Genomic DNA, 72,089 nt, shown 5'->3' on the forward strand with positions numbered 1-72,089 from the left:
ATAGCCGTGTTGCTGATTTTGAATAAGTGCTCAGGGCACGAGGGGTCAGCTGCAATTTCAGCCGTAGCTAAACTGGTCTATTCTAATGTGAGATCTGAGGTGACTTTGACTTTTGATTAATGACAGTTCTCCAAAGGACATATCACCAGGAAAACTTTCCACAGCATAAAAATCACTTCCAGTAAAAGCAAAACAACATCTATATCTTTATGCATACAGAATTCAGCACCGGCTGACGGCATTCAATGTGAAATAATACCCAGGTGCCGGTACAGGAGGCAAACACTGAAAGTGTTTGTTATTAAAATATTTGTACTTCTTGGGCCCCAAAGGCCCACTATGCCTTTTTTCACTTATGCATATTTCCATTATAGTGACATCAAGCAAACAGAGAAATGCTGCTGCCGCCTTTCTGCTGTTCTCTCTCCTTCTCTCTCGAGCTTCTCTCTCAGGCTGTGAAAACAGAAACCCCAGGGAGTACTCGTATCCCATGAGCCCTTGGGGCAGAAGGCCCGAGGACATGCTATGGGGATGTATTGAGGGGTGTTGTGGGGGAGAGAAGTGTTGCACATCTCAATATGAATACTATAGATAAATGTAAAGCAGATAGCAGTTGAATGGAATCGCCCCAATTGGGATTTTAGCAAAGAGATTTAGAGATGAGTAAAGGCATCCAGTATAAATACACAAACAGATGAGCTGCTGTAAGACTTTCACTAATGCAGACACAAAATTATGTTTTTCCACACTGAATAGCATTTCAAGACAACATAGTTTTGTCCTTTCAATACATTTTTTTGGATGGCATATAATTGAAAGCTTGAACATAAAGCTTTACACATTTCATTTTTGCTATGTGTCATATTCACCACCATGTGGTAAAAACATGTACATTTCAAAACCTCATATAAATGAAGTTGTATTAGTCATTACATTTTGTTCTGCACTAACATTGTACACTATACCAGGGAGGACACTCACATAGATCAATGGCTTTTAGTTCAGTTGCTGCTTTTTTCTGTGTGTGTGTGTGTGTGTGTGTGTGTGGGTGCAAGTGGTGGAGACTCTTCATCGTTGTTCACTGTAGTTGAAGCAAAAGACAACTCAACAAACCAGTCTTGATTGGTCTGATTTATATAATTTGTCTGAAATAAACCCTTTATTCTCCTAGATCCCTCCCTAAATGATGTGTTTCTCTCTCTCTATGTATCTGCTCTCAAAGCAGCATGGAAAGGGGAGGTGTATTTCAGAGAATGATACAAAAGTTCCTAGTGATTATCAGATAGTGTTTTTGCCTGAAAAGCCTATTCCTAAGTAAATAGATATCTGATAGGAAACATGGACGATAATTAATATAACAATTGATTATTTTTGAAATAAATTGTAATTGTGTGGTTATTTATTTTTAGCTGAGGGAGTTATTTTGTACTTATTTTCTATTGTTGAGCGCAGGGAAGTTTCCATTCAAATATGTTGCAGCTTTACCAGAAGTAAGACTGTTGGATTGTGGGACAAAGGTCTCTGTGTCTGTACTCTCCTGTATGATCTTATTATCTGTCAGCCAATTTAACAGAGAGGCCTTTGGGGAGTGACAATGAGGATGTAGGGGGAGGAGGAGGGGACGCCCTCACACACACACACACACACACACACACACACACACACACACACACACACACAAACATACACACACCTGCTCTAATTCACACTGACCTCTGCGGCCTCTCCACAATGCCTGTTTTCGTATTTGATAGAAAAATCGATAGCCTTGCTGGCAGAGAACAACCTCCATGAAGAATTAAAACAGGAAAGTGTTGGTAGCGGTCAATCATTTTTCTGTCCACCAACACTACACTTACCGATGATGCCATGAATAAATGCTGTTCACCTCTCAGACACTCGCTGTCATCGTGAAGCATAACGAGAGATGAAACATAATGTTCAGATGATGCTGGTCAATCTCAGAAACTCTCTGCAAAATATGAGGGTTTCAAATCTTTACAGAAGACCTTTGGTGGCAGGTTTTGGTATTTGTTGTATTTGTATCCCTTTTGTAATTTTGGCATAAACTAAATACTTAATCTTTTTATTATAGCCTTTTAATAATTTCCTTTCTCAAGCTGTGAATTATCATTATCAAACCTTGACAAATGTTCTAAGATTATAAAAACAAACACTTGGTTTCCCTGATTTCAGTTGTGTGGTTTATATGTTCTCACTTTACAGTTACAATAATATTTCTTGTTTTGCTAATGATACTGACCTGCACTCTGACATTAACTCTGGATGTTACAGATCTTTTCATTTGTACTACTTTCTGAGTCTTCTCCTCAGAGAGTACTCTTTCTTCCTTAATGGGAAACCACACCCTTCCGATTTTGAAATATTTTTATTTAGGCTTTAGTGCACGACACAATTGTTGATTTTGTTCCACATCTGGAAAATGATATCTATGCTTTTATTCATGAATGTATTGATCTATCAGTTGCACATTTAGCGTATTTTGCCTTGCCCAGTTTAATTTAACTGGCATTTTTACCACTTTGCTCTTTAAATGATCGCCCATATGCTACTGTATTCGAGGCTTATACTGATATTGTTATTGAATTTCTTTTAATTCAGAAATATCTCATTTCATTATGTAGGAAGTGCTTTTTGGTGGACAAAATAAGTATGGCAGTCCTTTTTCAAAATCACCTCAAACCTTTTTGTCCATATCTGAAGTTGTTACTTATCAGCCAGTAAACAGTAAACACTGATACAGACAGTCCATGTATCAGCCGGTCAGATTTATCAAAAAGGAAGAAGGCTTTTTTGCCATGTATGAACGTAGGCAGCAGTCAATGCTGTAACGTTTATTTTTCCAAATGTGTCTGTTGATCCAAGGTCAAGCAGCGTCGGCCGGCCTCTCTCATGCCAGTCTTGAGGCCATTCTGAACAGATGTTGGCACAGCCAGCTGGACATGGCGACCTTGAGTAAATCTCAGAGGGGTCTTCTTTGGCAGCATGGGCACCCAACTCTCCCCCCTGGCAATGGAGACCCAGTGCAGTAGCGTATAAGCAAGCGATAGGTGTGGTGTGTGTGTGTGTGTGTGTGTGTGTGGTGTGTGTGTGTGGTGTGTGTGTGTGGTGTGTGTGTGTGTGTGTGTGTGTGTGTGTGTGTGTGTGTGTGTGTGTGTGTGTGTGTGTGTGTGTTGTGTGTGTGTGTGTGTGTGTGTGGTGTGGTGTGTGTGTTGTGTGGTGTGTGTGTGTGTGTGTGTGTGTGTGTGTGTGTGTGTGTGTGTGTGTGTGTGTGTGTGTGGTGTGTGTGGTGTGTGTGTGTGTGTGTGTGTGTGTGTGTGTGTGTGTGTGTGTGTGTGTGTGTGTGTGTGTGTGTGTGTGTGTGTGTGTGTGTGTGTGTGTGTGTGTGTGTGTGTGTGTGTGTGTGTGTGTGTGTGTGTGTGTGTGTGTGTGTGTGTGTGTTTGAGAGCGTCTACTACAAACCAGCATTGTGTGTCATTCAAGCTTCAGTGAAAAGGTACCAGTGAATCAATCACATGCCCTGTGTAACACCGCACTAAATGAAATTCAATGGACTGATTGAGTGAGTGATGGATGATTCACATACATACAGCCAGAATTAAGTGATGGAGAAACACTCAGAAGGCGGGTGGAGGAGGTGAGGGTTGGTTAGACCTCTGAGAACTGCGTGTGCTGTTGTGTGTGTGCACGTGTTGCGCTGTGAGTGTGTGGGTGGAAAAAAGATGTAGAGTGTATAGGCTCTGAAGGCTGGGCGCCCTGAGGAGTGGCTGTGTTCGTACCCCACATCTGCCATCCCAGGATGCAGCAGCATGTGTGTATGTATTTACTTGTGTGTGTTCAAGAGTGTGTGTGGTTACCATCTGGGCAGAACATCAGGGGCACGCCTGGACTGCACGGTGAGCCAGTCCACTTTTAATCTGCCCAGCGCCCTCTCCCCACCGAGGAAGGTCACCGCCTCGGCAAGGACAGCACTGTCACCCCGGTAACACCAACAGTGGGGGTCGGCACCGGCTATCCATAATAGATGGCAGCTGGCTTTAGTGTACGTCTTCACTTTGCCTGGGGCAGCGGTGTTAGCCCATCTTTCATTCCCACTACTCCGCAGAGCTAATGTGCTGTGTTAATGCTTCTGTGAGTCAGGAGGAGTGCTCAGTCGTGTGTCTCCCCTGTAGCTACCGAGCGCTCGTGTCATTGCCAAAATAGGACAGAAGGTGCTTCAACAAAGGAAACATTCATCTGGAGGTATCACAGCGCGACAACAAAATCAACCTTCATACATTAAGAGTTCACAGCACAAGTTAGTAAGAGAAATGGGATGGGATGAACTTTTTGGAGACAACATGCATATTGGTAAACACATTCATGCAGGTTGTGTTAACAGAACTTCATATTAGTCTTTGTGTTGTTTTGATGCTGAAAATCAGCCAGACGGTTTTGGCTTTTTTATGTCAAAACCTCAAGTTTGTGGCTCAGGGAAGTGGGGATTGTGCTTCATATGAAGATACTTTGCTGGAAGTTTCCTAACAGAGATTAGAGTGGCAGTTAATGCACTTCAAAGTATAATATACATTATTTTATGATTTAATCCAATGGATATTGCTATTGAATACTGCTTATTGTTTTGTCAAATGAATGGAAGGAAGAACTGTATGTTTTACATTTTACATTTAAATAAGATATATATAAGAGAGAAATTTAATTAAATCATATATACGTAGAACATTGTTCAGAAAGTACAGTTTCGGACTACGACATCTCACACAGATTTCATCAACCCCAATTTCACAGGCTCTCATGTTAAGTGGCTGTTCAGTCCGGCTCGCAAATCAAGCATGATTTCCAAGAGCCTTTTTCTTTTTTTTTATACAACTTGCCAGAGAGACCAAAACCATTTTAAATGCAAATGACCTAAATAAGATTAGCGAGGTAGGCAGTCCGCTCCCTGTTAATTATCACACGCAGTAGTCAATTAACAACGCTAACGATGGGACACTTAGTGAGCGTTAACCCAATTTGCCACAGCTAAGAGCTGGGTGGACACAGTTGCAAGGGGTAACTTAAGGGGGATATGGAGGAGGGGGGGGTCACGTCTTTATTGATCTCCAACACCGTTACAGAAGTATAGAGTTTAGAGACGTTGACTATAGCTCAAGAGGAGAGTTAAACATCGTAATTTTGAATTGATAAGAATTCAAATCTGTTCAGTGATAGTGTGGGGTCCTGTCTTATTCTCCCCACGTTTTCCTGGAGTTGGGCACCATGTGGGCAGAAGGAGGAGCGAGACTCATTCGGGGTAATTAGAGGAACCCAGGATGTGTTAGCCGAGATGCTACTCTACGGTTAACAGCATTAGCTATGGCAGGGATGAAGGCATGCACTGATTTAACACTTGTCACTAAACCTTGGCTTTGAGAGGCATGGGTGACTGACAGGTCGAAACGAGGTGTGTGTGTGTGTGTGTGTGTGTGTGTGTGTGTGTGTGTGTGTGTGTGTGTGTGTGTGTGTGTGTGTGTGTGTGTGTGTGTGTGTGTGTGTGTGTGTGTGTGTGTGTGTGTGTGTGTGTGTGTGTGTGTGTGTGTGCGTGTGTGCGTGTGTGCGTGCGTGTGTGTGTGTGTGTGTGTGTGTGTGCGTGCGTGCGTGCGTGCGTGCGTGCGTGCGTGCGTGCGTGCGTGCGTGCGTGCGTGCGTGCGTGCGCACCCATGTTATACATTTTCACCTTTTATGTGTTGGTTACGCCTGATACAAAAGAAGTGTTGTTGGGAAATGTTGTCCCTCTTGCTTCTTCCTTTCTGCTTCCTAAAGCTAGTAAACCAGGAAACAAAGTGTTTTATTGGGAAGTTAAATAACCATTTGGTTTGAAAGGATATGTTCGTTGATTGCTCATTATGACAACAATTGTTTAAATTTAAGGCCACCTTATCTGACTGTACTTCTTTCTGTCAACATTTAATTTGTAAAGATAATTTGATATGGGGGTTCTGACTGAGGTTAGAATGGGCCCTTTGTTATAGTTTGACATGTGTAAAATGACTTCATAAGGTAAGATCCATCTTAAATCTTGTCCAGCCACATGTTCACTTCTTCCAAGACAAAAGCCTCTTCAGTGTGGAAATTCGATAACAAACTGTGCAGACAGTATTTTTGTAATCTATAATGATAAAATATCATCCATGTTACTTCAGGGAATATTTTTTTGTTGCTTTTTCTTGGTTGCCCAGCCAGTTCGATATTGATTTTTATATTTTTGCCATTTCCCCATTTCAGTTACTGCGTACTGGTTTCCTTTAGAGGAGACATTTTACCCTGCAAATAGCTTAAATATGAAAAATGATGTGCCATTACGTTAGATATACCAAACTAAGCCTTTAAATATTTCTTCTTCTTCCTTTTGTCAGACTTTCAACCTCTCTATTGCCGACTTCCACACTTAGGGTAAGTGATGAATTGTTGGACTCCGGATGGCAAGTTTCCTATATTTCATTTCGGCATCGAGTTTAAAGTAAACAATACTTATGCAGCTGCACTGAAGTCTCTCGTGTTTTTTTTCCTCTTGTCCCTAGTTGTTCACTATTTTAAAAGAGTTTGATTCATTTCCTGGAAGTCAGGATTTTTACAAGTGGGTTTCATCATCTTCTGCCGACCAGCACCAGTCCATTGGTATAAACATTAAAATACTCACTCACTGTCCAGGCGGTGACATTCAGGCATCTCTATCAGACAGTCTCTCTCCAAAATGAAACATCTGCCCCGCTCACATAAATCATCATCACACTCTGGCCCTGCCCACCCATTTTCATCTGTGTAACCAGAGCTGAGCGTCAGCAGGAAGTGTATTGGTGAGAGCGGCCTATTGATCATTGATCTAGCGCCATCGATCCAAACCTTCCCTCTTTCCCTCCCACACTAACTCCCTCCCTCACTCCTGGTCATCTTTTCACTTGTATCTCCCTATGGAATATACGCATAACCATAGATAATGAGAATAAATTGTAGTTCTGAGTGGTATTTCTCCATTTTGTGTTTGATTTATCACCTTTTTAATCAATATTTTGGGTATTAGGAGCATATTTCACCTTGTGATGCTGGAACGAAATCCCTTTTTTGAGTACGGTTTCAAATTGGTCATATTTAGAGAAAACCAATTATCAAACATTGGTACGAAAAGGCTTAAATTCACATTATCACAAGAAACAATCTTGAGCTTTTAAATGTTTTTCTTGTAAATAATAGTTTTCTGCAATCTGTTAGCCCCAGTTAGGCTTCTCACAAAAACAATCTAAGGTGCTGTTAGAAATATTCAACGCAATACACTCCAATATAACTTTATATACAGTGTGTACATCTCTTATTCAACCTGATATTACCTGATATTGGTAGAAAATGGCTCAAGATTTATATTACAGAGTTCAATCCTGATCTCTTTATCAGTGGCACAAATGGCCGACAGTAAAAGCCACAACTGTATGATGAGCGGATCCATATACACGTAATTTACAAACTACAGGGCAGGTAATCAATGAGCATAAAAGTGTATGAAATATACATTACAGGAATCCCTGCTATAGCGCTGACCACAGACTTTGATAAATAGTCAAGCCATTTATTTTTGTCAGTATTGATTATTCAATCGGGAGAGTTCACCGGAATCGTCCGTCTTCTCTTCTCCTTTTCACTCGATCTTCTCCTGAAAGCTGATTTATGACCCATCGGGTCAGATGAGCAGCTGTTGGTTAAAACACCTCAGAGATGAATAAAAGGTGATTTGAAGTAGAGAGCCTTTAATGTGATTTTAAAAAGGGACTAGCATTGATTGAAATGTGGCTCTATCTAGATTATATTTTAAATTTCAGCACTCAAAGAGATTGTGTATTATTTGTGTAGATTAGTGTAGAATTGTTTTCCAGCACGGTACATGGGCTCTTATTTGTCATCCTTTCCATTTTTAGTTCACTTTGGTAATACTTTTAAGTAAAGAAAACTCCTATACTAAACAACATTCAGTATAGGCTAAAATATTAAATATCAGTCTCCCAAGTAATATATAATAAATATACTTGCTGCTAATGTTAATTTGTATTTGTATTACATTTGTATCTTTTAAATATTTTAAACTTGTGTAATGCTTGACAACACATTAAGTATCTATCAATCAATCTATCTATCCATCTGATTCCTCCTAAAGACCTGTCCTTGTTATTACTTTTATTTTCTATTTTATTTGAGCTCTCTCACAGTTAAGAATTTCCCGATCCCACACAGTCCGAACGTGAATATTGCTTGTCATTAGAATAACAAATGCATTGGAGCTCCTGATTTAGTGTGGCGCTCTGGCCCATGATGTATATTAATACCACAACACTGCACCTCTTACCCAGGGTTCATCATTCATCCGGGTAAAAGAGGTGGAATTGAAAAGCAGTCCTTGTTTTTGCTGGAACCCGGATCACAGTCATTTATTGTGTCATGAGACAGGGCGGCCCCTCTGCACGTCCTTCACCTCCACGTACACTGCCAGCTCCTATTAGAACTAAAGTGTGTTGTGTGTTATTTTGAGAAACAACCGGGTGTGACTGCGGGATGAAAAACGTCGAAAATACAGCTATGTGTGGAAAAAGGTAGAGTAAGAGTCATGTGTAGTTTAACCTCTTGAATATTCCTTGTTCTAATTTTGCTCTCCAGGGATTCCTTTTTGGTCAAATTGTTTCCCACATTCATATTTTTGAGTTCAATACTAAAGTAAAAAAGGTGAAGGATTTGCATTTCATTTCATTTTCATGCATATTTTTAATCATGTCTCTTTTCTGGCTCTGCCCAGCGCTCCCATTTAAGTCTGGTGAGGTTCTCATTGAGTGAGTGGTGCAGCTCTGGGCGCAGTTAAGTGATGACTGCTGGTGACAGATTGTCCTCCACCACACTGCTAGCACTTCTCCCAGACAGACCGTCCGTCCCTCTTTCATCTCTTCCTGAGTGGACGTGAGGGCTCGCCCAGCAATACAAGACAAATAACACTTCTGCCAGGCCATCAGTCTTTCCAGCAACGAGGCGGCAGCTTACCTTTCAGTTGACTGTGGTCCGTGTAGAACCAGACTCAGCATCGCCTCCCCCTTCACTCCCTGACCATCCCCACCGGACTGCCACGAGGCTGGATATCTGATGTGTAACAAACATATTTTAGAAAGTGATGCAAAGCTTAACATTCTGCCTGTTTTCCGGTCATTTCTACCTGCTATATTTACAAAGGCACTCATATCGAAAATGTGTCATATTCACCATTTACAATAATGCAATGCAGTGTTCATTTAATCCACAGAAACTACTATTAAAATATTATCTTTTTTTGAATGACAAAAAGGAGATTAAAACGATATAAAGTAACCTGGAAAAACTAACTAAATGTAATATATTTTTGGCAAGGAATAAGAATGAATCAATAATGTTCATTAATGTTTTTCTCCAACGTCTGCGGATTCACACTGCGGTTTCCTCCCTGGTCCAAAATGTCTCTTGTTCAGAAGTCGATTTAGCTGCTTGACCTGTTGCACTTCCGTTAATAAGAAACGTCTTGTATTCTCTGAGGATTAAGAGAAAACTGGTTAACAGAGTTTTGATGGATTAAATTGATTTCTTGGCTTGGCTTTGATGAAAAAGGGAAGAACATTGCTTACATTGTCGCTGTTTCTGGAATAATTACTAATGAAGTACAACAAAAAACATATGAGTCTGTATCTGGGGCTGTTAGATGGAAAATTCAGAATTCATACAAACTTGTCATCATTATTGGGCCAAAGCCTTCCTTAAAACATTCTTCTTTTTTTTCTAATTGTGATGACGGATGGACTTCAAGATCTGATCATTGACCAACTGCATGTAACCGTGTGCTTCAGTGTATGTCAACGCCTCAACCTAATGTATTAGCTTTTTGTTATAGTGTTGGTCAGCTTTAAAGTAAAGACCCTAATGCCTGAGCATTATTAAACAATTTAAAACTATCCTTGAACAAGCTAAACCTAAACTGAAGGAGTAAACGGGTTGTATGTGTGACGGTGTGTGACTACTCTACCTGCCTATTACTCAGGAGGATGTTGGTGTGAATATGCTCGTATGAAAGAGGAGCTGCGGTTGAGTCTAGACTCGTGATTCGTTAACTTCACAGGCGCTCCTGGGGAATCCTGGGGCCACACTCCCCCTGCCACCGCCCTGGGCAATTATGCTCTTTTGAAATGCAAATAGATGGCATGTACATGTGTCAGAGAGTGTGTGTGTGTGTGTGTGTGTGTGTGTGTGTGTGTGTGTGTGTGTGTGTGTGGTGTGTGTGTGTGTGTGTGTGTGTGTGTGTGTGTGTGTGTGTGTGTGTGTGTGTGTGTGTGTGTGTGTGTGTGTGTGTGTGTGTGTGTGTGTGTGTGTGTGTGTGTGTGTGTGTGTGTGTGTGTGTGTGTGTGTGTGTGTGTGTGTGTGTGTGTGTGTGTGTGTGTGTGTGTGTGTGTGTGTGTGTGTGTGTGTGTGTGTGTGTGTGTGTGTGTGTGTGTGTGTGTGTGTGTGTGTTGCCGTGCGGGTGGGTGGGTGTGTATACATGCAGGTTTGAGTGTGTTTCTACGCACGTCTGTGGGTGTGTGTGCATGTCCCCATAACTTATCTTAAAAGCCCCTAAATCCACTGGCACCCCGGTGCAGCAGCAGTCAAATACAATAACATCTGAGCGCTCTGCTACCTTAGGTCCATAGAAGAGACCCTCCAAAACGCAGAGCCGACAAAGAACATACCTTCAATTAGCCAAACGATTAACATTTTAGAGGAAGTCTGTGTTTGGGTCCCTTGGGCTCCCAGCACTCCCCACCAGCCTCCTTTTCATATTCAAATCCACAACATAAAAGTGAGCTATATCTAATCCCAAAAATGGGTCTTTTACTATTTTTTAAGGAGAGAATGCCTGAAGTTTTTGCAAGCGGTATAATTGCCAGGTTATGGAAGAAGGTGTACTATTATGTTTAACAATCATCATGGGCAATAGGTGCTCCCGTGAGTCAGAGTAGACAGAGCTGTTAGAAGAAGCACAAAGCCGTATGATATTGTCTTTTCTAATTTAGTAAGCGATTAGTCAATCACACTAACCTACATTGGTTTAAAGAAGCGCCTCTCTGGGGGTAGCCTCAACGCTTCAGTGGACTTGTGGTCATTATCATGTTGTGCTGTGGTTTAGTCTTCTCCATAAGAGACGCTGCTATTGATTTGTTTCATTTTTTGTGTCTGGCTGCTGTCACTTACCCATGGCATCGTGGTGTGGGGTACACAGGGGTTGCCCATCTGCCCGCCTCCATGATTGGGAGGTACTGTGTGGAAGCCTTAAACTTTGTGTGAACTTACACCACACTCCTGTGCCATTCGGACGAGAGGAAATTCCCCCCAGACACTTAACCCCGGGGTTAATGGCACTCACAGGATGCACAGAGGTGTCTGCATAACCTTTTTCTGTGAATTTAGAATCAGCTTTTTCAGCCTCAGAATTCATGGCAGTATGCTGTCAATTCTTATTAATGCTACGCCTCACATTCAGTGCATTTGCATTCATCCACTCCTAAATAACCCAGTATAGGTAAGGATAAGTAAAGTATTATCTATTAACATTTTGGCACAATATGAAATATAAAAAGGAGATTAACTCAAAAGGCAACTCACACCACAGTAAATTGAGACATTGACTCAGTTGAAGGAAACACCGTCTGAAAAGCTGAAATTATGTATTGATTTTCCTCCTGTCTTTCGCCCCGATGCCTCTGGGTAATTGCCTCTCTGCTGCTGCTGAACTGAACCATCGGGGTGTCTCTGTCCGGTTATTTAGACTCTTACATCAGGAAGACAACACTGACTTCTGTTGAGTCACGTGTCTCCACCATGAGCTGGGACTCTGCAGGGCAACACTGTACGCTAACTTCTTTAGGATCCAGCAATGGACACTGTAAAGGCTCTTTTCTGTGTCACTGGAATAAAAAAGGATAATTAATAAACATATGAATTCCCTTTACTTTATATTCTCATTTATATTCATTCAACCAGTGATACAGATAGGTTGAGCTAAAGCGGCAAACATAATCACAAATCAGGGTCCACTCTCAAAGCTGCCTCATTCAGTATGTTTTTTGTTTTTTTTCTGGTTCTGTTTTAAAGTGCAAAAATGTAAGCCAACCAATAGAAAAAACAACTTGCTGACAGGTGTGAATACAAAGGACTAGCGCTAAACATGTACTGGCATTTGCTCTGTTATTGGTTAGAGATTGTGCGGTGTAAAATGGAAACCCTGAAATCATAAAGCAATAGAAAACACTTTGTGAGCAAAATTTGCAGCAGATACCGAATGTCCTGTGTTTCAAATACATTATACTGCATATTAAACATTTGACATTTTACTGATAAGTTTAGTGTCAACATACAATATCCTGCCTGTTACGTTTACTAACAAAAGTCCTTAAAGGTGGGGTAGGTAATTTTGGAGAAACCAGCTCGAGTGTGCTAGAATTTGAAAATAAACAGCCGGAGAAAATCTGCCACTTCCTTACAGAGCCCCTCCTCCAACACACACGAACGCGCACATGACCAATGAGGGCACGAGATAAGTTTGTGCACAGATAGAAGGCTGACAGGCAGGTAGGCCATCCAGTTTGGTTTGATTGGTCGTACTTTTTACAGTACTACGGCTTCCACAGATGACATTTTTTTTAGGGATCTTAAGATATTCATTGCTATCGGGATGTTAAGAGCATTCCATGGAATATAACAAAAAGTGTATCTCGAGCCGGTTTCTCAAACTTACCTACCCCACCTTTAATATGTGTACAGAAATGTTTCCTGCAAAACTTATTTCATTTGGCAAACTTGTGATTAATGGATGAAGTGTTAAGAATCTGAATCAAAATCAGAAACATTAATAAAGCGACAGGCATCTCCTCGAGCCACGACTAAAGAAAACAAGTGTTACTTATACAGGGTTTACAATCTCAACCAAAAGTCTTGTAATTGTTTACCGAATCTTATTCAAACTGCCCCCCTGCTCCTTTTTGAGAGGTGTCATCTTAGGTGCCACAGAGGGCTTTAATAGGCAGGACCTTTGGCTGGGAGTTGATGGGATATCTCTACCTTTTGTGTGACAGATTCTGATGAGAGCTTCTGACAGCTAGAACATCAGTTTTAAACTTGGCAGAATAAATGATGATGTCCATACTGGAGGTCTCCCTGCCCTTTAATTCAGTCAGGATGCTTCACTGCCTTCTGAAAATGGAGGACAACGAACACTGCATGGAATGTCTTTTTTAGGACAATGAGCCTTGTGGGCTTAAGAGAGAGTCATGAAGACAAACTGTTGATGACAGTCCCCAATTCCCAAGATCAAGAATAAATGTTTTCCTCTTACAGCACTTGGTCCAAAATAACTCGATCCATCACGTTTTAGGAGCACTCTTGGCATCCAGGTGTAGATGAAAGGCACCTAGATTAGTTGTTTTAAGGTTAAACTGTATTTAATGTCACAGCAGCATCCTTAAGGTTCATAACGGTTTTCTAAAGTGACTGAATCAGTGAGCGAAGCAAACTTCAGACACGAAAAAGGGGTAAAAATTGATTGAAATTCTTTTGATGTGGCATTGTCTCACTCACTTGAAAAATGCGATGCAGAAAGAGCTGTGGTAAATTGCTCTGTGAATGCAGCTGCTGAAACCAATACTGTTTTCTTTGCTTTGCTAATTATTAATTACCCATCTCCATGCATATGTGTTTATTCCTAATTGTATTTGATGGATGAGTGGCAGCTTTGACACCTCATTAGACCAGATTAATTGAACGACACAATATTTATGTCTCGGCAATGACCAGTTATCCTACCATCTATCATCGAGATCATCTCACTGATTGAAAACCACTGGTCCGTGTAATCCTAATTATTTGGAATTAGAAAAGAATTTATAGCTTCTTGTGGCGTTTTTCTGTGATGACGGCAAATTGGAAACATTAAATGCATAACGAGGGAGAAAATGAGAGGAAGACACAATCATGGAATTAATGGGGGTGAATGTCGGAGAAGGGGGGAAGGGCGCATAAAACAAGCGAGGTGCATGCCTTATAGACTCACAGTTTTTCCCTGCACAGCACAGTCGTAGACACACAGTCATGTTTGCTCTGGATTCTACCATAACATTAGTCTCTTTCTGGTAATCCTGAAAGGGAATGCCCACAGGATGCCTATTTAGAAGACTGGTTACTTTTTTCCCATTTAACTAAACCTGTATATTCTCCAACTCCCCATCCACTCACTTCCAAACATGCTTCTGCAGAACATCCCGATCCATATTCTTGTCTTTTATTAAAAAGTTGGCTGAGTACTGTAAAAAAACATTTCCACTGAACTTCATATAACCCTCCTCCAACTTCTGCAAAAGCTTTTTTCCCCTCATGGGAGGAGCACAAACTAAAATCCAGCATTTGAGCTCACAGAGAAGCAACAAGGCCCAGAAGAGTGGAGCTTTTACTATCATACAGTATAGGAAAGCCTCAAGGAACAGACTTCTTTCCCAGGTAGTGAGAACTTCCTCAAGCTTATTTTTTTCCCTACTTTTCAAGTTTCTAACACCATTAGCTGGCTCCCTTGTGGTCTTGAAAGCAGCAGCGCTGATTGAATTAAGCTGTTTCCTTCTTTGAGACATTTTGACAAGCTTTTTTTTATACACAAGTCAGTCACTGCTATAACTACGCACAGCCACACCAATACAGCGTTAACACACACACACACACACACACACACACACACACACACACACACACACACACACAATTCTTGTATATATGCACACATACAGTACATATCAAGGCTTGCAAACGCAAACTGCATCTGACAAACTATCTATAGAAATCTGCTGACCATAATCGCTCAATGGGATATAGACCAAAGACATTCTTAGAAGCTGCCCTATAATGCCATTTACGCCATACTGTAGTATTTTAATCAATTTAACTGGCCTTTCTAGATTTACTTGGCTCATAACACTCTTCCTAGTTTTAAAAATAGGACAAATGGTCTTTTGGAATCAACTAGGGAGGAGTTTAATCTCATTGAATGGAGCCAAAGCCAGACGTTTAGCTCCACACAGTATAGAATACAAGATTATACCGGCCTGATATAGCCCTTCCACCACCCGTTTATTTTTATCCTCTATTAAGGCAGCGATATCCTTAAAGGCTGCCAAAATTATCCTGTAAAAATGCTGACTGGGAAATATGAAAGGTTCCAGGCGGTTCTAGTAAGCAATCTGCGCGCATGGTGGAGCAATGTGACTGCTGTGCTTGCTATACCAACAGGGGTGACCCCGGGTGGATGGAGAGGTGAGACTAAATGAAAGTCATCCCTGGATCTTAGGGGAGCCAAGTCTGAAATACCAAGCCTCTCTTCAAAATGAGATTTAATGCCAACCGAGGCTGCTTTACATAAATGATTGTTTTTTGTATTATATTCATCAGCACTGTGTAAACAGGCTGCAACTCCAGCAGTTTAAAATCCACTGGACGTTTTTTCGCTTTCCGTATACCACTATGCATGATGCTTTCAAGTGTTTGCGTGTCGAAATAATTAGATTTCTCAGCAGCTGAAATCATGCTCAGATGATTATTGTTTCACAGGAAACTCTTAAGTATTTTGACAATCCTCCCGATGGTGGTAATTTATACAGAAAACAGCCTCTTTTGTCGTGGGATTGGGACAAGCAAAGAGGATAATTTCCTTATCAAACACACTATAAGTCATTTGAAACAGAAAGTTTTGTACTTAAGTTAACCGTTCCTCAGAGTAAAGCGGGGAATTGAAGAGTTACTAGTGCCCTGTGGGTGTTCGTTGAAGTCGGTAGGAGCCCAACCGGCAGCTCCGTGACACGAATTCAATCAACACACCATTTTTTTCCCTTCTTTCAGACAATTTTGGTTAGACTGCTCACAACTGTTATTCTACAGAACAGTGTACGTACACATACATCTACGACAATCTAAACGTTTACTTTACAGGCATTTTCAAACACAAGCTAACTGTCAAATATATGCTCCTTTTAATATAAGCTGTTTTATATGTATTCGTCAGTTAAAAAAGTCTTATTATATGTAGTTTAATCTGTATTTTTATCAAACAGAGGCTTAAATCAAGAAGTTCCCCACTTCTAGCTGCTTTATCTGCATGGTCTAAACACAGCAAGCTTGCTTCGTACGCACAAGCGTCATAAAGCTGTAAAAAGCTGACGCCACGAGGGCCGTTTTTTGCCAGCTGCCTTATTGAAATGAACTTGAGAGGAAAGTATTGATCCCGTTTCTGCATGGCAATGACACAACCGGGCTTCTTTAGAGGTGACTCGATCCAGACCCTCTTGTGTTATGCAGGTGACGTAGACAAGTCGCAGAGGATTCGACTGGTGTCAAGGAGCTATTTAAAATTAGAGCATGGCGGCGCAATTGATTTTGTTTATATTTAATGTGATTAAACACAGTGGAGAACATTTGCTGTTGCTGGAATCCCAATCACGGCTTTCACTGACGCACAGATGCACCGCAGGTTAGAGAAATGTCCTCAAGATAATATATGCCATTTGGCGATTGCATTTAACCAAAGTGTCTCACCAAGATTGAAGACATTTTAATAATGGGTTTTGCCGTGAGACCAACTGGGATAGTGTTAGTGCCATGAGACAAAACAGCTTCAACGCAAGTAAACAACTTTAAAGTTATAAAAACTGATTTTTCTTAAAAATCATAGTATTGTCAAATATTTCAGGCACCCTTAAGTAATGTAAGGACTCCTCATATTTAATATAACTATAGTACATGAACCCACAATCCAAACGGCTGCAATGCGAGGGCAAACAAGTGTTCAGGAGGAATGGACATTTACATATTGTCACAAAAATAAGCAAACAAGCATAATTTTACTCAACACCTTTGGACAAACTCTTCCTGCTGCTTACTCTGTATTATCAGATTATAACATGCCTGTAATTAATGATGAAGTTTGAATTGCCTGCATGGATATTTAATGAAGCATTGTCACAGAAAAAACAATACCAGAGATCCCACAATTATTTCCTCCTCGTGTGAGTCCAGCTCTCTGAATCAAGATATCTGAGTCCTGCTACGAGTCCCTGATTAACACCACTGCTCGTGTAGTTTTGTTTTAACTGTCCCCAGTTAAATGAGAAATTAAGAGGCAAGAGATAGAGGCTAATAGCATTTATTAACCCAGCGTGAAGCGGGCAGCTGCTCCTCCCCAGCTCTGTGTAGTCCTGGTGGCTCGGGGAGCGTTGCCCAGATAGGGGAGTGGAACATAATAAAAAGCAACCATTGCACCCAGCTGATTAATGCAGCCCTGTGGCTATAGTAATTATCCCTCTCCACACTCCTCCAGCACACGAGCCAAACAAGTGTGTGGCAGCGACAGGGAAATGTGCAAATGATGGATCTGTGGGATTCAGATTCTGTGTTCGTTTGGTTAGTCAGTAAAGACACATATGTGTTTGTTTCGGTCGAATCTGAAGGTGGAGTTTAAGCTTTTACACCTATTTTAGAAGTTTAATCTCCACAGTATTTTGGCCTGGATTTCAATATCTGTGTAGAGCATGTTTGCTTTTTTAGTGCTCAAACATGTATTAGTAAATGAAAATATCATTTGTTTCTGTTTAAGTTAGAACATTTGTTCCCAATACGTTCATAAACAAACATAAAACATGAACAGCATATTAAAAACCGTATGAGTGTACAGTGAACCAAAGAAAATAAGGTACATAAATATAGCAAAACAGATTCATAGGTACAATTTCCTAAATAATGTCACCCCTGATAATACCTCTTGTTTTTGGTCAGATTTATATGTGATATTGCTCTATAAGTACAATTCTTCCAAAAAAGATGCATCACAGAAACATTAACAGACTCTTAATACATATTAATATATATATTTTACCATGTTTCTACAATATATATTATTTCCAATGAAGCTGTGCACCTCATTTACTCAAATAGTGAATACAGAAATAAATATAACTGTCCAGAGCTAGTTTCTGGGCTTTCAGATTTAGACATAATTAATATACATTTCGAAACATATCTGTTAATCTTTTTATTTCTCTCATTCTTTTGAGCGGAGCAGAAAACGTATAGTTTAAAACCAACAACTAATTATATTAAAATTATTCTAAATAAAACAACACTGACGAAGTACAGTTTAAAGAATAGGACATCTGGGGTAGATATTTCCCATTTCATTGATTTGTTTATTAGAATTTATTTATTTTTTGACTATCAGTAATTTTATTAAAGCATTGCGAGGTCATGTGATCACTTACTTAAAACGACTTGTCTTTATTTGTTCTGTTGTAGTGTAGATGACACACACCATTTTGTCATGAGTTTGTCCACAGTTAGGACGGAGTACACGGCGCTGCCTGCTGAGCGCTCGGCCGCACATACAGTGTCTGTTCGGAGAGGTCAGGAGGTCAAACATAAAAGACTAGTTTGCTCATGAATCAGGAATTGAATTACATGCTGCCAGTGTGACAGAGATATTGTCCCTCAACTCACCACAATATGTGATTACTATTTATTGACAGGTAATGATTGGTTCTTCTTCACTTTTTAAAAACAAGCTGCAGATTGCACCCAGACGGTTACATCTCAGCGTCTCTGATCTGCTTCTAGGATTGTTTTGTTGAGATTTAATGTGTTTTGTTCATAAGTGCACACATTTTTAATTGTTCTAGCCCAATTTAAACTTCATAATTTAGCCATATTTCAGCATTAAGAGGCACTGGAGGTGAGGTATAAATCACTGTTAATGAAAAACGGCAAGTAAGCTGTAAACTTATTTAAAATAGATAAACCGCTTCCTCAAAATGCACATTATTTAAATCCCAGACTGGCTGGGATCTGCTTAAAGAGACACACTCTTGGTCTCTGGAAGAAGCTGGAAATCTGTTTTGCTTAAATACAGACCTAATGATTGGATTACTGTTTCTTCGTTTGGCGATGGCGTGATAGTGGGATTACAGACTGAGCGCTCAATAGATTTCCTGTCAGATGCCATGAAGCCCGGTGTCCCCTCGCTGTGTAAGCTGGCGGAGAGGGAGGGAGGCAGATGAGCCTTGGACTGACAATATGGCCCACCTCAGAGAACTGGCAACACAAGAGCTGCAAAAATACATGCAGAGAATGTTTTAATTAATAGATTAAAAAAGCGCAATATTCCTTCGATAGAATGTGCATGAATAACCAAATACGCAGTTTAGCGTTATATAAAAACATTATTTCCATATGCACTCTTATTTAAATCTGTATATCGACATTTCCTCATTTATTGTTTTTATTAAATCAACTTCCCCAGTATTCAAACCTTAATGTGAAATCATACATGTCAACTAAACATTAGTGTCTTTCCTTTTCCATCCTCCCTCTCGGCCTCATTAAAAACATAAACATATCTCCTCTATTGATTATGTCTGGATGTCTTAATCAGATCAGTGGGAAATCCAGGTTTTCCTCCGTAGGAAAGTACATTAAATGCCAAAATATTGATCAAAAATGTAATTGAGAATGCACAACTCCTTTTATCAAAGCAATCAGCCTTTGCTCCTGTGACTTTGATATGGACTGACATGAAAAGAAAAGCGTTCAAAATTATAATTCCTTTTTATTTAAAAGACTGTTGGGAAACAGAGTCTGTCCCGGGGCTCCTGGCGACACAGCAACGCTGTGATCAATAAGAGCGTGCGATGGGTTTTGTATCGATCAGGAAAATGTGGGTTGATGAAGTGGGTTGGAGGGGAAGAAGGGGGGGGGGGCTTTGGGTTTCCTCTGATGGTTGCCACATTACACAGACGTGGTAAAGATCCACTCAAAGTTGTCTGTCGTCGTCATCGTTATTATCATTCCTGCCGAGGTCATTATCACTCTCGGTTTCTTACATCCTGCCTCTTTCAGGAGTGGCAGACCCCCTCTCACCACAGTGTGTGATTGGTGAAATGCTGTGGGAAGCAGCTGCCATTACTTCAAAGGGGGGGCCAGGCTGTGGAGAGCCAGATCCACGGTGGAGAGGATAAAAGGGTAAAGGGAACAGTTTAGCTCCGTAAGCTGGCACTGAGCCTTTCTGAAGCACAGTAAACAGACCTGTTTAAACCTTCTTCAGTGAACATGCTGCTACTTCTGCTGCCTGTCAATTACTGCTGTCCACTTCACTTTACTTCAGAAGCACCAACATCAAAGAACAGCGCATACAAACCTCTCTGTATCTATATATATTCACATCCACTGTTTATCTATATCTATCAGGGGGGGCTCTGCCTGTGTTTTGCAGCGCTCCCTTGTGAATGACTGGACACCTACTGGCCGCTCTTTAGCCCCTCCCGTCTCAGTAATCTCTCCTCCTCATTGGATGCTCTCAGGACAGCCCTCCCAAAACAGACCAATGGCAGCTGCTCCATATGCTGTGACCACTCCCCCCTGCTCTTAAAGAGCCCCCATGACTTCAATGGAGACTCAATCCCCTCACTGACTTCCTCAGCCTGAGTCGCTCTCTCCACTGCTGCTCTCCATCCATCTGTGTCTGCCTTTTATTCTCTCTTTCTCTCTCCATCACTCCCCTGACCTTCCTTCTTTCTTCTCTTCTCTACACTTATTTCCTCTCTTCATCTCTTCCTCAGTGTTTTCCTGCTCTCTATAACCTCACTACTCTTCCTCTCTACTCACGTACTCCTGAGTGCAGCACCTGTGCAGACTGGAGTTTGTCGGGCCGAAGCAGAAGGCTTTTTTTTTTATTTGTGTGAGTCGAAGAGGGGAGGGAGGGGAGACAACACCCAGGAACACCTGACCAACATTTCATCAAGATATGTGGAGACTTAGGAACTGATCTCCTCCTCCAGCTTTTCTGTAGGTGTGTGTTTATCTGTTTTTTAATTGCAACACCTGGAATGCTTAACCTGGACTGATGGATGTTTCCGAACTGTGCATCCCTGACGCTCTCTGCTACCACAACCAGTAGGTGCCTCTTTTTATCCCACTTCCTATCCCCTGTTTCATCTTTATTGTTGTTTCCATTTCACAGGACAGAATTTAATTCACTTCTTTCTCTCTATTTGTATCAAAAAGGAGAGAATAAATATCAGGATAACATGGGTTTAAATCATTAGTGAAACTGATAAAGTAAACTATTTAAAAACCAGAGTTCTGTATTATCTCAGCGCCTCATGTACGGGACAGCAGAGCTCAGAGTCAGTGAGGCTGCGGTAGTGAAGCCCGCGGGGAGTCCGGCTCGGACCCCTGCCCTACAGCTGTCCAGCTCTGCATCAGGATCCAGGGTTTAACCTCAGCTGCAGGGGAGAGCCAGAGGCAGATTAATGCGGGCGATATCCAGGCGATATCCTCTGGAAGCAGCCGGTGTACCAGGGAAAGAAAACTGTGACTGTACTGTCGCCCAGTCTGAGAGAGAGTGTGTCTTCCTGAGAGACGGATAAGAGTGTATCTATTGAGGCAAAAAGACAGCGTGGATCACTTTTCTGTTTGTGATTTATAACTTAACTTAATTTGACCATTTATGATAAGAGGAATTTCCTTTTATGTAAATACAATGTTTGTAACTATATCTAAATATCAGTTCTCAGCTTAACTCAAAGCTCAAATGGCCCCAGCTCTCTGTCGTTGCTGAACTCTTCATGCCTGGAAAGACGCTCTTCTTTCGAGCAAATCTGACCTGATGGTGAGACCCACTCGGATCCTCTTAATGTTAAGCTGTAGATGGGATTGGAGAGGTTTAACTTGCTTAGCACTTTGTACAGGACTGTGATTAGGATTATTTCAAACTCCTCACAAGACTTTCTACGAATTAAAAAATAGAAGAGAATTCTGTAGTGTTAAACAAACACCTTTGAAAGTGAAATAACATCAGCCTGTAATTGTTGAACAGTATCCATTATTTTTAAAAGTTTTGCATTCAAATGTAAGTCATGTTGCACACGAAATGGAAAGTAATAAAGTGTAGGATTGACAATTCAAACTCTTCAACAGTGAAGATGGTTTGCACTATACAGTACAAAATGTAAAGTGCATTATAGGAAGACCATAAGTTTAATTTATTAATACAATCAAATTCATTTCACTAATTTCTCTGTGGACATACCGAGTGTAATGTTTAACCCCAAATGAGTTTGTCAGGTGTTTTGTTATATCAACTAGAAGTAACAGATGTAGGTTTCATTTATTTTAATGTGTTTAAATATATATATTAGTTTTGTTTTTAAAGCCTTTGACATTCACTATTGTAATTCCTTTGCATATTGCAGTAGCGCTGGCAAAAGAAACACTACCCCTGAGCTTTTCTTTTTTGCTAAATCATCAGTTTTCAGAATCTGTACAATTGCATTTAGTTCACAGCCATTCAAATAAACAAGAACTTATGTTTTTGATTACACATAAAAACATTTTAGACTGAAATTTGAATTATAAAAAAGACAATGAAATATAACGCTTAAAGTGACCCTGGGCCAGGTGTGTGTGTGTGTATGTGTGTGAATGTGTGTGAATGTGAGTGCTGCTGTGTTTGTAGGAATGTATGTCTCTGTGCATCTACACGTATGCATTTTGTCTGAATATGTGAATATTTTAAAGCTTTCAGATTTCCTCCTCTGAAAACGGCAGGATCGTTTGTTCACAATTTATTAATCAGTCACGAATACTGACATTCTACAAACTCTGCTCTCTATGAAAACTGAATTTCTCCTGCAACTAATGCATTTTCTAGATATTCTAAAAGTTACTTCTATGTTGCCATGTTGGTTAGATTATTTTGAAGAGTGAAACATATTAAAGCATTTAAATAAAAGAGCATTTCTATAAACTGAAGGAATCATCCCTATTCAAGTAGCAGAGACTCAATAAAGTTCAATATGTGATACAGATTCTAAACATGTCTCTACCTAAGTATTGATAACCTTACTGTCCAACTTTCAGACTAATTGTCGCTTAATTATTTGCAGACAGTAAATCTGCGTTTGGTATGACATAAAGCTGTGCTTAGTAAGGTCTGTCTTCGGGCAATGCTATTAATAATTTGGCCTGACGACCGAGCTCCTGGCCAGAGGTGAGAGGTCCAACGTCTGTTGAGTCTAACTCTCACGACATGTCTCTGCAAACAGGCTCTAACTAACCAACTAATGTTAACTTATCAGGCATCTCACATTAGAGAAATATTTAATAAGCATAAATATAAGCGGCCATATATTTGTATTAATAGTTTTCACCGTTTTCAAGGATTACATTATAATAAAAAATGCAAACAAATATTTCACAAACTAAATATATTGTTAAGAAGACCATATTGTTGTTTCTTGAAAAATAATTGCAAATTTGTATGTAACTAAAATGTAAATAACATTTAGCTTCACAGTCAATTACTAAAGTCCACAAAACTGAGTAAAATACTCCCACTCATTATTCCCATCTACACTCTTTCAGGCAGATGACATGATTTGGGGATTTGGTGAGAGAAAACATTATTAGTTTGATATAATAAATAGCTGTTTTAATGGCACATATGCCTATTCATAAACACATGATATAATATTTAATATGAAACGCATTATTTTACTATTATTTAACACATTTCTGATTGTAAAAGGTAAACCTCTGTGATTAGCTGTGGTTTGAGTAGGATTAGCCGTGGCATTGTTCACACTTAAAGTGTTTCTGTTCAGTTTGCTCTAATAAATCAAATCCATTTCTCCCTCTCGTTCCACCTGCTGTCCCCATAGTTGCCCTTCAGAAGCAAACCAACAGGAATGCATAAGCACAAGCGGTCATATGTATGCACGCGCACGCGCACACACACACACACACACACACACACACACACACACACAGCAGGATACAATCATAGCGACACATACACATACGGATGAGACCAAAGAATCACACACTGACCTGGGATCTAATTTTAGCGGTGCCATATTGAAAACACCTGACTGTGTCTGTTAAGAGGAACACATCTTATCCTGCGTTGCATCTGGATTTATTACACTAGTTATGCACATGGTCATGTTGCGTTTATAATTTAACGGTTGCATCAATCAGTGTCATTAATATCAACAGAAAAAAAGATTAAAAGTGACCAATGATTTGTCTTTTCAAAACATGACAACACAATTTCTTCTTCATAAAGAAGAGATAACATGTTAAATATTATGATATGTAATATTTAACAGACTTCTTTATGTATCTATGCGTCATATTAAACATTAAAAAAAGAACATAAATAAAAGAGAAATGTTTGTCCTTATTAAATAGATCCTTAGCAGTTTAAGTACATTTTCTGAATATGATTTCGGACATGTAGTGTACTATTTCTTATTGTGTTGCGCCAAGGTTGAGAGTTTTAACTGGGAAATTGTATTAAAAGCATTTAAGTATACATCAGAAATAGTCAACAAAAAAAATATTAATTGATACTTTGCAACTTGTGAGGGCCAGTGTATTACTCTATAGCTTTATCACTCTAGTGAGTGGACTCTTTTGGCTGTTCCCTGCACTTTTTCTGCAACACATGGAAACAGCCGTCACTGGACTTTGAGTAAGACGTCCAAGGTTGTTTTTCAGTACCAAAATTAAAACCTCTCTTTGACTTTTACTGGTGAATGGAGGGAGCAGGTGGGGCTGTGTTGTGTGTGAGGAAAAATGCTTTGCCCCTCCAAATATTCTTTACCACGATCTTTGAGTTTCCATGAAGAAGTCCAGGAGAAATGACCAGAGATAAAAACAATACAAAAGTGTTTTAGCCGGGCGTGTGTATTAATGGCTGCTGCATACGAGCCCAGCTCTGTGTGACTGCATGACAGGAGAAATAACTTCATTACATGTCATGACCCCCCTCTTGATATAGATATATCCTTTAGGCAGCCTGTCAAGGACTCTGAATACATCAGGATGTAGATGGCCCTTTTTTTTTGCAGCCGCTATTCAATCAAAACATGAAAGTGGCTCTCGTGTCCTCAGGCTAAAGGCAAGCAGCAGCAGAGAGGACTTCTTAGAGTGAGTTTGTTTTATTGATGAAATGAAATTAACACACACACACACACACACCCAGAAGAAGAAGCAGTGCGTCTAATCATGGAGTGTGGGTCAGCCAGCATGTTTAATTTAATGGGCCTCATTGTAGCTTCACGAGGTCTCACATTGTGAACTTAATTCCTCTTCACCACGTTAATTTGCATTGTGTCAATTGACCGGAGCGCTTACTGTATCAGCTTGAGTCTCACTTGAAATTCAGCCCGTGCTCTAATACCATTAGGCAAATGCAAAGTTGTGTCATTTACACATTTGGAAAAAAAAAGAGAGGGGGAGAGAGAGAGAGAGAGAGAGAGAGAGAAAAGCCAATTTGCGCCGGACAAGACTCGCTTGTGATTATCAGTGGATGTTATTACTGTGGAGAAGCAGACGTTTGAAGGTTATGTTTCTGGGCAGTAATTGAAATGCAAAATAACATTAGGATCGATGGCCATCTCTGTTTATTTATGAAATCAATATCGTAACTGTCCCTCATGAGTCCCCCTCTGATTCTCAATGACGGCTTAAGTCTCTGCTCGTTTATTCTTTCTCCCCCACAACCTCCTTCTTCTGTCTCTTTTTAAAAGGCAGTTAGGGGTGTGTTTGACTTTGCAGGGAGAGCAATTTCCTGGAGGTGGTGGACGTGTATGTAGATGGGGGTTGATACTCCAGGTAAGGAGACATCATCCATGTGGGAAATCTATGCAATCTCTCTTCGTGGCAGTGACATTGAAGAGGCCATATGCTGAAAGTTCTGTGTACGAGTGAGAGTGAGTGTGTGTCTGAGTGTGTATGTGAGTGTGTGTGTGTGTGTGTGTCACAGAGAGAGAGAAACAAAGCATATCTGCCATGCAGTACAAACATCGTAACTAAAGATTGTTTAGATAGAAGTAAAAATGGTCTAATACAATTTTCAAACATTTTATTAAGAGCGATGAGATTTTGTTTCCAAACTCGCAACACACATCTGTTGTAAATAAATCCACTTTCTTTTTCTCTTTCTGCCAGTGGTCTTTGTCAGCCATGGTGCTTGATCAGATAGCTAAGTAAGTGCGTAAAAAACAATTGTTACCACAAAAGAATTCGCAACAAACTCATTTTAGCATTAAATTAGAGCTGACGCTATTAGAATGTTCGTCAATAATATATTTAAAGCAATGATGTCTGGCATTCACTGGTTCTGGCATCTCTTTGTGTTATATCTTCTTAATTTTCTATAATAATAAATGTGTTATATTTGAGTTTCAGACAAAACAAGCCTTATTAAAACAAACCCATTGTCTCTGAGAACTTGTGACATTTGATTATTTCTGTCAAAATAATTGTACTTATTATTCAGTGATGAGTGGTATTTGATTTACCCGCCTTGAACGCATATTAAAAAATAATATACATTCAGCCTTACAAAACAATTAAGCATAAATAAACTACAATATATGCTAAAGACACAACCGTTCACAAAGGGGCGAGATATTAAGACAAATAAAAAAAGGAGAACTTGATATGTATGGACGCAACAAATCAAACATGCACAGCTTGCAGATTTTAATAAACATGGCTGTTGGGGGTGTAACAACTAACCCTAAATGAATGCTTTAAAAATATATCTTGACAAATGTCTTTGCTCTATAAACTGACATTATTTGCAGCGGCGCATAAATGCATTTACATTTTAGAGCGCACACGTTTTTTGATGACCTTCATTTGTGCCAGCGCTATCACGCACATGTTGTTGTTACTACTTAACACTTGGGCGACACGCTACCCCATTTTCCCGCTCCCATGACCATTCATTTCCCAGACACCCCGGCTGCGGACTAACAGTGTAATCTATGTGTCAGGCAGGAAGGGGCACTCAGTTTAAAGCTGATAGAGTTTGCCCCAAACAAGGACAGCCTATCATAGAAAGATTAATGAACTAATTTCATGCATGGCTCCTTGCCTCTGTCCTTCTGCGCTTCCATGTTCGACTGTGTGTTCAGCACCGTGATTTACGCTGTGTTCGCTGCTACAAGCTTAACCCCAAGCTTAACAATAATATTTCCCCTCTGTGGGAAAATACATAGTAAAATATGGAGAGTCACAGTTTTAACCCTTCACTAGTCCAGCCAAGGATAGCATGAGGTCATTGTGGAGAATTGCTCTGAATATCATTTTTCTTTGACTGCCTGTAAAATTTAATAGCGCAGAAATTCAGTAGGCTGGAAAAAATATTTCATGGTTTAAAGAAGAGGTGGATGGATTTATGTAGGGAAGAAGGGGATCTGTAACACTGCCAGCACAAAGAGGCATGCCAAAATACACACACACATTCTGATAACATTGAGATTTTAAACAGCTCTGATGGGACATTTTCACACCCACACTTTGAGTCTTAAGTCAAATTAATAAAAACAACTGGGCACTGATTTGTGCGTGTTCAGACAGAGTCTCAGTCATATTAAACACTATGGACAGCTTTCTAGTTTTTACAGTCGTGTCCAGACGTTTTGACTTTCAGTGTGGTGGACAGACAGAACCTGTGTCTGGCGGCCATTGTGGGTCCGTCTGGGCCTCTAACAGCAGAGCAGAGGAGGCAGGTGACCTTCACGTCTGTCTGATGAGTCCTGCTTGTCTGCTCAGTTTGTACAATTTTTCTGCGCGGCGGAGCAAACACTACCCCATCAGATATTAGGTGCAATGCGTGTTTGGGTGAGAGTGTGTGTGTGAGTTGCCAAGAGAGCGGGGCGGGTTGAGGAGAGCCAGGCTGCGCTTAGGAAACTCTGTCTCGCTTTATAATAAGAGGAAAAAAAACAAATTATGAAACTATGAAGCTATTTCTGTCTGCACGGATTGGTGGTTTGTGCCATTATTTCATTTCGACAGATTTGAAAGGACCCATTAGAAATTTCCATTAAACCTAACAAAAAAACATCTCCCCAGCGTTACTGTGTGCTAAGTGGGGAATGAACTACTTTTTACATATGCCACAATGTACTATTCCATAGGGAATCCCCCTATCGGGCTGCGATGATGTATTAACTGTTACCATGCCGCGCTCTCCAATTCCCTCAGATGGGAGAACATATACCTTCCAATTGACTATAGGTGCATGCTGATTGCTTACAAGATTTAACGGTAGCCCTGTGAATCTTTTATAAACCGCAATAGCCTCAGAATGAAGACTAACATAATATTGTATCGCTCCATCTCGCACTATGTTAACAGTCCTGACTGATTAAAAATGCATAAGGAATGTCTGGGACCCGTAAGAGGAGGGTTTATTTTTTCATGCCTCATCTGGAACAGGAAGGAAGCAGAGGATCGATAGATCTGATCTGGGCCCAGGGGTGGAGGCTATCTCCTCCTCCTCCCTCCAGCCGCTACCCGCTCGCAGTTAAAAGAGAGGTTTCATGTTGTCAGGGCCTGATGACTTCATGGCTTTTTATAAACACTTGTGCAAAGAGGCAACAATTGGGAAAATGCATTCCATACAAAGACACATTTGCCGCCCTGGCAGCACAAAGGCGACAACTTCAGAGGAATCTGGTGAGCATTAGCTTCCTGTTAGTTTCAGACATTCTTAACATGGCTTTTCAATGTTTTCACCCAATGTTTACAACTCTCAAGCATGTAGGGCTCAAGTTGTGTGAAGTCAGCACCGGCTCTGACGGACAGAGCCAGCAGTTCTTAAACACATCCAGGCCTCATGTCACGCTTTGTTTAAGAGGTCGAGGCTACTGTAGTAGCAATGGTGCTTCAAGTACAAAAACATACAGAGGCTATACCGCCTTGAAGAAAAATCATAGTCTGACAAAAACAACAGTAGCAATTTCTGTTATTCATTGTGTCCTGAGCCCAGTGCCCATGTTTATAAGACAACATTTGTCAGATAGTACCTTACTTCTTACACAAGTTTACATGGAAACTAGGAGCGCAGACCTCTGCCAACACCATGTCCTATCCTTCAATGTTATTCAAAGTAAAGAATAATTTGTGTATCCGACCCGTGATTTTAGATTCTCCTCAAAATCTTTTATTTTAAGGCTCATATTACACAAAAAGCTGGCAAGTAGTTTTTCCGTAATCTTGCTGACAATCAAACCAAACTGAAAACCAAAACCCTTTTTCCGAGGTTACTAAACTATTGTCCTCTTTCAGTTCTACAAATAAAATCGGCAATGAAAAAATACACCTCAAGTTTCAGAGCAATACATGCAGCGTTGCAAAAAGACTGCAGGATCCTTTTGTTTTTGATCATATTTGGTAATTATCAGGCAACAGTTGCTCTTTGTCTGTGATTTGTACAGAAGTATATACGTAAAATGTTCTATTAACTGCCTTTTCCCAAATGTTATAATGAAATGTGGGATCGGGGAACTCAATCCCAGGTCAGAGCCTCTCCAACCTCTCACTTAAGTCCACCGTAACCCGGCACCGTCCTTTGGCAAACTAACCGGGACTATTGATTGGGTCATATATTACCCATGATCCTCCATATGCTGAGTGTAACACCTCTCTCTGTCCATTAACAGCCTTCTGAGGTTTCATTCATTCATTTACTTCTGGCAGCCGACCAATTGTGGGCATTGTTTTCAAGATGTATGGGGCATCTGTTGACATGGTCATTAGTTACCATTTTGCCTGAGAGAAATAAGCTGCTGTAGTATATCACTTGGCATTCCAACACATAAATGGTTGTGTCTGTAACACAATCTATCAAACTCAGACAGACCGGCGTGCTCCATCACAGCTGACGAATCTCTCAGTGAATGATCAGGTGATGATGGACGAAGGCGACTTGTTAGTGGTGATAATGTACATTTACTTTAATATAAGATTCATTGTGGCGCTAGAAAATCTGTGCTTATTCATGTGGAGTAAACAGGCTCCATCTCCATATCGCTGATGTTGGTTAACTTAATTGAAACATAATGGGATCATACAGAATTTGATATTTCAAATAATGTTTGATATCATCCAATAACTGTTTGGCCAATTCCTGAATTTGCATCCCAGTTTTGACAAAATTCTCTGTTTATTTAGTTACCAAAACTGACCACAGCTATCGTCTTGTGTGTTTCATCCAGGTTGTTAAACAGAATGCCCTCTGAGGACAGACACCTATCATCCAGCTGTGGGTCTTACGTCAAAACCGAGCCATCCAGTCCTTCCTCCTCGCTCGTAGACACCGGCAGTCACCACAGTCCCAGCGGAAACTCCGACGCCAGCGGCGGCTACATAAACGGCAGACACACGCACGCCCTCGACTCTCCGCCAATGTTCAACCCAGGCATGCTGGGAGGTGGCGCCGCCTGCCTACGCCGCTACGAGGAGTGCGCCGGCGTGGTGGACGACTCGCCGATCAAGTGCGAGTACATGCTCAATACCATCCCCAAGAGGCTGTGCCTGGTGTGTGGTGACATTGGCTCGGGGTACCACTACGGGGTGGCCTCCTGTGAAGCCTGCAAAGCCTTCTTCAAAAGGACGATACAAGGTATTTCCCACTTCTTCTTCTACTGGCTGACCTGGGCTCTTTAATGTCTGTACGCTCCCAGTTTAACCTTAGAATAAGCAGTTTTCTGTAATTTCCCAGGTGGTTGAATATTCTGCAAGAAAGTGTTTGCGTTTTAACCCAGGTATACTATAACACCTGTGTGCTATTTTTCGCAATAGTTCTTCATATTAGCTTTATCACAACAGTTGGGATTCAGCAGAGAACATATTGACCCGATGAATCTATTGTTATGTGTTCCACATGTTCCTCTCAGTGCTGCTATCCAACCGTCTGCTCTTATGGGACTAATACGAGGTAGTGATTATGAGAGCCTGCAGCAGGCATTAGGCCCAGACTGTAAATCTGCTCGGGGTTGTGATGTTTTGATGCGTTTGCATGTGAAACGTACGTCTGGCATCGACTCTGCCATGTGTGGGAGCTGATCCAGAATAATCACTTGGACAGAGATAATATTCTGCAAACTGAGAGGCAGATTTAGATTTGAGTTGTATCTGCAGGATTTGTTGTCTATTGACATCGAGCTGGACAGGAGGTTAGTGAGGCCACATCAAGAGGTCAAGGTATTCTTTTCAAACCCTTCTAAATTACTTAAGCAAAAGGAAAAAAATGGTTTGCGTCCCTTTTCAATTTTATTTGTGATTTGCAACAATCTTTATAGTGAATTTCTGCCGACCCAAGGAAAGCAATGTAGCATAGCTTGTTACTTTACTCTCTGTGATAACGTTTCGTGTCACACTTGTCCTTCAGATATCTTCCTGTTTCTTCTATTACGCTAAACGACTGACTGTTATATACAAATGTTGGTGATAAGACAAGATGTGTGACCAGTCGAACTGATTAGCAATCACTTAGAAAAGTTGGAGGCGACAAAAACGCTTTTTATTATTTTATTATATGTTTATAAAGGGTTGACAAACAGACTTTTATCAAACATATTGGTAGGACAAACTCATATGAATATTTAAAAAGACAGATAAAACACATATATTGTTCTGACCCTAACTCTGGCAGTTTAGCCTTAACTGGTTGAATGTGTCTGGAGAGCAACACAGTGGAGGACTGTAGATAGTGTGTGTGCGTGCCTTTGTGTCTTCTTGCAACGATCCCCCCCTCTTCTTCTTCTTCTTCTTCCCGCTCTCCTTCGTGGAGGACAGGCCCATAATGAACCTAATCTGTCCGTCCTTCGTCCTGAGCCGCGGGAGTTTCAGTCAATAACAATCAGTGTTGGGTGACTGTAATTAAGAGCCAGGCATTTCATTGGGAGAAAGTCGAGGAAAGTGGGTGGGGGGTGTGGATCTGTTCTTTGCCCCCGGGCCCCTCCAGCCCACACCCAAAGGGGAGGAGATGGGGGGGGGGGGGCAATTAGAAGCGCAGGCACGTGTTATCGGGAGCAATAACAGAGGAAGGGGAGAGGGGAGAGAGGCGCTGCCGAGAAGTCCTCCAAATAAAAGGCAGAGGGACAAGGGACAGGGGACGTGGTCATTCACTGAAAGCAGGAGCCTCTTTAATGGAATGGTAATCAGGACGGGGGGTCCCGGCCCCGGTAAAGGAGGAGGACAAGGAGAGGTCCAGCCTGAGTGGAGATGAGTGCGTGGATAATAGCATGGCATAATAATATATCAAAATTTAGAGGGAAAATAAGAGAGGTTAAGGAAGGATATTAGAGTGGCTGAAATGTCCTTTGAGAAATAAAGGTGGACACAAGACCTGATTAACTAAGAGGGTATGCCGACAGTGAGCTTTTAGAGGTAGGCAATTTGAGACTATTGTGGATCCCTAATGCAAAGCCCCCCCCCCCCCCCCCTCTCATACACACATAATCATGAACACACACAGGTTATTTTTTGATCCATTTAGGTATAAAATGTTTCCTTTAATAATGGACACTACCTTTTTCTGTCCCATTGTGTAAAACTCTATATAGTAGATGCCTGTAACACTCAGTGGACATGAAGTAAACTTCTGTATATATTCAAGAAGGACTGATTTTAAATTGTTAAATCAGCACTATTTAATAGTTCATTAACATTGAGGTTTCAGATATTGATTGATGGACATCACTTAGCACACGAAAGTCACGTTTTTTGTTGCTAAAACCAAAGAAAATACATTAGTTACACCCTAATTCTCTTTAAACTAACCCTATACAGTACTTACTCTACAGGGATTATCATAGTACTGTTTTGCAGTACATGACATTCACTTATTTAGTATACGAGAAATACTATCTTGTCTTTTACTGATATTTTTTAGGCATACTTTTGATTGTAACTCATTTAAATTCTGTCACTCAAACCTGATAAGAATTAGTCGTAGTACAACATTTAAAACATATAATTTAAACCACAACTTTTAGTACTAAATTGTGAAATATTCAAATTGTTGTATTCTCACCACACAAACAGTTTAATACGGCAATAAGCATACATGCTGTGTAAATGTAGTTTATAGTGTATAATTATACACAGCACTGCACTGTACCCTCTCTATATCTATACTGTATTTTCCCTGTGCCTACGCCTCTCAGTCTAAAAGGCTTTACCCTGAACCAGCCTCTGCCAACGGGCTGGCACGCTGCCCCGGGCCCCTCACTGTGCATGTGACCCTGCTGGCACTCTCGATGCCAGGGATCCTGACAAATGTTGGCACCTTCTCCTTGACCAACCGGGGAGTGTGTGTGAGTCAGTGTGTGTGTGTGTGAGGGGCAGCTCTGGCAGACTTGCAGCAGATAACACCTGGTTTGCTGTTTTTAGGTACCATTAATACATCTCTGGGTTTAGGGGACATTGTTTAAACACTCAATCAAGGGATTTGGATACTTGGGAAAGAGGATTTGTCATTGGATTCTTGAGGTCACGTTCACTTTTTAGTTGGGTGCGTAATGATCCCGAAAAAAATTGTTAACCGGAACCTGGTGAGAAAAGCAGGCAGCGGTTACATGGCAGCAGGTTCAATATGTCTGCGTTTCTGCCTTTTTTTTGGGCCTGAGTGATTAAATTGCATGGGAAATATTTCCATAGTGAGACAACAAACGTCGAGACAGACTTGAATAATACATCGAGCTTTGCTACATGATATGGGAGCCTTAGATTGGCGAGTCTAACAGCATCTCTTTGCTGGAGAGCATTATGCAGAAGCTGCGTCCATCTCTTAGCCCTTGTGTTGTGGAGGGAGGGCAGCTTTCCCATCATCCTTTGGGTGAAGAGGGATGGGCTGCAAGGGGTCGTGGTGAGCGTTGCGGAGAGGACGCTCTGCATTAATGAAGCTAATTTATCTGAGAATCAAAATGGGGGTGGGACTCCGGGGCGGGGAGGTGCTTTTTACATGTCCCATCAAAATGCCACTAAACCCTCCTCTCCCTCAGGAGTGTCACATGAGGTCACCTTGGGACAGGTGTGTGTGTGTGTGTGTGTGTGTGTGTGTGTGTGTGTGTGTGTGTGTGTGTGTGTGTGTGTGTGTGTGTGTGTGTGGTGTGTGTGTGTGTGTGTGTGTGGTGTGTGTGTGTGTGTGTGTGTGTGTGTGTGTGTGTGTGTGTGTGTGTGTGTGTGTGTGTGTGTGTGTGTGTGTGTGTGTGTGTGTGTGTGTGTGTGTGTGTGTGTGTGTGTGTGTGTGTGTGTGTGTGTGTGTGTGTGTGTGTGTGTGTGTGTGTGTGTGTGTGTGTGTGTGTGTGTGTGTGTGTGTGTGTGTGTGTGTGTGTGTGTGTGTGTGTGTGTGTGTGTGTGTGTGTGTGTGTGTGTGTGTTGGGTCTTGATTTTCTATGTAATCATTCTAAAAATGTATCCTTACTGCTGATGTGCATGTGTTCTGCTCACATTAAGTAACTAAATGTTTTTTTGTATTTTCTTACAGGGAATATTGAGTACAGCTGTCCGGCCACCAACGAATGTGAGATCACCAAAAGGAGACGCAAGTCGTGCCAGGCCTGCCGCTTCATGAAATGTCTTAAAGTTGGCATGTTGAAAGAGGGTGAGTAAAGATATTATTACCTGGTCATTTTGTTTGTTTCTTTGTTTTCTTCACAAGAGATATGGGGCCAAAATAATTAGTTTAATAATGTGTATACAATAATGCACTCTGCAACCTAAAATGTCAAAACATTGAAAAAATCATCGAGTTCCAGCTTTAAAAAAAAAAAGTGAATTATCTTCGCTTTTCTCTTTGTAATATCATATAATTTAAACAACCAGTTTTAACAATTCACTGTGGGTATTAGGTATTTTCTACCATTTTGCGAATTGTTAAAATTAATGAATGAATAACTCAAATAATTGTAAGCCGCAGCCCTGTTGAGACTTAAGCCTTAAATACTTAAAGGTAGGGTAGGTAAGTTTGAGAAACCGGCTCGAGTGCGCTAGAATTTGAAAATACACAACCGGAAAAAATCTGCCACTTCCTTACAGAGCCCCTCCTCCAACACACACGAACGCGCACATGACCAATGAGGGCACGAGATAAGTTTGTGCACAGATGGAAGGCTGACAGGCAGGTAGGCCATCCAGTTATTTTAGCCGGGCCGGCTAAAATGATTGGTCGTGCTTTTTACAGTACTACGGCTTCCACAGATGAAATTTTTTTATGGATTTTTTGTCAAAGCACTTAAGATATTCATTGCTATCGGGATGTTAAGAGCATTCCATGGAATATAACAAAAAGTGTATCTCGAGCCGGTTTCTCAAACTTACCTACCCTACCTTTAATACAAAATAATAATGACTGAAAGTAGCACCTAAAAGGCAAAGAATATTGTTTTCAAGAAGACATTTTAATAACCAATCTTTAGATTTCTATGTTTTAATAATAATTCACTTCCTTTTATGGAACAAAAAATAACATTTGTGAATTTGGAGAAAAAATACATTTAGATGCTGTGAAGATTTCATGACCAAGCTTTATAGAAGTGTGTTTTGTGGCTTATAAAGAGTTTATAAATAAATATTTGAACCTAAAAGCTAACAATCAAAGGCATATTGGTGGGTTGATTCTGTGGATTGGAATGACAGCTTTAGGACTGAATATCAACATTTTGGTCAGACCGTTGTCCCGTCCCAGTGAATCTGAAACCCCCCACAGTCTCACAGGGGTCTAAAATAAGAGTCAGTGATCAGATAAGAAAGATGGCCGCGGCCTCGGGGAGACACCAGTGACATCACCCACAACTCACCTTTCCTCACACCGCAGAGCCTGGCTGTGTTTAATTCCGACGGGTTGAGAAAGCTGCTGAGTTGGATGTTCTTACCGGGACTGAGAAGTGTAACAGTACTCTTGAAAAGCACAGGCTGTTCCCCAAAGACTTCCCTCTCCCCTGGGCTCTGGGTATCTCTCCGCCTCACCCTCTCTCTCCCTCTCTGTCTGTCTGCCTCCCTTCCCCTCTCTTGCCTGGCGTATTGATCCACTAAATGCTTTCCGAACATCCCAGCTCACTTCCTGCATGTGTTGTTTCTCCTCCAGAGAGAGACCTTTGGGAGTACAGAGGGGAAATCTAGCCGATAGATTTTTCTTTTTTTCTCCAAGAAGAGAGGTTTTTTAGTCTGTTTGTTTTTTGCATATGTGTGTTTAGCTAGAAGGGCTATTCTACACTGATGCATAGAGTCTAGCTGTAGTTTCTTTTGAGAGTATAATACCTGGTGCTGAATTGAGACTTCCCGGTACACCTTTTTAGACAGAGTTTTATGGAGGTAATTCTTAAAAATGCAGATGAAAATGCAACCCCTTTTTATTTAGGATTTGTCTTCCAACAAATATATTAAAAATAAGCTTTCACAGACGGTCAACAATTTTGTACAAATTAATTGTTTTGCTTTGTTAGAAACACCAGAGACAGAATAGTTGGTTGTACCCACAGAATTACAAAACAAAAAAAACATTGTTGATCTTCTGATAGATTATTATTAAATGATCATAATATTGTAATTAGTTAAAATATATATTTCCATTCGCTGTGATGGATTGGTTCTGTGTTACAAGTCAATATAATGTTTTATAACACATTTATTGCAGAAAAAGGTTGTTTGTTTAAATAAAAGATTTTATGCACACTTTCTGATTATGGCAGTTTTACTATAAAGCACTAATGCCGGTGTTTAGTACAAGCAAGGGAGAATTATAATTTATTTGTTCACTTCCCACAGACTCAGACTTTGTAAATCACTGCTGTAGATCCACCTAACCAGCACACAGTTAATAGTGTAATGGACTAATGATGGCGTAGTGTGTGTGTTTTTATTACCTAACAACCATCATGAGACCACTTACTTAAAAGTTGTATCCCAGTTTAAACACAGATTAAAGCAGGTTAAGTTCTGGACTTTAGCCCACTGCCATCTGCAATTTTAGTATAAGATAAATCCTAATATGAAATGGAGTGTTTAAAGAATGTGTTTATAGACTCATCTTAGAGACATAAGTCGTAAACGTCCTAAAATAAACCTGGGTAACACAGTCTTGTTGTGTTCTGCCAGCACCAAACACAGCTCCTGATAGAAGCCAGCAGCAGTTAACATGGTAACACCAGATTGTATGTCAGGCTTTTGGTTCACTTCCACTAATACAGTTCTGATGTAGCTGTGGTTCTTCATCTCACAATGAAGGGTCAGCCATTGTATTGCCATAACAACGCTATTTTTACATGCGCCCACTCTTGATGTCTTCATCCCGGTACAAATATCTCACACCGAGGCTTTGACTCTCAGCCAGAATAAACAGCGTTGCTTCAGAAATAAAGCTGAAGCTATTAGCGCATGCTTAGAGGAAAAACGGTGGGGTATTGTCTGTGGCGATCCGAGCTAAGCCGTTGATGTGGACAGTCAGTCAGTGTGTGTGTGTGTGTGTGTGTGTGTGTGTGTGTGTGTGTGTGTGTGTGTGTGTGTGTGTGTGTGTGTGTGTGTGTGTGTGTGTGTGTGTGTGTGTGTGTGTGTGTGTGTTGTGTGTGTGTGTGTGTGTGTGTGTGTGTGTGTGTGTGTGTGTGTGTGTGTGTGTGTGTGTGTGTGTGTGTGTGTGTGTGTGTGTGTGTGTGTGTGAATCTGTAGCCTGCACCGCCTGCTGGTCCTGAGACGTAGCATCACAGCCCCCACGACATGTGGCACAGTAGGTGATTCTCTGAAAGTGATGGCATTCAATTAAAGGGAAAAAGGAGATTTAATGGTGGCATAGTGCCGTGGCGTGGCCTCTTACAAACGTGGGGGGGCTTTGATCGTGGAATCAGTGGGGGACAGCGGCTTGCCCTACTTCATGTAATGAGATCACCATGTAACAAGTGGCTAAGGGCTGCTCATGGAAAAGGAATAATCACATAGTCTAATATGAATGCAGGTGTCATGTAAGAAGATATGCATTTCATTAGCACCACATGTTGCCTGAACCTGTCGTTCTATTCTAAAATACTTTTACAGCTACAGGCATACAAAAACTGATCAAAATATTTGTATTTTAGTGTAATTCCCTTGTTAATTATTATATATACTGCGCACGTTACCATCGTCCATCGACATTATATAAATGCAATAGTAGTTGCTTGTTACTGTGCGGCGGTTTCATAAGACATGCTTCGTTCTTCAGAAGATGTTGAGAGAACTTATGCGATCAGTCGTTCTAAAAGTGTCTTAATATTTCCACCAGGAGCCTCTAAGCTCCGCTCTAAGCATGCCATCCTGAATTATAAAGTGCCAGCTGCCACAGTTATAGGCCCCCCCATCAGTGGGCAGGGGTAGCCCCTCCTGCTTGCAACACCTGCCGCTCATCAGCTGACTCTCAGAGCTCCGACCAGCCGGGTGGCGTCATGCGTGTTCGAGTAGATCCAAACCACTCCAGTTTTCGGAAGAAGTAACTCAACATATTTTAGCAAGGATTTGGGGGAAGTAAAATTAGTTTATATTTTAGAAAAAGATTCAAAATCCTACTTATGCCAAGTAGGTTTTGAAATACAGGGAATTTTCTTGTATTGGTGCATAATATAAACACAGAGGAAATTAAATACAAAGATAACATAATATAAAATAGAGAAAACCAATAGGAAGAGAAAGCTATAACATATGTACAATACATATACATTAAAATAAATGCTTTATAGAAGAACATTTTAATAAAAAATTGAAGTTTTACTATAGAAATAGTGCATTATATCAGAATATATATATCAGAAGATGGATATTTTTTTAAATATGCAAAATCTTTCAAGTACTAAAGAGATTCTGCAAAAGTGATATATGTGTTTATTAAACTAAAATATACAGATGTGAATGTGTGAATGTGAGGAGGGTCTAACTGTTATATATTAGATCTGTATCCTTTCTCATTACATGAGTTTGGAGTAGCCAGAGATAAAGGCTTTAACTGTATTTGTCCTCTCTGAAAGGGATATCAAAACGATTCTTGGAAAACATATTGTTAGTGACAGGCTTGTTTCCAGAGCGGGCTTTACTGCCGTGCCTCAGCAGGATGATCAGCGGCAGGCGTCTGTTCGAGGGAACCGGCCTCGCTCAGTGACCCCTTAAATGTCCAGCTGAGGCTGATAAAAGGTCACAGGTCCAATGGAAAAATTCTCACGTAATTACAACTCGCGGAAGGTATGGTGTCAGTCACTACTGCCAGGATTCAGTGCCTGCAGCTAATAGCAGCGCTAATAAACACATAGCATTACTGTACGGTGATAAATGATGCAAAACTCTCTGGACTGAATGAGAACTTTTTGACGTTGTGATTTGAGTCTATTTTTGTGCTGAAGATGGAGGGTTTATTTTTAGCTTACTGTAGTTTTAGTGCTGTGACAAATTCTGCATAGTATCAAGTAATCACAGCATCATGTTAGCAAATTGGTATGTCTGAAAAGATGTCTTATTAAAACACAAGTGTACAAACCCTTTAGGACTACTGACTTTGTCATGAATGCACATTTTTAACAATAAAAAGACACTTTAGAAGTCGACACTTGCCAGATTTGGTGTTAGCTCAGTGTTTCTGGTGGCTTCTTTGCTTGCTTTTCTGACACTGCTGTAATGTGGCAGATAAATACAAGCTGCCAGACTATTTTGGCAACCTACACCGCTGTCTCGTCCTCTCCCGACCACAGATAGGGATCAGCAGTCTTTCCTGAGCGAACGTGGCTACCGGGGTAACGTTACAGCCTTATTTTCCTCCGGCCACATACACAAAAGATTAGTAAAGCCATATCCAATATCACTGGACTGTCAGGTCCCTTTACAATCAATAGCCTTAGATCAGAAACCAATCCATACACTAAGATTACATCATCAAAATAAAGATATAGCAAAAGTCCATACTGTACGGATGCCTTTAAAGTCCCATACCTTCGATATGTCTACAAAGCCAGATTCTGTATTGCCCTTTGACCCCTTGTTACTTGATTTTTCTTGTTCCGCAAACTTGTCTATCTAATAGCACATGTACGGAGCAGTGTTTGCTTTTTAGGGTGTCGGGCTTCAGCGGAGCGCCCACCCAGAGGCTTTGCACTGGCCTGTCCTCACTGTCTGGCAGGTGATAGATCAGACACGGAGGCTAACACGTGTTCCCCTGAAGAAGGGGATTTAGCGAAGTGCTGACCTCTTTACAACCCTCCCACACACACACACAGCACACATGTACACACATGCCAAATGTATATCACCCCTGACAAGTGACGTGGGATCAGACCTTGAGGTCCCTGTTTCCCGCTGGCACTCGTCTCTTTCTATGTCTTTTTTTCTCTTTCACCCACCCCGACACGCAACAATTTGTGCAAACACCACAGACCGGGGATCCTGAATCGACCCGGGTCATCTCCAGCCTTGCAGATGTTTTCGATTACAGGCACATTTGTGGTCAGCGCGGCTCTGTAACACACACACAGTAATACCCTTGTGGACACGCCGACTCAGATTTATGAAAAGTGTAAAACATGATAAAGATAGCGATGCCAATGTTCGCAGCTATGGGAGAACAACTCCTGCTTTGTCTGGGGGATAGAGCAGGTGGGACGCCATCCTGATACACACCCCCCCCCCCTCCTCCTCACCCCTCACCCCTTACCCTTTTTCCTCTACCCTCCCTCTTTCTCAACCATCAAACAAAAGCTGTCCGATGTCTTCAGCTCTTCAGAAGCGGCTCTGTAGGGGCAAGGTCCCTGTGCCGTTTAAAGGGTGAGGGACAGTAGGAGGGGGCGCTCGCTGCATCCCTCTGATTTTTCCCAGCTAAAATAGGGAGCTCCTAATCTCCTTTTGGCAGCGTTAGCCAGCCAGCCAATTCTGACACATTCTCTAGAAAGAAGCGCCGCTGACAGGTGAGCGGCTGAAAATAGTTACACGGGATACACACACACATGTTCATATAGTAACAGCTCGATACGCACTGTATGGGCCACGTGCACGCCGGTGGGATGCTCTCTATAAAGCTTCTACTGCATATTATGAATAGATCTTACATAGATATTCTTTTTATACTTTTTATTTTTCATTATTTTAATTCATTTTATTTTGTACTGGACAGCAATTGGTTAGTTTCCAGGCAATTTAGTTTTGTTTTGTATTCTTCTAGTTTAATTTATTTACTGTGCAGGCCCGTAGACATTGTAAAAAGACATATTGTTTGTGTGGGAATTTGACCACAGTGGGGAATAACATGCTGTACTTTAAACAAACCCTTACACAAATCGGATATCATTATTTTATAACTTAGTTTTTAATATTACTTTCAGTTTCAATATACAAACATATACACATTTTAGTCAACTTTTTGTTACTTTCCCATTTACAGTATACAAGGTGGATATGTTATAGGGTTATTCCAGTATGTTTAGACTATAACAACCACAAGATTCATTTTTTTCCAAGTTTTTTCCACAGTTAACATAATAAATAAAACATAACAAGTCCAAGTAGTTACAGCTATTTAGTGACATTTTCCTCCTGACATTATTTTTGGTGTTTGGCTTGGTGGGAATTAATTTAATACCAAAAACCTGGCTGTATGATTTTATAAATATTTCTTTATGTGGACATTAAAGAAAGGACTAGCAACTGCTGTGTTGAAATTAATAGGAATCCAATAAAAACAAACACAATGAAAGAAATAAATTCACCTGACACGTACATACACACAGCGACCGCCACATAAAGGAAAACAGCCGCTTGAATCGGGAATGTGCTTTAAGGTTGGTCAATAAAGATATTGAATGTGAAAGGGAAGCCGGGGTCAGGTGGCCGTAAAGATTGCTGCTATGCAAACATGCCTCATCGTCTTTCCATACACATGTGTACGCACACACACACACACACACACACACACACACACACACACACACACACACACACACACACACACCCACACACACACACACACACACAGAGCGAGGATGGACTGTCAGCCAGTATCTTTGTGTCTCAGGCCGGCTAAGTTATGAGCATACTGCACTGTATGATCTTACCGAGCTCATAACTTTCAGCACACACACTTCTGGCAGCCTCGCCCTTGCTTCCATACTTCAGCAACCGTAAAAAATTGATCTGGATGCTTTTAAGATGATCTGTGGCCCCCATGTCACAGGCTCTCTCAGCGCTGAGACACAAGCTCTGGACCCGATTGTCCTGAAGCGTGAAGGCTGCTGCGGTTTTGGGCCCGAGGTGTTGAATGTGCGGCTGACGATGACACGAACCCTCCCATCCCTCCCCTAGCCCTCGACAAGGGGGCCTCATCCAGCTGTCCTGTTGTGGTCAGATTCTCAGTACTCTTCTGTATCACATGGGGAGGAGATAATCCCGCAATGGTCGGATCAAGCTCTGGCCGGGACAGGCAGGGCTGTCAGGGCCGGAGACGTGAACTCGATGCTGAAAGGGAGAGTGAAAAAAGAGACAGACAGAAGGGAAAGAAAAACAGAGATCTTGCAGAAAACTGATACATTCGGCCAAAAACAGCAGCTTGTTCTGTCTTATTCCTCCCCCCTCCTCCCATTCTTCACATTATCTAACTCTTTTTTTACCCTCTGTGTTATTCTCTCTGCCCTCCTGCCTTGCTTCTCTGCCGTTTGCAGCGCCGCTAAGCTGTAAACTGAAACTGGTTAGCGCTGAGCTCTTAATTCTTGTCAGCGTCTATTAATTATGGGCCAGTTGGATGTTCCAGTTCAAACGGCCCCCGCGGATCTTGGAATTCTAACTCCGGCTGTTTGGTCACTTGTCGCTTGTTGCAGTCACATGACCATGCAGCAGGAAAACTGTGCGTGTGTGTGCTATTGTGTGAGTGTGTGTGTGAGGATGGTGGACAAAGGCAGCAATAATTTTCGTCACTTAGTCTGACAAGTCTACATATATTTAGTGTAGACACCTGCTTATTAAGTTTCTGCATGACACATTCTTATTGTTTTGAAAGCCTTTACTAACTCAATATCTCTCTATTAGGCCTATGTGTGTCATTAAATAGACAGAAGCTTTGGAATTGTAATATCTGGAGTACATGCGTACGGCCTCCCGAAGCACAATTTATCATTTTAAATTCACCTTAACCCAGAGTAATAGCAGAAACTACTACAAAAGCTCCATCTATCTCAAACCCAGTTCCTAGCTGCCTAACTGACTAATTAAAACCGCATCCACATGTGTTCAGAGAACAAGAAGTCTATTTGCAAGCCTTATTGATTACTTTAAGGCGTACAAATGGAAAGCTGTGTTAGGAGAGGGGCTCTCGATTTAGCTTCAATCTGCCAGGCATAAAATGATCTCACTGTGTTTGCTGGGAAGAATGAGCTCCCTCTGGGCACGGTGGGTAATTAGGTTAGTGGATAGTCGGTGTCAGGAAATTGAAAGACCATCCTAATCGGATTCTTTTGTTTCCAAGGGAATCAAAGGAATTTATACGAGTCACTGGGAAATCTCACACGACTCAATTCCACTTGACCATGTAAAATCTGTTTGCTCTCCCTCAATGCTCAAACAACTTGTAATACAAGCGTGTAAATCCAGCACATAGGGTGCATCTGATGTCCTCTGAGATGGCTTTCAAGATAATCCCTGATATGTCAGCTTGTATACTAACTAGATTCTTACAATGCTCCATCTGCAACACGGAGGTATTTAACTCTTTCAGTGAAAGGTCAAAAAGAAAAGAAAGAAACTCAGCATCTATGGGATATGCATAAATAACTACTTATACAGGAATAACTTTCCAAAAAAAAGTCTTAAAGTTATTGTTATTATAGTACTGAATATGTATATGACACTGAAGAAATTCTAAGTCTCTCTCCAATTCTCTACAGCTGTAATGTCAAATAAAGACATGTTATATTATTACATCTCTGGGAGAAAAACAGGTTGTGTGAATTATGAAAATTCATGACATTTTTTGTGTTTCTTTTGAATTTCTGTTCAAAGTCTAGAAAGTTTTTGGTGTACTAACTATGACCAAAAGGATGTATTGTTTAAGTTGACTATATCTGTCTAAATAAATGTGCCCTGTAAGCTTGTTTGTGCTGGGCATATTGTGTATGCATGACATAATAATGATCGATCAATCAATCATGAATGTAAAAATATTAAAAACAAGGGAATCTGAGATTGAGATCTATGACTCTGCAAAGTATTTGCGTATATTCTTTTATCACGCAAAGTAGTTATAGATGTAGCTGTTATTGAATTCACTTAAACTCTTTTTTTTTGGAAGCCATTTCTACATGTGTGATTTTTTTTTTTTTACAGGTGTACGTCTGGACCGGGTGAGAGGGGGGAGACAGAAGTACAAGCGGAGGTTGGACGCAGAGAACAGCGCCTACCTCGGCCTCAGCATGGCCCCTCCTGCCAAAAAGCCACGTGAGTCACACAGTTGTTGATGTTTCTATCTGACTCAGCTCAATTGTTTGGCACCTCAGCGTTACAGAGAGGCTTCATTTTGCTTTTAAATCAAATAAGCAATATCACAACTTGGGGTATTTATAGAATTATTATCAATTTCAATTTCAATTGAGACTGCCACTTCTTTTTAAACTTTATGTATTTGTCATAATTCCTATGCTCCACTATAATCCAACATACATGTATTTTTTCTTTATTTTCTTAATTTTGTTTGACTTTTTTTCTCTCAAACAAATACTGTTTTGTCACCTAAAATTGTCTCACCACGCCTCTCTCTTCTCTCTCTTCATCTCTGCGTCTGTCCTCCTCTCTCTCTCAGTGACGAAGATCGTTTCCCATCTGTTGGTGGTGGAGCCGGAGAAGATCTATGCCATGCCCGACCCCACCATGCCCGACGGAGACATCAAGGCCCTGACCACGCTGTGCGACCTGGCCGACCGCGAACTGGTGGTCATCATCGGCTGGGCCAAACATATCCCAGGTAGAGAGACATGGCTGCTAATGGATGACTGTGTCGTCTGGCATGCTTCTAAAAAATCATATTCATTTCCGTATTTAACAATTTCAAGTTAGATACTTATTTCTTTCTTTGGCAAAAATTCTATGAACAAAACCAAATTTAAGAAGGTCCAATTGGAAGACAAATTACATACATTATACAACTAGGATTATGTCATCAGTTGTTTCAATCAAAAATCAATATCTAATTTGTAGGGTTTGATTACAGGATTCATGACGACACTCGTATGATATACCTTTGGTAAAGCAAGCAAGAAAACCCACATTTGTACTTTTAATTTGTTGGAACGATACAGTATGCGATTACTGAAGTAGTTCACTGACTGTTGCACACACAACCCCCACCCCCCCCCCACACACACACACACACACACACAACACAACACACACTGACAGACACAGGATAATTAACATCTGCTACTCATCTGCACCTAAGGGAGAAGCTAGTCCCATATTCTAAAATCTAATCAATAAAGAGCAGCTGAAACCTTTGATTTGACTGGGTGGAGTGGGAGAGTCTGTGTGGTGGGGGGGGGGGGGGGGAGATACGCCCCTATGTCAATGTATTCCATTTCAATCCCAGACTTAAAGAAAGCAATCCTCTTACTTACTTAAGGAGACTACACAGTAAAATTGATTTATTTAGGGAAATACTGATGGATTTCCCCGGCCCTTGTTGACAAATTCTTAAATAAGACTTGTTATGCAAATAACCTGAGATCCTTTTTATCTCTATCAGTTGAAACAGAGTTTGGAGGGAGCACAGATTGGACTCAAAGTAGATCTTATTGATCCCATCGAGTATGTACAAAATTGCACATGTAGCAAATTGAATATTTTAATGAAGCTCACAAATTTCATTATTAATTAACTGGCTAAAATGTTCTTTATTTATCAATAAAATAACCATCGCAATTTCTCAGAGCAAAAGATATCATCTTTAAAAATATATATATATCCCGCCAGCAATACAACACAGGAAGATATTTAATTTATATAAAACAAAGAAGCTCCTTACATTCGAGAATCTGGATCTAAAGAATGCTCCAAAGAAAGAAAAGAACACATTTAGTTTTAAAATGACATCATGTATATTTATCAGAGAGTAGTCACAAATTCTTAAAAGTATTCATATAGCTACAGGGGTTCAGAAATAATATAATATTTTGGAACGTCAATCCCTGTTACATTTTCTATGTATAACTATTGATCTTGCATGCTATGTAGATCTAAATGCAGACCTGACAGAGTTATTAAAGGGGCACGCGACACTCTGGGGACACTTTACCCGGGGCCAGCGGGTCAGAGTGTCACCAAGTAACGATTAAGACAAAAGGGGTCCCTACAGTTTAACAGTCCACTCCCACCATTACACTCATAGCCCACTGCGCAAATGGCCTTAACGATGAGGTAATAAGAGTCATTACTGCGGATCGCTCCATTAATGCAAAAGTCCTTCAACATCCAGATGTAGAGACCTGGGAGAAAACATGCATGGGAAGGTTTTATGTAACATGTTGACATTTTGTTTAAATATGTCTGGTAAATGGCCGCCAAGCCCACTGCAACTTCCTTTACTTTAGTTTAGTTAATTGTACAAAACCAACTATTCCTAAGCTTCAAAACAAACATATTTTGCCTTCGAGAACAAAACTGTTCGGAGAAATGGTTTTCATAGTGTTTTAAATAAAGTTACTAAACGTGTGTGAAAGGAATGCTATAACTCATCATGAGGCATCCACTGATTGGATGTTACACAAACTGTCATGAAGATGGAAGCAAAATCGCAGCGCGGTAGTCAGGGGGTCAGGGGTGGCCACTAATTTGTGCAGCTGTTAACACACAGACACCATCTCCGACATGTAAGTGTGCACAACATGTGAAGATTTATATTCAGGCAACTGCATCCAGCGCCCTCTGGTATTTCTCTCGGTTCAGCATGGCTTTCTTCTTTCCCCTCTTTCTCTCCTTAACTCTCTCACACACCATAGTATCGTTCACACACTCTCTCTGGCTTCCTTGTTCTCTCGTTCCCATGGCTCTCCCCCTCCTACTCCTGCAGCTCATATAGGGCCCTCTAGTCTCATTATTACCTCTGTCTTTTTATTAGGCCCATTAGGGCTCTTAGGAGGCCTGTAATGATACTAAATGAATAGAGAGTGAACTGCTGTCTGCTTTAGACCTAGCTCTCAATGACAGCTTCAAGCTTCACTGCCAACCACTCACTCTCTTCAGTGTACTGAATAGGGATTCAATTACTTATCTGATTTGTTCCTGTACTGTACTGTTGCATGGCCAGAGCACTCTGCTTTTCAGCAAACAATTATCCTACACAATGCTGTTCAAACCCGATGGTACAGTGGTTCAGTGTGACCTGTAGCACCATTGGGTGTGGAAGATATTCAGTCTACTAAACAGATTTTGAATTGAGATTTGTTCCACCATTATTTATTCCAGTGTTACAAAGACTAAATGGACTTTGAAACCGGCAGAATTAGCATCTTGAATTCCTCAAGTGATCGCGTTTAGGCAACATAAACACTTTGGTTCGGGGGCGATGGTGATTTTGATCAAATGTTGAAGAAGTGTTGCACCTCATGCTTCAATATTAATTTTGACTTTATCAATATTTTAAAAAGACCATGATCTTTCCCTTACCCCCCGGCCCATAGAGCCTAATCATTGTAATAGTTATAAGATATAAGATTATTTGCCATACAAGTTATGACTTATTTTAACACTGGGAGATAATGTACATTAACAACATTTATTCACTAGATTTAATTAATGCTTTTATTCCAAATTGTAATATGTCTCTTGCTTCATAATCTACGGGCGTTCATCTAGACAGCTAAAGCAACATACCGTTAGCCATAGCTAGACTAAATGCTAGTTTGTCACAGAGTTACAGCTAGTATTAATAAAATGTACTTGCCCTGTCTTTTCTTTAACTATAAATAATTGTATTTCAGTTTGTTATCCAAAATAAATAAACAAGGCGGTAGCTACATCTAACCCACGAGCATCATCTTAAAGTAATTGAATTGAATTTAAATCACATATTTAAATATATTATACTGTATATTTAGTTTTAATAGGTTGAAATATCTGAATTTTGGGTACTCTCTATTTAAAGCTGGTTTAATTGGGTATAATAATTAGCTTTAAAAGATATAAAATGAACACATTACAACCCTTTATATGCAGTTTGCCTGCTAGGCTGTAATCCTTTAACACTTCCTTAATTCCTCCCTAACTGCACTCTTCCTTTGTAGTGCAGATTCATATATAATAATAATAGATTTTTCTCTTAAAACTATGGAAACCTGTGGTGTCTCTTGTCTCAGTTCATGCTTTTTGTCATCACAAGAGGATAAAACTGCAGAGAGGGAGGCATTCCCCAGCTGGCTCGATACTGTGTCATGTTTGGTCAAACGGCAGTAAATCCGTAGGGCAAAATATTGATATTTCATGGCGGGGAATCACCCTCCACAGCGACACTTAACTCAGCCACCTCCAGGCGGCACACCTGAAGCTCGAGGGCGACCTCCAGGGAGCCAGGAAGTCACTCCATCGCTTCAGTAAATTGAGTGGAAAGGGAATAAAAACATAGACTATAGGGGAAAAAAGATGGAAACAGCTGAAGATGGTGACTCTACTTTCTAAAGAAAGTTGAAAAAAATGTAGAGACAAAGCTTGAATATAACCAGTTTGGAGGTTTGATGTATTAAACACTCATAATAAGCATTTCAACATCAGTTTGAGTTTTTATGGACTCGCTTTGTACACACGTTAGTCATTGATCCTCCATTATTATTCCAAATACACCTGATGGGATTGAAGCCATTAATTTGCTTGCGTTTTGGGGATGGAAAGTATTGAATTGAATTCCTGATGCAGCCTACAGTATCTCCATTCAGGGATCCCGTAGTCCCTCCTCCCCCCCTAAACGTGTACCGGATGTCCTCCATCAACTGTCTGTTTGTCAGATCTGAGGCTTGGATCGATCCCCCTTTCGCATTTGGTGGACTGATTACAATCTACTAATCAATGACACCCCCAGCACTCTTTTCTCTCTCCCTCATTCTCTCTCCCCCCTCGTCGTTTCTCTATTTGCTTGATAAGAACCATCGGGAGGAATTCCTTTTAAGTCAACCTGCCCCATTCCCATCCATACAACTGCAGATTTAAGTAAGCAGAGTGCTGGGTTCAAGGCCCTGGTCAATACCCCCCCCAATCACCTTCCTATTCACTATAGAGAAGTGAAAGGTATTGTGGCGCTTGAGGTCCTTTCAGATGTCTGTCTGTTTGATGTGGTGTGAATGTCGCAAAGAGAGTTGATGGGTCGACCTCGAGATCTTGGAGGGATTGTTACCTCGAGTGCAGAAGGTTGAACACGAGAGACAAAAGGATCAAGATGGTGTCTATCAGGGAATACGTTTTGGTTTTGTTTCAGCACTTCATTTGAAAACCGTTCCCATCAAAATACCATTATGTCACCAAGTGTTCATAACAATTCAAGTATATGAGAATTTCATTAGGTATGTTTTTGACTGATATGACTATCAGAGCTGACTTGATGCAGATCAGTGTGGACTTAAGACCAAAAACTCTTCTGAAATCATCTTCCGCCATCTTGCCTTCATCAGAGTGGTAACTGAGGTTTATTTGTCTCCCATCAATTGTTGATGTTGTTGTAACTCTCCTTAGCTATTTGATTTTTTAGAACAGATATTATCGACTAAACTCTACAGAAAACAAACGTCCCTTTTGGTTCCTTGTTTAATCCTTTTGGACTTAAGGAGCTTTCGCATTAATCCAAAACTCTTTGAAAATGATATGACTAATTGATTCACATCACATAATTAAACAAATCTGATAAAGGCATAGTAGACACAAAATATCTGAGAAATTAAACCCGCTATATTGGTAAATACTTCTGCAACTTGTTTGATGGATTGAGTTCAGATGGTGACACCAACCAGAAACAATGATCAAGTGAATGAGAACACATTTATATAATTAGACCATTAATTCAGTTGATTTTGAAATAAAATGTTTGGGCTATGAAGAATTCATTTAGTTTTCTCTCTTCTGTACCATGACCAGAGTGAGAGGTGACTAGGTTTAAGGGTGGATTTGTCCTCACTAAGCGGTGTGTCATGTGTGTATGAGGTGGAGAGGGCTGACTGTGGACGGTTGATGGTGGAAGCAGCGCTAGCTCATGTTTCAAAGGCCTCCATACTTGACTGATTTATACTCTTCCTTTAAGCCACCACATACAGCCATCGGCCTCTGTTTCATGTTGGACTTCTCCGGGGATTATACAGGGTTGTATACACAGCCCATAAAACACATTGAGGACTTGAGTCGGCCGTTTACAGTGCAGTGAGGTTAATGGGTTGATCTCACGCTTGGTCATGTGAGTGCAGCAATACATGGAAAGGAAATCTCCCAAAAATAACATTAGTTTATTTTGGTTTCTGCAGGTTTTTCCACTCTCTCGCTGGCAGACCAGATGAGTCTACTGCAGAGCGCCTGGATGGAGATCCTGGTGCTGAGCATCGTGTTTCGCTCACTGCCCTGCGAGGACGAGATAGTGTACGCCGAGGACTACGTGGTGGACGAGGAGCAGGCGAGGGTCTCAGGCCTGCTGGACCTGCACGTCGCCATCCTGCCGCTGGTGCGACGCTACAAGAAGCTGCGCATGGAGAAGGAAGAGTTCGTCACGCTCAAAGCCATCGCACTCGCCAACTCAGGTACAGTTTACCTCCTCAATACCACTGTCTGTGACTGTTACGATTCAAGATTCAAGGCTTTTATTGTCATTCGTACATAGCTACAGTGTAGTTATGTCAGTGGAAATCTTAGGGCACAGGCTCCTCCAACAGTGCAACACAATAAAACAATATTGCAAGTAAATACAAATAAAATAGAATTAACTGATGCAGTGCAGCAAAACCTTTATTCAGACCCACATCATTTTATTTGACATTCTAGTGGAGACACCAATATTCCAAATATACCAATTAATGCTTTTGAGGAGTATTTTTGGAGAATGCGGGAAGACACCAAGAATACCTTGTTGTTGTTTTCTTCAACACGAAACGTTAAAGGGTGGCAACACACAGCAAATATATATTTCAGGGCTTTTACTTTTTTTACTTTTGGTTTAAGCACTTGACTTACCAAATGGTTTTTCTTTGGTAGCATCAAGAACTAGCAAATATAAAGTTATTGTATCCTTATTTCCTTCCTATTTTACTTTACAAACCAGAATACGTCACGAGCTTGACAGGAAGGTACATCTCTATGTGAAATCTTAAATAAATCTAGATAGTCGGCATTCAATTAAAGCAAACAATGAAATAAAACAAAAAAAATGTCAGGTGATTGGTTATATCTGGTGAGCCGATCACTTCCCCGCTGAAGGGTACCTGATAAGAGGGGACAAAAAGGTCAGCAGCGTGCTTGCTTAATGCAACGCTCAATGTGCGTGGATGTGTGTGTGCATCTCCTTTTTAATTTGTGTGCACATATGCGGGTGTGTGTGTGAGAGACTGTCACATTGCGCTCTCATTCTCTCCATCTCCATAACAGTGGCTGCCAGCGCGCCACAGCCCAGGGAGATATATTTAGCATTTCATTAGGAAAACAGGGGCTGTCAATAAAATGTGTTAAGTGGAGTGGAATGAGCGTTGGGGAGCGACGGGCCTCGTTTGTTCCAATGTGAAGATGCTGCGCCCGTATCGACAGTTTGCTTTTCATGAGGCCGGGCCTGTCCCCCACTAATCAATGCCTGTTAGGAGTCTTTTCTCCTGCCTGACTGAAAAATGAAAAATGCTGAGCCCAGAGCTTTAGTCTTCTGATGACAAACTCTCCATGGGAGGGGAGGATACATGGGTGGGGAGGGGGGTTATGGAAAGACAGGGATGTAAAGGTAAGGGAGAAGTGTGAGAGAGGAAGGCAGGGGTTGAGAGGGAGGCTCAGGGAGGGCGAGAGGGCAGCTTCGGCGCGTTTGAACACAGTTCTCGCAGAGCTTCGGCGGCAGGGGTCCTGTGGGTGTGACAGCTGTTGAAATTCATGGCCATTGATTTTGTAATTAGCGGAGTATCGACGGGATTGACGCCAGGCTGCTGACGGATTACATGGAAATTGTTTCTTCAAAGTTAGTTTTGCATTCCGCCCGTAAACTCCTTCAACACATGTGAAACGCTGTGCATTTACACACACACACGCTGACACACATTTGAAAAGCATATTCCCTCTTCCCCTCCTCTCTCTCACTGAGTCACACACACACACACACACACACATATGCTCGCACAGCCAAACGAGGATCAGATCAGTATTAACATGAAGGTTTCAAATGAAGAGAGCTGGAACACATGTGCGGTCCACATAGCCTAGTTAATTTCCCAAGATAGAAACGCAATTTACACAGAAGGCGACTGGTAAAAGAGACTTAATCAGTCAGTTAGGAACATAATTAGCCTTGTACTTTCCTTTTTTATGCCTCATTTACATGTTTATACGCGGTCTTACTTCATTCCACAACTTTCATGACACATAGCTGAGGCGATCTAATTCACTCACACACTTCAATCAGGAGCCACGTTCGCTTTAAATTCAGGGATACAGTGTGTTTAGGAGGAGACGAGACACTCTTATTCTGTTAGATATACCAAGATGAGATGTTTTTCGATTGTTATAATACTGAATTAAATTCCCATTTTGTTGTGCACAATTGTATCAGTTAATAAAATGTGGATATGATACATACACAGATTAGACCCGATATAAGTCTGTGCATTGGAATTGTCTGAAAGCAATCCGCTGCTTGTCCATTAAAACGCTCTCTGTCAGTTTGTCCTTTGGAGGACAAGCCTGTTTTTTTCCTTCCCCTGACTTGTAGACTTATACATGGAGAGCAGTTTTTAATAAGTCTCAACTGGTTTTATTTTAGAGCCTATACATAAGGGGGCCAACTGCTCTTTCTTATGGAAATGAAGGCCATCTGCCGCCATCATTCAGCTGAACGATATCCCAGTAATGCAGCCATCTGAATTCATTAGCAGGGGGGGATGTATGTGGTCCATGATACCAAAAGAAATGAATCTTTTTCCTGTCCCCGCCGTATATTTATACGGACCTACAGTACCTCTCTCCCTAGAGTCCCGGCCACGCGTAGGCATTTATTTAAGGAGCGTCATTAACTACTACCAAGAGAAAACCTCTCTCCAAAATTACATGTTTGCAAAGACAAGCTGCAGAATGTAAAGCTGGGGGATGCTTCTGCAAAAGTTGTTTTCGTCATACTGCAGGTCAATAGAAAATGTTCATTTGTTTGTCATTTAATACAAAGCTTTGGAATAGGTTGATTAAATGTTCTCTCTTGTGTCCTTCTCCAGACTCCATGCACATAGAGAACATCGAGGCCGTCCAGAGGCTCCAGGACTCCCTCCACGAGGCTCTGCAGGACTTTGAGGGCCAGCATCCGGAGGACCCCAGGCGGGCGGGCAAGCTGCTGATGACCCTTCCTCTGCTCCGGCAGACCGCCACCAAGGCCGTGCAGCACTTCTACAGCATCAAAATGCAGGGCAAAGTCCCCATGCACAAACTATTCCTCGAGATGTTGGAGGCCAAGGCTTGACACCCGGGCCAGATGTTTGACAGACAGCTGCATCACCCAACGGGAGGCGAGGGACAGCCCATAAAAAATAATAAGGTGGTGTGCCAATTGACAAAGAGAGGATGAAGCTTGGACTACTGAGTCATTTTAACACTTTTAATGGTAATAAACATAACAGGAAAAGGGACTAGAAATGGTTTAAAAAAGGGTGAATATCAACTTGATTGACATGGGATCATGAGGATGTATATACAGACGTTCTGTACAGAAATCAGGCAACTGAGGTCTTGTTATAACCAGAGGCCCTTTGCTCTATATCACCTGAAGCTTCTGTGATTTTGTTTCTTATCTTATTTTCATCTCAAAACAAAGCGTGTTAATATAAATGTCCTAAAGAACTGTACGGCCACGTAGCCACATTAAGTGTTTTTGTTTCTCTCATATTTTCAAATCTCAGCTGTTAAAGCAATAGTCTCTAACTGGTCTACATATAATATGTGTACTGTATATTGTGTGAAATTGCACTGGGCAGGGGCGAGAATTGTTAGACATATTCTTATATTCGTCAGCAAAGAAAGCGGTACTGTGGGATTCTCGATTTCCTCGTAATATATTTACCTCGTAGTAGCTTCATCGACTCAGTTTTAGTCAACTTGGTGCTTTCAGAGGGACAAAGGTTGGCCGGTGATCACAGTTCACAAAGAGTTTGCACTAAGCATCGGTGAATAAATGGCAATAATGGGTATTGTACTAGCCAGCTCCGAGCCTCAGTCAGTGTTTTTTTCTTATTAACACTAAACCCCCTCCTCAATTCTCTGTGTTCATACATTAATATTGGAAACTAAGCATACTGTGAAAAAAACACAAGATAAGCTATATTTGTGCGGAGAGCTTTTAAACCGTATGGCTTGTTAAAGAAAAGTGTATTTTATTTAAATCAATTACAGAAACATCTATGCAATTTAATGCAATCTAAAAACGCTCTGTAATGAAACCTGATAGCCCTGCAATAAATACTACCTTTGTGAAGTTTATTTAATGTTCACTCTGTGTCACATAGGTGCTGATTCAACTCTAAATTTAGAGGCCGTAGTTTGTGACGGTGCGGTATTAGATTGCATTATGTTGTGTAGGTTTTGCTTAGGTTGTATGCTCAAACAACAAATGTCACTTTGTTGATGGTATTATTTTCACAGTTTATCTTTTGTTCATTTTAAGTCCTGTGTGATACCAAAGTCTACGTGTTAGCTTCATCTAAACTTAGACACATATTTTGATCCTGTATTTTGTTCTCGGTGTGAACTACAGGTGAAATATCGTGGCCCCTGAGGGTGAAAACGTTTAAATATGACTCAAATATTTTTCATTGTCATTTCTAAATAACAAAACCATAACTTCTTCATGAAGGCTGGGTAAATATTTGGCATAATCCTTCTCAAACGCACCCATACATAAGCTTCCATTCGAGATGTTTTGGTTTGCAACTAGTCATAGCTTAAGCTTTACAGATCATTTATATTATCTCATAATTGTGAGCTATCGTGAGCTATCTTTAGGGTGGCAAGATCAAAAGAAATAATGCAATTTTCTTTTTTTCACTTGAGAGTTTTGAGTCTCTTTGTCTCCGTGTTTGTTCAAATGTAATCTGGAAGCCTGTTAAACAATATAATGACACTTTCTGAGAATAACTTGAATCACTGTTACATTTGTATTTTATCAGCTCTCAGATTACAGCTTGCTGTCAGTCTGTATCTTCAAAAACATGATTTTGCTCATCATTCAAAAAGGGCACATTTCTACAAACACCGACACAGGTTAAACTGTATAAATTGTAAACCAGTTGCCAAATTATTTAAATAAATCTATCAGAATTAAGTGATTGCAATAAACGTATTATCATAAGATCAACATATAACAATAATCAGCTGCTGTAGGACTTTAATGAGACAGATATTGTCCCTTACGAACACTTTGAAGTAGCCGTTAATCTAAAGTGTTTTAAAGTGCCATTAGCTTCTGCCCAAACAAGAAGAAAACATAAAGCCAAGTAAATAAGACGTTTGCCACTTTCTACACTTGAAATGATCCCCACAGGAACAGACGCTATTGATTCACTGTAATGTGATGCATAGATAAATATAACCCAATGCAGTAGAGGATACAAATCCCATGATGCACTTCCCTAATGAGTAACCAGCTAATTCATCCCCAAATAAATTGAGGGATGAGTCTCCGCTGTACAGAAGCAAACCAAAGCGTAAATATCTTAAAGTTACAACATTTATAAAACTGCATTTTGAGCCAGCCAGACCATTGTGGTTGTTAACAGTATAATAATGTTTTATACATTAAACCTTTTAAAACCTTTAAACCTTTTATTCTGCTTATCATCCAGCTGTGCGTCAGTTATTTTTTTGTACCATCCTTTAATCCTACGATGGTGGGGATGACCGCTAAACAAGCTGAAGACCTTTTTTCTTTTTTCTTTAGTCTATATATGTTGATTAAACATCTGTCACTTTGTCGATATAAGACACCGTGTGAAGTAAGAGATGAAACTACCGATGTTTTTCATGTTACCATGGTTAAAGGAGACTGTTTCTGGCCAAAAGCTTGACCACAACATGCAAACTGACCTTCTCTCCTCTTCTTCACGTACCTCCTCTGTGCACTTTGAAGAAGGATAATTGTTTCCTAACTTTCCCTTCTTCTCAAATGAACATGAGAAAATAAAAGAAAAATGCCTAATTTATTTTCAGAGTTCTAAAACGGTTCTACTACATCCAATTAATTCTAATTGTCTCCTAAGCTGAAATTCTCAATAGAAATGGAGCAATTAAATGTCTGCTTTGGCTCTACCTTGGGGACGAGAGACATTTTATTTCGGTTGACGGCGGGGAGGGTTTGTCTAAACCTTTACAAAGGCGATTTCATGGGTGTCTGTAATAGTTTCATAACAGAGCGATCACTGGGCTATGCAAGGCAAATATGGCCACCTAAGTTCCCTTGTGTTGTGGAGCATCAGACAGACATTTAGCTGTGCTTTGTTTACAACGTGGGCATACTGTACAGAGCTGTACGCCGCAAATGTATTGTGCATATTTCACCATACTATATTGTAGCTGCTGTGCATTGATATTACGATGATTGTTTGTTTCATTTGCCCGTTAATGAATTTTTCATAATGTATCAGCAACTTCAACACACATTTAGAGCCCACCTGAATAGCTGTGTAATATAAATCACTGTATTGAGTCTGTTATATTTGGTCTAAGGTGGGATGTTTCTTTTCTTTACTGTGTCTTTGTGTCTCTCAAAGCTGAAACAAACACTCTGTGTTGCCGTCCGTTTTGTTTATGAGCACAGCAGGACGTATAGCGAGTGAAGTAGTAGTCTAGACCCTATACCTCAATTCATATTTTGAAAATTACACTGGGCTTGGAAGCGGGCCATGGGTTTCTCCTGGGAATCAGTGGCACAGAAATAAAGTGACATCACTGACTGGGTATTAAAAAAATGTAGATGAACCTGCTGCAATTGGGGAACACATTCCTCGGAGGAGAAAGCTGCTTATTCGCTGTTCCATTTGCGGACTTATCTTATCTCCATGCACTCTGAGATGACGAGATTTACATAAAACATGGGGGAACCTCCCTGGCCGTTCTGCTCCGCGGTGTATAAAAGGACCCTGCTTAGGTGTGTGTACCGTAGACATATGATTACCCAAGAGGTTTACTCCCCTCAAAAGCAATATGTTAGAAATTGTGATATATGAATCAAGTTAAAAGGGAGCTTTGGTTCATTGTAATTATAAACGTATCCTATGTTTGGAAAAAGACAGGGTAACTATGCACACACAGTCCTGGAGAGACAAAAATAATGTGAAAATGTTGGGATGAAGAAGCAAAAAGCCAACCACAGCTGGGTTTCACTGGACAGTATTGTGTGGCATTCTCTTGTGTTTTGTTTGTGTGTTCATGCCTAATGTACCCATGTGTAAATATATGCTTTTTTTGGAGTGAGTCAGATCTAACAATGCACTGAATGTACAGTGACAATAAAATCACATGGTTTATGTAATCACTGCAATTTATTTCTTACTAGGTAATGAACATGGGAAGAAAATAATCTTCTAAAAAACGTCTTTGTAACATATTTAATGACAAGTTTCACTTAAAGAATATATATTTTATGGAACAATAATGCTGGTTTAAGTTTTCAACAAATATATTAAATTGCAAGATACAATATTTTCCTCCTACAATGATGATTTTACCCACATTACACAATGTAACACAAATGTTTGGGGGGGTATTTTACACAAAATATTCAAAATATGCCGAGCTCTAGCAGTAGAAGACAAGACACAACTTTTCATTTGCAGTAATACACACATTTACTGTACACCTCAAGAAAAAATAAAACAGGTTAATTCTAAAATAATAAAATATCTTCATACTGTCAAGGTTTTATAAACATACATGCCTTCAGAAATAAGCAAATTACTTCAAAGCAATACAGGCTGTAATATAAAGTAACTTTTACATGTTTGCTGTAATGTGTTGTTGCTTTTAGCTACTCCGGATCATCCGATTTTCCTGGTAAACATTTTTTATTTAATAGATATCAACAAAATAATAGTGAATACTGATACAATGCTTTTATCAGACATATGTGTATCGAGTGCTAGAGTGCAGCATTGCCCTGATATCGGCGTATGTAATGTACAGTCAAACGGTGCCTAGCCGTACCCATCATGTGCGCATCTGTCTGTGTACTTGTACATTTAGCGAGACGGTGCCTTAGGGTGTAACGGCATCCTCCTGCCCCGACTGTCAGTTGGTTAGCTGTCTACACAATGTCCCGTTTGACCTTGCGTTGGCTACAACACTGGCTGAATGCACATCTGACACACTCCCTTCCTTTGTGGTGCAATCCTGTGGAAGTCATTTCATTTACTGGGCTTTCAACTTCAGCCAATATGGGGGTTGGGGGAGTAAGTCTGTGTTTAATCAGCCTGCCACAAACCATTCCCTTAAACAAAATCAGCTACGATGTCCAGCGAAAAGATCTCTCAACAGAAGATTGAATTAAACAAATAAATGGGCTTGTCACTTTTTCATTTTTTATTTATTCTCTTGGCCCGGCTACGCCCGCCACTCCATGTTATTGCTGAAAATAACAACTGTGTATTAACTTGTGGTTTGTTCTGCAGCAACACCAGTATGCTATTGTAGTGAGGTGTCACCCATTGACAATTAGGGACTACTGAACAATAACTGAAATATAGAAAACACTTCAAGGTCCCATGTCATGGCCATTTCTACTGATCATAATTCCATTGTTGAGGCTAAAATAAATGTATATTGTGTAATTTTCCAAACTCACATTGGTTTCTCATACAGCATCTCTGTATAGTATGTGTATTCACTCTCTGTCCTAAACGGCTTGATGGAGCCCCTGCCCCCCCCTCCCTGTGAGTCCAGTGGCCGTCTGCGAGACAGCGAGACACCGCGGAACTCAGCCTGGGCACACACACACCCGCAGCCTGGCTGGGAGTTTGTGTGTGTGCCCAGGCTGAGTTCTGCGGTGTCTCGCTGTCTCGCCGACCCCACACCAGTGAGCCAGCTCACAGTGTCCCGCTCCTCGCAGCAGCGAGCCTCGCAACGTCCCGCCGAGTGTGTGTGTGTGTGTGTGAGGAAGTCCGCGGATTGGTCCAAACGTAACGGCTCCGCCACGTCACTATACCCGAAATACGTCACTATACCCAAGAAGTAAACAATGGAAAGAGAGAAATCTCCAACGAGGCGTTCTGGGGCAGCATAGACAGGTCTTTTCTGTGTTAGAGTTTTACTCGCTACAGGGTGTACTTTGAGGGTTTGTGACTCTGCAGACCGTTTACATGCATACAAACCTTCATAACACACAAGGGGACGGGTAATAACCAGAAAAGCATGACATGGGACCTTTAAAGAAAACACTGGTCACTGAACTTCTCATATTCTCAGCTCCACCCTCTCTTTTGTGAGTATTTTTTCTGTTTTCAGTCTTGTTGGAAGGAATTAGGGCATGGCCCACTGTCCTCAGAGTGACTTTCCATCTTGCAAACCATGTTTTATTCTCCTTAAATCGTCACCAGTCGTAAGGCCTGCCTGTGCTTAAGAGAGGGCATTGACACCGTCACCCTGCGGTCTGTTAATCAGCCAACCTTGTTGCCTTCCTCTTTCAGAAAATCTATGATCACACTGTTAGTGCAACCTTGTACTGTCCCCGCCACCGTACACTCACACTCCTTCCTTTGCCTCATGTGAGGATTATTCAGCGGCGGAGGTGAGAGTCCACTGAGAATAGGCTGTAAAGTGTCAGTCATGGTTACCCGGAGTGGTGTTGTCTTAGACAATGTAACTAGGTGAAAGTGAGTGAAGGAGATAGGAAACCATCAATATGCTCCCTGTGTAAATTGAAGAAGGTCATGATTTATGGCTGCCGGCTACAGCGTCCATACATGCTGAATCTACTCTTTTTTTTTTCTCTCCCTCTGTCGCCTGGCTCAAGGACAGGTAAGGGTGCCTTTCTCCGCAGCTCATCCCCACCAGCGTGCAGTCTGTGGCACTTTGTGATGGACATCCCTGAGAAAAGGCTGTTGTTTTCAAAATGAGTTGAGCGCCATCTATAGGCAGCCCCAGTGACTGAGTGACAGTACCTCTGCTGTTCAGAGGGTGCAGGAGAGAAATATGCTTTGAAATGGTGCACTTTACTACCTGTGATACTCAAAATCCACCTGCCTCTTTGGGTTTTTCATCACCTCATCAGTCACGTATGTATTTTAGTCTCCTTTCACTTCGGGGACTCAGACAGAGAGGGGACAGCTGTGGGTTTTTCTAAGGCCTCGCAACAGCTGCAAACCCCGCATGGCATTGCATCTGTTCAAGTCTTGCAGCATTATGGCCTGTATCTCAACTAAAGCAAGTTACATTACAGTTCAGAGTGGGGTTCTCTCTGGTCTTACCCTATTAACCAGTGAGCAGATGGAAATTATATGGTAGGGTGTTGGGCCTGAAAATGGACCTGCAAGCATCTTGCTGTCTTGCATGGGGCCTAAAATGGGACAATTTAAATATGGCCACACGAGAAAAATCAGCACTTGGTTGTAAATTAATTCGAGGTGGCACTATGAATACCATGAAGTCTTCTATGAATCTTAAGGTTTATTATTTATTGGGATGATTTATTATGTCTGGGCGCCTCTGACGTTGTTACTTTGCCTTTGCAGGGAGCCAGACGTAACAAATGGAGCGCTCATTAGCATTTGACCTCCACATTATGCTTTGTTTACCTGCCTCTCCTCACCTCTATATCTCCTCAGACAAAATCAGGGCTTTCACAGAACACTGAGAGTGTGACACAGTTTTGTTACTGGGCGGTAAAGGTAAGTACCACATTTGCATTGCAAGATTTCTCAAACAACTTGAGCATGCAGAAACAAGGGAGGGGGGAAAAAAGATGCTCTGCTCCTCGGGGACGTAGCCACTCCCAGACGCTGTCGTCTAGGCTCTGGAGTCCTGACAGCTGCTGAAATCCCCAGAGATGATCGTAAAGAAGTATGAACAAAAGTTACAGTGAACAGTCACCGGCAAATCCTGTTGTGTTTGGATAGGGCATTTTTTTCCATCTAATTGCTTATGGCAAGAAATGTCTTTAAATCACTATACAACATGGATTTTAAGTGTGAGATAGTACAGTACATTGCTTTTCTTTACGTATGGCAGTTATCGCACATTTTGGTTAAAAAAAAACAACACATTCAGCAGTTACAGGTTTAGAAATGTGGTTCAAAAATAAGAGATACAAATTGTGTTCAGGGCATATAATCCATGTAAATGTTTGTCATGTCTTACTCTCCTTCATACATTTGTACAACCATACCAGAAAAAGAGAAAACACTTGATATAAAATACATGCAATATGAAATCAAATCAAGAGAAAAACATCATTACAATTGCAATTATATGCTCTGAGCAATATTAACATTTCAACGTTTCATGGGCACGCAGGTCATGCGTACAGTGTGTGTAAAGAGAATCATATGCAACAAGTAATGGCAAAACATCCTGAAAAATACACAAACACATTATATTAGCAGACCGTGGGGTGTGGCAGATAGCTGTGTGTGTGCTGTAGTTAATTGCGCACCGAGAAACTGTTCTCTAATTTATTTCTTGCCTGTCCATACAAGAGTGATCATGAAAACCCATTCATTTCACAGAACACAATTTTCATATTTAATGAGCATGACTCCAATACAATTACAGTAATTAGTCAAATCTCACTCACGGCCAATGGAGCTCGCCACCATTATTAGTGAATCTTATTAATGATGTTGCACATGTGGTGCTCATAGGGTAATTGGGGGCATGTGTGGGTATGGGAACAGGGGTACTGGGGATTGGAAAGCAGTGCTGGTGTCAGTCTGTTTTCTGTCTATACCCGGCCTTGTGTTGAATGGAGGTCTGCTTGATATTAACTCTGAGATGTTAAAACATGGTGGCAGGCAGTGTAATGTGAACATGGAAGAGAATGTTGCTTTAGTCTTAAGTAGGACAACTTGAATTCTACATAAATTAAATGTATCACTGACACATCACTGTGTTGCTTCATCAGTCGACCTCAAACTTTGTATTTTACATGCTGCTTTAAATAATTGCATATCAGTTCGCAGCTTCCCCGCCGTGCTCCGGACCCAGGAGGATCACGAAGAAAAAGACAAAAGGGAGATGCTGGAAAAAGAAGCCCATTTACTCTGTGAGTGATGATACTGCAGTGTCTGACATTTTGGAGTTTTGTAGAGCTTCTCTTTCCAGACTGACCCTTATTAAACCTATAGAGCTGCGTTGTATCTGCAACCAGAGGATGCAGCAGCAAGTGACACATCTCCCCCTGATTTAGAAGAAGTCCTTGTGTGCACATTTCTTTGTGTTGTTAAGAATATATGTCATTCAGAGATAATGTTCTTATGTAGGCTTAAAACTGTGATGTTACATTTAGAGATTTGATACATTTGCATTTTGTTTTAAGAAAGGAAGAAGCAACACAAAAGGTAACATATAGCATTTTTATACAGGCCGTGGTGAAAGCTATGTCTCGTGTTGTTACATGTGCTTTGAAGCAGTTAGTGTCAGGGTTGATGTTTATAAGGAAGCTATAATTTGTATCAAAGCAAATTGACTTAATGGCCTCTTATCCAATTAAGGGCAGCGAACGGCTAAGTTAATGAGTGTGACGCAGTAACAAAAAAACCTCTATTAACACAACATAATTAGCGGAACATGGTGGAATTAGACAGCAGCAATGACAGTGCTTTGGTCTTTTCATAATTAAACACAGGGAAAAAACAACAATTAACCAGATCTTAAAACCCTAGCCTCATTTAAGCCGGAGAGGACATGCATTGTTTTTGCTTAAGCTCTTGAGACGCTGTTGTGTGAAGTTTGAAATACAGTTCAAAGACAAGAGCTGAAAGTGAGGGAGGTCATGACAACAATGTGGCAGATTCAACGAGGCCGCAAAACTCAGACACAGCTGCCGGGTGTCATGTTTGCTATAGAGAACTGAATGACATATATTCTACATTTAACAACAGCAATGTTAGCATGCTAACAAATAAAGCTGATTTTGAAAATTGGTAAACCCCACGGTTCCTGCTCTCCTCAAAACTACAGACAAACAAAGAGCAGTTAGCTTGTGAAAACGTTCTCTTTATAGATCCCTGGGTGAAGATATAGGACCATTTAGCAGGTAAAGAGACAGATATATCCCTCAGCGGTTGTTAGCGAACAAAAACAGTGCTTAAAGAGAGTTGAATGTTGGACTTACGTCATGTGATCAGACCCACAAGTGCAAATCATAGAATGTATAAACGAAATGTATAATGATCTATTTGTTACCCAGTAATTTGTGGACAACTGTTTTGAAGCTCCTGGTTTGGCATTTTGGCCTTCAACATCTTTGGAGCCAAAGGTGAACATTTTTTGACAAGAGGGTGGAGCTTGAGATCAGAAGGCCCAGCTGGGGCAGATACTGTTAGCATAACAAACCCTAGCCTAGAGCTAGCTTGGTCAGCAAAGTGCATCTGTAATTCTTGTTGATTGTGATATTCATTAGGAAGCTAATTTTGGCTAGCAAACATCAGGCTTTAAACATGTAATTAGTTTTGTATGGTACATTTTTCATAGACTTCTATACAATCAAACTACTTTTTTCAACCGTTGGATCCGCCCCAGCTTTATGAAGTGAATATATGAAAGTGCTTTTTGCACAGCCCCAAAGAGGCCAAAAAAAGACTTCTTACATCTTACATCTATTGTTGACATTGTTTCAATTGCGGGATCAGTTCACCTTAAAGTGTTTAATTTGTCCCTGGAATTACTTCTTCTATCATGGCCTTGCTCATGACTCCGTACCAGTGCTAACAATGACAGGTTTTTGGGATGCATCTCATTCTGAACCAACCGATTATTCTCTCCACAGCATACTGTAGGGCAGGCCTTATTAGTGATGTGCTAATGTGACATTAATTGCTTTTACTTTTTCACTCCATTAAGAGGCTGCTATCTGTTTCAGGAGCCTGGCCAGATGGTTTATCGGCTCTCTCTGGCAGCGGTGTTGCTAATGGAGTGGAGCGCGGCGGAGCAGTAAAATAACGACAGCAACAGGCGACCACGACAAATGCCCATAACTGAACGGTAAGTGTACAGAGCACCTGCCACATTGTAAAAAGCAGGATATCTTGTATCTGTCTCAAATATTTACCTGAAAACAATCGAGAATAGGAATTTGGAGGGAAATGAAAGGAAACCTTTGACCTCAGATACATCAAGTCTATTTGTATAGAGTATTTTTAAGCTTTTGTAGAAGAGCACTGACAAGTCTTCATTCTAAATATTGGCAGCCATTGACTATATGCTGAAAATAAGGCCGCCGCATCGAGCAGTAAAGCCAAGAGCAGGGTCAAATGCTAAATAAGAAAAAACTGGCACAGGAGACACCCAGGGGAAACCTCTTTCTCTGTGTCCTTATTTTCCTCCTGCTCCGTCCTTACTCTCCCATCCACCACCCCTCCACCTCTCCACTACCTTGATGCCAGACCTCCATGACCTAGGCCAAGATCAATAGCACAGTTTAAAGAGGATGGACTGTGTAAACAGAGACGATAGATCCTGCCGATGAGGATGCCTTGACCATTGATGGCCTCTGACTGGTGCGGTAGCATTTGATCAAGTCTAACATTGATGGCTGTCAATACATCTGGCAACAGAGAGGTTTGGACCATGTCAGCGGGACGTCAGGATTGTGAAATGTATAGGGGTTGGGTCCAAAGATGAGTGGTCACTCTAGGGTGAATTGGGGCCATTAGGGATCTGGAGTTGCAGGCAGGTATTGGCAAATGGGCATCCAATAACAGCATCCTGATCCCGTGGGTGTCCAGAGTGCAGATTCACCTTGCCCTGTTCAAAGAGGCTGAAGCACACATGCATCCGGTTAATATATATTCATATAAGGGTACTGTTAATCACAACTGTTACAACAATTTATTTGATTAATGGATATTTGGATTAATGGATAACTTATTTTTCATTTATCTGATGCCCGATTACATTTTGTAAACAGATTGAATTTGTAAAATCAATTCAGTTCCCCTTTCTTTCCCTGACACTGAATGTAGTAAAAGTAAGTTGTGAGAAATAAAAATACGGACCCCATACATTCATTGAAAGGGAGAAGCATGGTGTAATTCATTCCTGCAGCATATGAACAAGATTAATATGTTTTTGAATGTGGGAACCAACCTATTTTACACTTTTGTATACACCACATGAGCAGATAGCATCTCCCCATCTGAGTGAATATTTCTTCAGCGAAAACAAAAACATTACTCATCTGCATTTACACAGCATGCATATCCAACCCTATACTTTGTAAATGCACAATGATGTTAGTCATATTTCTGCTTATCTCACGTGTGTGACAGCTCACACTTTAGTATATAAACCAGCCCATTACTGCCTCTGTAAGTTATATGCAACAACACTGTTGAACCTGGAGCCAGCCAGCTGCTCGTATTAATCAAACAGCCCACTTCCATTTATGACACAAAGCAAATAGTCATAAATGCTTTTATCTGCCTTTCTAATAGTTTGGACGTTACAATCAGATTCATGGTGGCACAAACTATTACATTTCACCTTTATCATATCCGACAATCACTTCTCTCTCATGAACGTCGTTTATAACCGCCGGACAGCTTGTTGCGTAATGAAATACAAAGCAGTCTATCGGCTCTAGGGATCTCACGCTCTGTTTACTTATATTTACATATATTTATGTGGATTTTGTTGTTCCACAATAGGCAAACAGGCATGATGGATGTATGGCTGCGGTCCCACTGGGACATGTGGGTCCCTGCAGAACTGATCTGTGGTCAGCCAACATGCAGCTTCACTGTGTAGTCTGAAGAGCCTCAGTCTGTTTTTATTACAGTGAAGCCTCTTCTTCATGTCAGCATATTGTACTGACAAATAAAGACACAATATTTCCTCCACAAAAATGTAAATTAGACAGTATTGCACAAATGGTTTTGTAGAAATATAGTATTATGTTGGAAAATGTATATCACAATATACTGAAATATATTAATTTGATTTTAATGTTCACATTGAACATTTTTCACAAATATTTCAGTCCACAAGAAAAAGTAGGATTTATGGGAAGATGTCAGTTAACAGTTCATTGTTTATTAATCAGGTATGTTTGCACCCTGGGAAAACGCTGCAGCATTCTTCACAATCAAATGTGAGAGAAATGTTCAGACCTCTGCTTTGTATACTCCCCCTTTAATTTGAAGCACTTTGATTAATCAATTAATATTCCTTTCTCAAGGTCTTTTTATGAACCTCGTCATTAATAAAAGCAGACATTCAATTAGCAGCCAAATCTTGATTGCCAATTTTGTCATAACAGTCTCCCTTTCTATGCTTTTTTGTGGTTCGTTATAGTTGGGAGTATGGTGTGGGAAGGAAGAATTAACTAATTTCATTAATCTAATTGTCATCGCTTTCAACCATCCCACTAATAAGTACAAATTAATATGATTAATCAATTTGACGACATAAACTCATTCAATTACAGTTTTTCAAAGGCAAGTGGGTGTGTTGGGTGATAGGGAGGTGGGCAGCCGAGCAGCTTGCTCTGTGAGGAGCCCAGCCCACAACATTGAAGTCAAGTCAGGCAATTAGTCATTGTGAATGATAAATAAATGGTGATGAATTGTGGCGGGCAGATAACTTGGTTCCTATTTGATTCAGTGAAATAGGGTCCTTTTATTCAGGAAAAATTAAAACTATAGTATAGGCTTCTTAGTTTTTTATACCAAACTATGCCAATTTTCTTTCATGCATTTAATATTAAGACCATGGTGGTACAAAAGTATGTTTTTTATAGATTTAATGCAGAAGCGTCTAACTCTATTTAAAATAACAGATAACAACTGAGAAACTAATACTAGATTGGTTTTCATTTTCTTTCCTTATTTGCTGAATTTAGACCATTTAAGTTAGGTGTCAACTTCTCACATAGACCCATGGGTGGCACAATATACAGTAAAATGCAAGAATAAATATATGTAAACAATATTTTGATGGTGTAATTGACACACTATCTTTCTTTCCTCTTATATAGGACTGGAGAATGCTGCTATCATGTGCTGCATGCAGTGTATTATAATTGTATTGTTATTATAATACACTGCAGTAATAATAGTCCATCCAAGTGTTTTGATATTTTATTGATGAAGCACAATGTGTATTACTTTGAATTAGAAGTGGGTGATATGGATAATATATTCTATCACAAAATGTAATTGTATAGGTGGGAAATTGATTTAAAAACGTAAAACAACTAGACTATTATGTCTGTTTCTTTCTAATCCACTATTCAATCATTAAGAAATACATATATTATATATTTATAGTCTTCAGATAATGGAAAATGTGAAAAAATCTCAGTTGCATAATTTTGTATTCTCTCACAAGGTAAAGGTGGGGTAGGCAAGTTTGAGAAACCGGCTCGAGATACACTTTTTGTTATATTCCATGGAATGCTCTTAACATCCCAATAGCAATGAATATCTTAAGTGCTTTGACAAAAAATCCATAAAAAAATGTCATCTGTGGAAGCCGTAATACTGTAAAAAGCACGACCAATCATTTTAGCCGGCCCGGCTAAAATAACTGGATGGCCTACCTGCCTGTCAGCCTTCCATCTGTGCACAAACTTATCTCGTGCCCTCATTGGTCATGTGCGCGTTCGTGTGTGTTGGAGGAGGGGCTCTGTAAGGAAGTGGCAGATTTTTTCCGGCTGTGTATTTTCAAATTCTAGCGCACTCGAGCTGGTTTCTCCAAAATTACCTACCTTTAAAGATATTGTCGTTAAGCGCAATCCTACTAATGTTTGTCGAAAAGTTTAAAACAATAACAATGGCTCTGTTCTATTAAAGTGTCCCAGTAAGCCATGACAGTCTGACAGTTAGCCAGCATGTACCAGGACCCTGATCCTGAAGCAGCTAAATTAAATTCAGCTATTGTAAATGTTATTATTTACACCTTTGCATTTTTATCTTTTTATGTCAACGTTTTTCATGTGAAGAGGCTCCAGTATTTAAAGGACCTTGATCATATTCTTGGCAACAATGTTACATAGAACAATCTAACAACACATTTTAATACCAAGCCCGATAACTACATGTTAGACATAACATACATAACCAGCATTACAAGGTCATTGATTTGATTTTTTCTCTTTGTGTTCCTCACTGTAATTGTCCTTATTTATATTAGACTCATAACTAAGATTCAAATAGAAGGAACCCCTGGATATGAACTAGTTTAGATTTACTTGGAGCAGCTGCTTGAATTAGATTTGTATATTTCAGATCTACTGTGCAGAGGAAGATGTGCTGGCGCAGCGTTTTGGGGTGATGCCCTTTAATGCGCTCTATCTTATCATCCCAGCATCACCCTCTATTCAAACCAGTGTCTGATTGAGCCATGTGATTTTGTTTGGGTCTTACATTGGTAATAGTTTATAGAGGCACCGTCTCTAATTTGTGAAGTGAGGTATTATAGAGGAGACAATTAGACCGAGATTCGATTGGCGTATGGAGGCTTGGATGCTGACAGTCAAGAGAAGGCTTTCAAATGTCATACCAATTAATCTATCCAGCCATCAAACAATATTCTGGAAACAAAGTCAGGGGGGGCGATCAATCCGCATCACTTTTCTCCTCACCGGGTTATGGGAAAATTGATTTGTCAAACAAAGCATTTTGGAAGCAGTGCATGGACTTGTTCGGGATCCATTAGCCTCCATTGAGCATTTTGTTTAACATAGGATTTTCATCACAGAGAAAATGCAGTGTCCTCAATACTGTGAGCTACAACTTTACGATTTCTGATTTCTTTGTTCTTGCTTAGAAAGCTTCAGAAAGTGCTGATGAGGATTTAAAAGGGCTGACTTCTAAAGCATTCGAGAAACACTTCAAATTGCATTGTTATTAATACACTACACAAATGAACAGTATAACAATCAGCCCTCTTCTCTTCAAAAAGCACCACGCATTAGTCCCCAGTATCAGTGTTATTGTACATTGTGGGGCTATCCTGCCATCCTATACAGCGTGGCTGCCATAAGCTGTATCATGAATTCCCTGTGCAGTGTATTGTTCTAAGACAGAACTGTATCACATTGTGCCCGTCATGCTGTTTTAGAGGGGAGAGAGCTTCCTCTATGGGATTTCTTCCAGCCTCATCCCCTGATAATGTATCTCTCCCTAAAGGCTAGGCCTCCGTGACCTTGTCTTATTCATCGAGGGCATCTTAAGCGAAAGAACTGAATCCTGAATGGGCCATTTCCCCTCTTTTAACACCCCTTTAATGTCATCAGTGAAATATGAAGTCATTAGGCGATATTAAAACACTGCTGACAAACTAATTAACGGGAGACATTAAACAGGACGGGCTTGATTAATCCGCTTTAACGATTCTTTTTAAGTGGTTCTGGTCAAAATTAATACAGATTTACTGGTGATCTTAAGAAAAAAATACTCTTATGTGTATCAGACCTCAAGGGCAACCTAAAGTCACTGGTCTTTTACCTCCCACTGCTCGCCCTCCCACCCTACTGTACCCTCCCTGTTGCTAAACACTGAACTCACACAGTTGGTCTCTGACAACAAACTACTGGAGATTGTAATATCGTATGCATATGCATGCGGTAGGCCTAAAATAATTGTAATGCTGTTTTCATTATTTTCTCATAATGAATGTATTCTCTTCAGAGTAGTTACATATTTTGTTGTTGTAAATTAAAATCACGTTATTTACTTTCATTATCAGCCTGACAATTATTTTCAACCGTAGTTAATCCCAATGAAAAATGTAAGTTATAATTATTCATAATATTATTTATTTGTATTTAGTTTAACATGAAGCATATAGACCCTTACTGTTTTTGGTTTGTTTAACAGCCGAATGTTCCTTGCTGAGAAGAAATGTCTTTGAAAATGTCTCCCTCGTGTGGTATAAGGACAAAAGGCTTGGGCAGCCGTGAACACCATAGAGTCTATACTCTACATAAAAAAAATCAGTGTTTAGAAAACACTTCGTAATCCGAACCCGTACACGACAAAATATATAACAACAATAATAAAATGTAATGAATTATTCTTTTTTAAGTCCTTAGTTTTGTATGTGTCTCGTGTGTGTGTGTGTGTGTGTGTGTGTGTGTGTGTGTGTGTGTGTGTGTGTGTGTGTGTGTGTGTGTGTGTGTGTGTGTGTGTGTGTGTGTGTGTGTGTGTGCTTACGTTTTACAGTATAATGATAATACAGTATAATGATAATAAACATAATTCATAATTTTTTTCTATTTTTTGATATAAAACAAATTAAGTCATAAATAATAATAAACATGGTGATTATTTTAGCAAAATGATATTTGTTCATTTTACATTTTACATTTTACATATTGGGATCCATTGAACATAACATTCAACAACATATCCTACCCAAGCCCCCAGGAAGTGCGCCGGACTCTGATGAGAATATTCGTTGTGGCCAAACGGCGGTACTACACTTCCGTTAGGTTGCTGGGCCCGGAAACACTTTTTCCCATTGACTTACATTGGGAAAGAGTGGTCTGTAAATCGTTGGATAATTTTTTTTAAACTAAATAACCTACCCAGTATGAACGTTTGTATAGCCCTTAATAAAAACATTCGGTCCTCAAGTTGTAAAATGTGCTAATAACGTTATTCTGAGAGTTATTTCCCTCGGCATTATGAATGTGCATCTAACCCACGGGACCGCACCGCCCGGCACGTTCATGTTACGTGTTCAGTACTACATGCGTTTTACCTTTACCCATGGATGCACAATAAGAACGGACCCATATCGCTGTTCAGAGCAGAGCTCCCTGTTGGAGCGGCAGAGCATGATGTGAACAGAAAAATGTTTCTGTCGCAATATTATTTAAGGAATCGTTGAGCTAGCTAACTAGCATACATTGTCACTATCTGCTAACGTTAGCTTTAGCCTTCGTTTTCTAATAGTTTTCATAGGCTATAAACAGAGGTGGTATAAGTATAGATCTTGTACTTGATTAAAAGTAGAAGTACTCAGATCTTGTACTAGAGTAAAAGTAGAAGTAGCCTACTCAGATCTTGTACTAGAGTAAAAGTAGAAGTACTCAGATCTGGTACTTTAGTAAAAGTAGAAGTACTCAGATCTGGTACTTTAGTAAAAGTAGAAGTACTCAGATATTGTACTTGAGTAAAAGTCGAAGTACTCAGATCTTGTACTTGAGTAAAAGTAGAAGTACTCAGATATTGTACTTGAGTAAAAGTAGAAGTACCAGAGTGTAGGAATACTCTGTTACAGTAAAATAACAAAACAAAACAGAAGTACAGAGGTACTCAGATCTTGTACTAGAGTAAAAGTAGAAGTAGCCTACTCAGATCTTGTACTAGAGTAAAAGTAGAAGTACTCAGATATTGCACTTCAGTAGAAGTACTCAGATCTTGTACTAGAGTAAAAGTAGAAGTACCAGAGTGTAGGAATACTCTGTTACAGTAAAATTCCTGCATTCAAAATGTTCCTCAAGTAAAAGTAGAAAAGTATTCTCATCAAAATATAGTTAAAGTAGCGAGAGTAAAAGTAGTCATTGTGCAGATTGGTCCATTTCAGAATAATATATATGATATGTTTTATAATGATTGCTCATTAAAGTGTTCTAAAAACTGGTAAAGGTGCAGCTAGTTTGAATGACTTTGTATACTGCAGGGTAGCTTGTGAATTTACTCCAGGTGGAACTAAAGTCTGATTTAACACTTGAATATATTTCACATCATTCATCAAGTAACTAAAGGTATTAATAATATAGTGTAGGACCA

General features: G+C 40.5%; 1 protein-coding gene across 1 annotated transcript; it reads left to right on the forward strand.

Annotated features, from left to right (window-relative positions):
• Positions 1–21,010: 21,010 nt before the first annotated feature.
• esrrgb (estrogen-related receptor gamma b) lies at positions 21,011–53,611 on the forward strand. The gene is made up of 7 exons (XM_034144020.1): positions 21,011–21,060; positions 30,186–30,592; positions 34,463–34,579; positions 44,287–44,397; positions 44,759–44,920; positions 50,448–50,717; positions 53,370–53,611. The coding sequence occupies exons 1-7, from the start codon at positions 21,011–21,013 to the stop codon at positions 53,609–53,611; spliced, it is 1,359 nt and encodes a 452-aa protein (XP_033999911.1).
• Positions 53,612–72,089: the final 18,478 nt, after the last annotated feature.

The sequence above is a fragment of the Trematomus bernacchii genome, unplaced genomic scaffold, assembly GCF_902827165.1.
Source record: "Trematomus bernacchii unplaced genomic scaffold, fTreBer1.1, whole genome shotgun sequence".
NCBI classification, from domain to species: Eukaryota; Metazoa; Chordata; class Actinopteri; order Perciformes; family Nototheniidae; genus Trematomus; species Trematomus bernacchii.

Excerpts from the sequence above, each read along its gene's own strand:
- esrrgb (XM_034144020.1), top strand. The coding sequence starts at position 21,011 with ATGGATGTTTCCGAACTGTGCATCCCTGACGCTCTCTGCTACCACAAC. Across the intron at positions 21,061-30,185 it reads GCTCTCTGCTACCACAACCA|GTTGTTAAACAGAATGCCCT; the intron begins GTAGGTGCCTCT and ends TGTTTCATCCAG. Across the intron at positions 50,718-53,369 it reads CATCGCACTCGCCAACTCAG|ACTCCATGCACATAGAGAAC; the intron begins GTACAGTTTACC and ends GTCCTTCTCCAG.